The sequence below is a fragment of the Diadema setosum genome, chromosome 8 (genome assembly GCF_964275005.1).
Source record: "Diadema setosum chromosome 8, eeDiaSeto1, whole genome shotgun sequence".
Classification (NCBI taxonomy): Eukaryota; Metazoa; Echinodermata; class Echinoidea; order Diadematoida; family Diadematidae; genus Diadema; species Diadema setosum.
Window position 1 is genome coordinate 17,249,623 of NC_092692.1, and position 58,924 is coordinate 17,308,546.

At 38.2% G+C, this 58,924-nt stretch overlaps 2 protein-coding genes and 1 pseudogene across 3 annotated transcripts; 1 reads left to right on the forward strand and 2 right to left on the reverse strand.

Annotated features, from left to right (window-relative positions):
* The first annotated feature begins 956 nt into the window (after positions 1-956).
* LOC140231513 (guanine nucleotide-binding protein subunit alpha-13-like) lies at positions 957-22,456 on the forward strand. The gene is made up of 3 exons (XM_072311648.1): positions 957-1,433; positions 18,665-18,715; positions 20,448-22,456. Exons 1-3 carry the CDS (start codon positions 957-959, stop codon positions 21,015-21,017), a joined length of 1,098 nt encoding a protein of 365 aa, XP_072167749.1. The 3' UTR covers positions 21,018-22,456.
* An 8,387-nt stretch (positions 22,457-30,843) lies between these two features.
* LOC140232105 (uncharacterized) lies at positions 30,844-32,142 on the reverse strand (annotated as a pseudogene).
* A 15,377-nt stretch (positions 32,143-47,519) lies between these two features.
* Positions 47,520-53,189, reverse strand: LOC140232293 (small ribosomal subunit protein uS5). 2 transcript variants are annotated; one of them, XM_072312422.1, is made up of 6 exons: positions 53,102-53,189; positions 51,197-51,376; positions 50,442-50,602; positions 49,699-49,872; positions 48,674-48,833; positions 47,520-48,217 (listed from the first exon to the last, which is right to left on the reverse strand). In XM_072312422.1, the coding sequence occupies exons 1-6, from the start codon at positions 53,160-53,162 to the stop codon at positions 48,063-48,065; spliced, it is 891 nt and encodes a 296-aa protein (XP_072168523.1). In that variant the 5' UTR covers positions 53,163-53,189; the 3' UTR covers positions 47,520-48,062. The 2 variants fall into 2 exon arrangements, with proteins under 2 accessions (XP_072168523.1, XP_072168522.1); XM_072312421.1 differs by lacking the exon at positions 53,102-53,189 and adding an exon at positions 52,714-52,762.
* Positions 53,190-58,924: the final 5,735 nt, after the last annotated feature.

The window sequence follows — 58,924 nt, forward strand, 5'->3', positions numbered from 1 at the left end:
ATCTTCTTCTTGCTCTGTCAATATAAAAGTTATCGCGCCCTCATTAAAAATTGAGTTTAACATTTTATGACTATAAAAACCATCAATCAAATAGAACACAACCGAAAAAGCCATAGGAGAGTAGGCCTGCTGATTTAAAATCTGAAGGCAAAATTACACAATTTTCCTGAATTTTAGGATATAATAATTTTATCTTCGCTGAAGAATAGTAGGGCGCCCTTAATATTGTAAATTTGCGTGCTCATTCAATTTTTGTTTGTTCTTTTTGTTGTTTCCCGCCTGTATTCATCTCGTTTGCAATACCGATTTTCCGTAGATCTGTATTTTGATACACTACAGAAAAATTGTGCATTCATGTCCACATTCTAGGTATCAGCACTGGCCTTATGCGTTGTGAGTTTTAAAGTGGCATCCTAAAATATTTATTGTACTTCAAAAAGCAGAGCGCAGAGTAGCGGTCCGTTATCCTAATGGTGGGCGTGGCACGCACTTTCGGGGGTAATACGACCTTGCAAGGAGTTCCCTCCACGGTTCAGGCGGCGTGCGCCATACTACACCATATTCATTACCATGCCACTCCATTCTGTGATGGATCATCCCACCACCACCAATGGGGGACTCACAGAAAAAAAAAAAAAAAAAAAAAAAAAAGTTTTCAGGTGTCTATTTATTAGCGGGGCGCGTAACCTGCTGTGTATCTATTGCACACCGAAGGGCTGGGTTGAATCAATACTTCTGTGTAAAGTGCACAGTGTACTCACAGCAGCTACGCTGCTCACGACACAGGTGTTATCACAGGCAATCGTACGCCCTGAGCGTTATCGAGACTGAGAGATTCTCGAGTCTGGCATTGCATGCAACGTGCACCTACTAGTATGCAGTGGCGGAAGCGTTAGTTCAGCAAGGAGATACTTAGCTAACTTGTTTCTTCTTTCGTATTCGTTCTACTCGTCAAAATGGCAGTCACGGTACTAACATGCTGCCTACCACAGGCAGAAAAAGAAAACTTGGAGAGAAGTAAAGCCATCGACAAGCAGATCCAGAAAGATAAGGCCTACATCAAGAAGGAGATCAAAGTTTTGCTGCTTGGCGCTGGCGAGAGTGGAAAAAGTACTTTTCTGAAGCAGATGAAAATCATCCACGGGCAGAAGTTCACGGAAGACGAGGTGAACGAATACCGCAGGATTATCTACGGGAATGTCATCAAAGGGATGAAAGTTTTAGTGGACGCCAGGGACAAACTGACAAATCCAGAGGTACAGTGGAGTAACCCGGCTAATCAAACCCATGCAGACACTATCATGAGTTTTGAAAACTCTGCGACTGCCACCATCGACGCAGCGGTCTTCGCACGCTTCGTTCACCCGTGCAAAGAACTGTGGAAAGACGGCGGTATCAGGACGGCATATGCCAGGCGGAGAGAGTTCATCTTGGTACGTTCTCAAACGCTAAAAAAGGAAAAGGAAAGAATACATATTGCCCCAAAGATTGCTAAAAGCTGCAATTGTAAAAACATCTAACCTGGAAAATCTGTTTTCCCTTGTTTTTTCCCCTCATATACTTTTATATGCAGTGCATACCATCAATCATAAAGCTAGGATTTACTAAATAGGCCTACTAGTAGTACTAGTACTGGGGGCTACGTCCCTACTTGGTCAGAACATCAATCTGGTTCGGATCCAGGGAAGACTGCACAGGGCGCCCCCCCCCCCCCCTCATTTATTTATTTATTTATTTTTTGTGCAAAAACACAAGAAATACAAAGAAAAAATGGGGGAGGGGTGCGTGCGCCCTCTTTAATTTTGTAAAGGTGCCCCCTCTTTACAAAATTCCTGGATCCGCCCCTGAGAAGTGAATTATTGTTTACCACTAGATACTTTCCTTTGATGTATTACTTTTTGAAATCCTGTTAAAATTGATAACATTCAAGAAAGTGCAATTCACTGTCTGCATAGTAATAAAGGACAAGTTCACCTTCATTAACATAAGGATTGAGAGAATGCAGCAATATTAGTAGAACACATCAGTGAAAGTTTGAGGAAAATTGGACAATCGATGCAAAAGTTATGAATTTTTAAATCTTCTGTGTGGAACCGCTGGATGAGGAGACTACTAAGGCTCATGATGTCATATGAGTACAATAGTATAAAGAAAATGTAAAGAAAATTCTACATATTTTCACTTTTTTCGCATAATAAAAGAGCACTTGACTTGCCTCTTTCTAAAGGCAATGGGAATAATATTACCCATAACATATGTCAGTAACGAGTCAAGGGAATGTGTACTTTTTTCAAAAGATGAAATTTTGCGCAATTCTCTTTATATTTTCCTTATATGGTTGTACGCATGTGATATCATACACTGCAGTAGTCTTTTCATCCAGCGGTGACTGCACAAAAACTTCAAAAATTCATAACTTTTGAACGGATTGTCCGATTTTCCTCAAACTTTTAATGATGTGTTCTATTAATATTGCTACATTCTCTCAATCCTTATGTTAATGAAGGTGAACTTGTCCTTTAATAAATGAATATCTTTTTCTCCTTGATGTGTATGAAGCTAAAAGTCTGTGAGAGAAATGAAGAATAATTGGGAGAATAGTCAATAAAGAGGAGCATGAAAAAGATAACAAGAATGAGATGGATGAGTCCTGTTGAAGGATATTTGCTCTTCGTATAGTCAAAACAAGAATCAGGAATCCATATTGTACTCCATCCTCAATATAAACCTGTCTGGGTTTACAGTCTGCTTCTCAATCCCTCCTTTCACAGTCTCATACTCATTCTTACAAATAATATGGTCAATGTACTTACTACCCAAGTTATTTTGACCCTTTCTATCAGGCCTGGGGGGGGGGGGGGGGAGGGGGGCAAAGTGTGCCCCGGCCCCCTCTGTAATCTTTATCATTTGATGTATCACTTTCATATTTGGCACATGGGTAGAGTACTGATATTTCCTTATATCTATGACTTTATTGCAAAATGTTTATATGGTAGGATGTTTTGTGATACAACTGACCTAAACATACGCATCAAATGTGATTACTCAAACATTTTTCAAATCACTGCTCCCAGTGGTAAACAATTCCTTTAAAGGGACTGTACAGTACTGGTTGAGATGGGGATTCATGTTTTGAACATTCCTAAGTGAGATAATGAGAAACCTCTTATGAAATATAAAAGAGCATGTAATTGTAAGAAGGATTCAATGTTTATTTGATGAAAATTGGTTTTGAAACGGCTGAGATATCCAAAAAAGTGATAATAACAAAAGGCGACAGGCCACACCTTTTATTAGGATCGCTTTGTTTCACCTTGTTTTTGGATATCTCGGCCATTTCATAACAGATTTTCTTCAAATAAACTTTTGATACCCCTTAGAATTGCATGCTCTTTCACATCTTATAGAGTGGTTTCTGAATATCTCGCAAAAGGTTGAAAGCTAAATCCTCACCTCAACCAGAACTGTACACATCCTTTAAAGGGCTTGTATAGTTTTGGTTGAGACCTAACTTCAGGTTTTTAACATTTTTGGGTGAAATAATGAGTAACCTCTTATGAAATATGAAAGAGCATGTAATTCCAAGAGGAAATCAACATTTATTTGATGAAAATTCATTAAGAAATGGCTAAGATATCCAAAACAGAGTGATGCTAATAAAGTGTGGACCCACACTTTATTACGACCTTTTTGTTTTACTTTGTTTTGGGATGTTTCAGCTATTCCAAACCCGATTTTCATCAAATAAACTTTGAATTCCTCTTAAAATGATATACTCTAGTCTGTACTATTTCATGAGTGTTTTCTTGGTATCTTGCAAAAAGTTACAGCCCAATCCTCATCTCCACCAATACTGTACCATCCCTTTAAAGTACAGTCTGTATGTTCCTTCGGTGACTTCAACAGCACTATTTTCTTCAGGGCTGCACCCCTCAGAAAATAATGCTATTGAAGTCACCTCATGCACATAGTTTTAACCAGAGCCTCTCAGGCCTGGTATATTTGTGTATTATATCAAAATAATTGTTCTTTTTTTTTTCTTCTTTTTTTAGTGAGGATGTGCAAAGATTGTACTTGTGTAAATCTAAGTCTGTTATAAACCTTGATACAGTACATTGTAGCTACTATTGTATATTTCTTCACAAGGTATGATGAACAGAGAATGTAAAGTCAACCTGATATTAGAAAAACGTCAATACTCTTGCCTAGTGTAGATATTGTGTATCACTAAAGTCTCTTTCTGATTGCTCTAGGTATAACCTCCCTGATACTGAGAAGTGACTACATTGTAGGCCTACAGTATAGTTTGCCAAGTATAATGTAGGAGTTTATCATTACATGTATCACTAGTTATCAATATCATTGTTTCATTTTGCATAATGATTTTATAGTATGATCGTTGATCCCATTATCACAGTTTGAGCTTCTAATTCAAATAGTTTGTTTCTTCAAGATGATTGATAATTAAATGGTATCAGTCATGCCAGCTATAAAAAAAAAATGTTAATAACAGGTGGTATGAATAGTGGTGTAGTTTAAATGTCATCAATCATTAGTATTATCAGAGCACACAGACAAAGGCGATATGTATGAAATCTCATTCATAGGTCATTGTGACCTTTGAACCTTTGTTTGACTGTCCAAAGGTTCTGTTGTTTGCCACTTTTCTCCTTTGATTTAATTGAAACAACTTCCTCTTTTTAGTGTAATCTCGTATTAAACCCATCGAGGATGAGTCCTGAGTACATGTATACTCAGGCAAGTGTCTATGGGAAATCAGCCCATCCTCAATGGGTTTCAGCTAGTGATGTAGGCCTACGTGTAAGGTGCATCCAGAGTTACACTGTTTAAAGGGATGGTATAGTACTGGTGGAGATGAGGATTGGGCTTTTAACTTTTTTGCAAGATACCAAGAACCAGCTTATGAAGTAGTACATACAATGTAGCATACCATTCTAAGAGGAATTAAAAGTTAATTTGATGAAAAGTCGGATTTGAAATGATTGAGACATCCAAAAATAAAGTAAAACAAAGCAATCGTAATAGGAGGTGGGTCCCACCTTTTATTAGAATCGCTGTTCTGGATATCCCAGCCAAAACCAATTTTCATCAAATAAACATTGAATTCCTTTTGGAATATCATCCTCATATCACATTTCACAAGAGGTTTCTTACTATCTCACCAAAATATGCTAGAAACCTGAAGTTAGGTCTCAACCAAAACTATACCATCCCTTTAACCACTGTCCTTGTGTTGGTGGTGGTGGTGGTGGGGGGGGGGGGGTGGAGGAGACAAGGTGAATGTGGGGAAGGGCAGAAAAACCAACAAAGATATCCTTGAACTACTTGTAGAATATTTTTGGAGTGGGTCAAGAGATTAGAGGCTGGCTTATGGTAAAAGTGAGGCGTTGAATGACCTAAATCAAGTGTTCTGGTTCCATGCTGAGTAGTTTGCTAAATATTGTGTACATTGTAGGTATAGTTCAAACCCATTGAGAACGAGTCCGGAGTATACTCAGGCAAGTGTCTATGGGAAATGCGTGTTGTAGCAAAATCAGCATGTCCGTAATGGATTATAAGATCTTTGCATTCATAGATTTAGCGACAATTTCATAAGTGTTTGGATGATATGATTCATGATGCATTCAATAGGCCAGACTCGACAAGCTGGTCAGTGAGTTATGACGTGTAAAGTGGATGTGCATTGATACCATAATTATCATGTTTTGATACTCAGTACACATAACAACATCGTTTGGGTTCCAGTGAATATTACCACAATCAGTGTTCGTGGAGTCATTGACTTTTTTTTTCCAGGATAGGGCAGACATATTCCCCATCGGATCCTACTCGCCAGAGGACATCATATGATACAAAGGGGACTACATAATACAGGGCTGGTGTAATTCTTGTGATGAGAATAAACATGATGTCGCCCTGATCTCTCCCAGCACTCTCCTCCCCCAATACATTTTCTTGTAAACGACAACAACAAAAAATCTCTCCAGCTATGAAATAAAGTAAAAAGGGGTTTCCCTTGGTCTTTTTGCTCTTTTAAAGATGTTCAATGTGTGCAGTAGAATTGCAGTGCTGATTTCATTGATATAACAATTTCTCCTTGATAATCAACACTTCTGAAATCTATTTGCTCAATCAGTTTATTGCCTGCACTCTTTCCTGAAATTTTTCACCTGTCTGCATATTGATTTTTCTCTTTTGTAGGCCAAAAAATGATTTATATGTGTGCATTCAGATTGGTACAGAGCCCAAAAGTGTCTGCATCAGGCAGCTCTTTGCTGCAGAGATTAGAATGATCACATGTGTAGATTTTATAACGACAGTAATGTTAATTCATTGTGTAATCAGATATCCTGTAATTCTTGGCTTGGTTATTGATTGAAACCAACTGCAATTTTTTGTGTGTGTCATGTTACCACCGCAAAATCTGTAAAAACATCAGCAGTTAATTGCCAGTGCCATGACCCTTTGTGTCTTTCAGGACCATAAACCCACTTTAATGTACATAGTTAAGAATTGCAAGGGAAACCTGATTAATTCCACAACTGCCAACAGGGAGGGGTGGGAAAATACTGGAAATGCCAAACTACTGCTGGAGTTGAATGCAGAGCCTAGAGTTCATGCAAAGTTCCTTGTGTGTTTATTGACTGGCATTTATAGGTCCATTCAGTAGGAATTAAGGCCACCTAAACCAAACACGGTAACAGCAATAGTCTTTTTTTTGGGGGGGGGGGGGGTTGTTTTGTTTTGCTACATGTATGGTGCACCAAAAGGAACCATGCCTGGTTCTGTTTCGATTAAAAAAAAAAATAATAAAAAAAATATTATTAATTATTTTGGTACAAAATCACCAAAAATTTTACTCAAATGTCAAAATCAAGAGCAACAAAATTACCAACTGAATATTTATATTTGAACAAAATCATTAGCGAGGAAGTGATATAAACAGAACCAGACGTGGTTCCTTGTGGCGCACCATAACAAAAAACTGGACCGTTGCCGTTACTGTGCTTGGTGTGCAGAGGCCTGTACTGTGCTTGGTGTGCAGAGGCCTGTACTGTGGTATTTACCAATGTATACCATGGTACATTTGAAGAGTTTGTTCGCAAAAACCGATAAGTCCATTTTTGAAGATTTTGAAGTACGGTCTCTGTCATAAAGTGCAAAATAATACCTTTTAAATGATATATTGGTCACCACATATAAAGGTACATTTTTGAAGTTATGGTCAAAAGAAGCAAAAATTTTCTTATTATTCTCTTTATTTTTCTTGACCTTTAATCACAAATATCTCCATTTGGCAAATATGGACTTATCGGTTTTTGCGAACGAACTCTTCATTTGTTGTCACCATTCTCATTGATGAAATACCATGGTAATAGATATGGTTTTTCAGTTGGTTCTGGTCTCATGTTTCCGAAATACTGTGGTATTTCTGGCCCGAAAGTACACTTTTCTGAGGTAAACACAGCACATAAAACACATGTTATCTCCTATAGGCAGAAGACAGGAAGTGTGAAGTCATGTGAGAAATGTGTACACCCACATGGGTGGTATTTACTGACAGGATTCACATTCAAATGTGGCATGCATATTTCAGTTTTCACACAAAGTTTGAGTTACCACCCTAAAAATATGTGGCATTCAGAGACGCCCGCAAGGTACAGTAGTACAGACTAACTTGTATAATTTGCATTCATATCACAAAATACTATACCCTGAGCATGGTACTGTACGCATGATGTATTTCACCACAAGTGTGAATGGCCCTTGCTGCCTTGATAGTATAACTTGTACAATTGTACCGTACAGTATGTGAGTTCTGTTAGAAGCAAATATAATTGTGGATATTGTGGCCCTAGCCTTAGTAATTAATTAATTATTTCAACAGTACAAAATATATGTTTTACAACTGGAGACAAGACTATCTGTTGACCTTGAAACAATGTTCAAGTGAGGGCTTATAGAAATGAAGAAGATCTGAAGTGGGAGACGTGTGAGGGGATATATATTGTTTGTGACTCAACATCACGAGAGCCTGATAGATTAGAATTGCTTTTCTGAAACTGGTATTTTCAAATTTCCCCCAACTCAAAGCTTTTCAGTGATGTCTTTGGATGCGTTTATCAAATATCAGGTTTCCAAACAACCTTCAGGGATATTTAACTAAGAAGCTGTTTTGATTATTGGGTTTAATAGAAACCCGTTTCTGAAATGCCGAAAAAGTGCAGTCGCAAACAGCGTTTGAGCCAGAAATATGAAATCAGACAAAGAAAACAGATGTGTACACATAAACACACATACATACAATAAACAAACACAGTCTGAGGGGTACAGCTCAAAATATGCAACTTTTGGTAAATTCTCATTGCAGCCACACCACCACTATGATTCATAGGGACTGTACAGTACTGGTTGAGGTAGGGATTCATATTTTGAACGTTTCTAAGTGAGATAATGAGAAACCTCTTCCTCTTACAAAATATGAAAGAGCATGTAATTTTAAGAGGGATTCAATGTTTATTTGATGAAAATTGGTTTTCAAATGGCTGAGATATCCAAAAAAGTGATAGTAATAAAAGGCGACAGGCCACGCCTTTTATTAGGATCTCTTTGTTTCACCTTGTTTTTGGATATCTCAGCCATTTCAGAACCGATTTTCATCAAATAAACTTTTGATACAGTACCCCTTAGAATTGCATACTCTTTGACATCTAATAAAGTGGTTTCTGAATATCTCATAAAACGTTAAAAGCTAAATCTTCACCTCGACCAGAACTGTACACACCCTTTAATTACCAAGCAGTAGTCATATGTGCAACATTTTAAGATGTTGCTATTATAAGTACTCTATGTGCTTGGGAGAAATACTATTACACATGTACATTTATTGTGATCTCTTTTCACTGAATATAACCCATTCAAGGTTTATACATAAGAAAAACATGGAAACTCTTTTTCAGGACACCCATTATGATTAATACACAGAAAATTTTCATTATGGGCTGTGGGAGAGTGTGATTTGTTTTCTGCTCAGATGAATTTGATATCTCTGCTCTCTCATTTTTACATCTTTAAATATGAAAATGGAACATTATTATAGCCAACATACTTTCAGGTATAAGTGCTGTAATTCTCTCTTTCTACCCCCCCCCCCCCCCAAAAAAAAAAAAAAAACACATTATAATATATACATGTAGGGATATTGTGGCAGGGTTGGGACTTTGTACTAGACTTTGCAAGCAGACTATCGATGAATTGTAGGCGCCTACAGTATTCTGAAGTACATGTACAACGTGACGCAAGTTTATATAGTAGATAGGCTGCTTCCGTCATTTTATGATTACTGAATGCTTTATTAGTGATGATGAAAGTCCACTAGAATGGAAATGTTCACTGAATTTACAATGTATAATTCCTAGAAATTAGACAATGATAATGTATCACAGCTTGAAGGATGGTCCTTGTATGTGACCATGGTCAGCCAAGAAAGAGGTCATATTACCTCTAGAAAACGATTTTGTTTCAGGAGGATGATGTTAGATATACTGACTCATTCCTGTTACACCAGAGTCTACGAAAGAATTGATATTTGATTTACTCTACGACGATAGATTTGAAGTATAGTTGATATACATTTTGTATATAAAGCCCAAACTGTTTTGGCTGTGTATACTGTAAAGCCAAAAAGGCATGAAATTTTCGCGAAATGAAGGCAACAGCTTGTTTCGGGCCATGAAATTTTTGTGAATTGCCACTGGCATTCAATGCATATAGTGTAGACAAGAACTTTCGTATGCATTTTAATTTTCTGAGCTCTCATGAAATTCTTGAAATTAAAAAGGCGCACAAAAATTTCTGGTTTTACACTACCCTTCTGTGGACTATATGCTCTTTTGGATTACATTGTGGTGTTTCAAGAAGAGAATGCTACCACTAACAAGAGACAACTTCTATAAATATTTTGCAAGCCTTTCAGAGTGATTTTGAAAGCTACTGTATTGCCTCTCAAGTGCATGTACTTGACTTCGAGTTGCATTGTTTAAACAATGAGTGCTGCATGGTACCACAATTTGTACCAAGCCTGGGAAACAGATAAATTGTCGTACTTCCTCATGTGTAGTGCACTGGGAAAGAACAAAATTTACAGTGCATTTGGGCAGCTACTAGTCTTAGGGAAGGTGTTCTTGGTTATTTGATCAAACTTATTCAGGTAGTTCAGCTCTGTACATGTATAACATGTACATCCCTCATGGGATAAGGGCTATAAAGAAAAATGTTGGTTTATAAATCAAAAGCTCTAAACAGTAGTGGGATTTACTATGTACGTTTGTATGTACTGTACATCGCAGGTGATACACCTTTAACATCAAATGTAACGTTAAGTCAAAACAACAACAACAAAGCTTCTCATTAAAAGAAGTTAATACAACATGTATCCTTGAAGCAAGCCTATTGCTACCAGTTGATAAATGACTGATACAGCCAACAAGATAACAAGTACAAAGTGTATGAGCATAAACATACAAATTTGATTCGCAGGATAATGGCTAGAGTATGAACAGACATTTATACGTGGCAAATGGACATTTGATTTTGATGTGTATTGGACAACTTTAATTGACAAAAATGCACTAGATCAGATACATGTAGGTATTGTACCTTCATGGTATATGTAGATTTTTTTTTTTTTCTGCAGACTGCTCCATTTTGCATCATTGTATCCCCTGGCTTATAATGCCAGAGGATATCGTGGCCTACATATCATACAAATGTATGTTGGGTTTTCATAATTAATGTCTTACCACACAGGCTCAAATTAATTCAAGACTGTTAAAAGTTTTTATGAACAAAATTCCCCGAGGGAAAATATCACAAATGTGTTTGATAATGAAATAACATGCAATGATTTTTTCTGATGTGTGCCACTGCTGCCTTGACCTCAACCCTTTGTGTACTTTGAGAGCCAATTGGCACAGGAAACCCCATACAGTTGTACACTCTGTCCAAAGTCCCAGGCACAGAAAGGGTTAAAGGGACCATGTAATTTTGGTTGAGACCCAATTTAAAGGGTTGGTACAGTATTGGTGGAGATGAGAATTGGGCTTTTAACTTTTTGCGAGATACCAAGAAAACACTTACATGTATAAAATAGTACAGAGCATACCATTTTAAGAGGAAATCAAAGTTTATTTGATGAAAATCGGGTTTGGAATGACTGAAACATCCAAAAAACAAAGTAAAACAAAGCGATTGTAATAAAGTGTGGGTCCCACACTTATTAGAATCGCTCTGTTTTGGATATCTCAGCTATTTCAAAACCAATTTACATCAAATAAACGTTGAATTCCTCATGGAATTACATACTCTTTCATATTTCATAACAGGTTTCTCATTATCACACCAAAAAACGTTAGAAACCTGAAATTAGGTCTCAACCAAAACTACATGATCCCTTTAAGGTTTCTAATTTGAAATTTATTGTTATTATTTTTTTTTTTTGGTGAGATAATGAGAAACCTCCTATGAAATGTAAAAGAGTAATATGTAATTCCAAGACGAATTCAACATTTAGGCTAAGAATGGGCCTAACAAAAGGTGGGAGTGGGACCCACCTTTTAGTTATGATCACTTTGTAGTACTTCATTTTTGGATGTCTCAGCCATTCCAAAACCCATTTTCATCAAATAAACTTTGAATTCCTCTTATGATGGTATGCTCTGTGTTATTTCATAAGTGGTTTCCTGGTATCTCACAAAGAGTTAAGGCATTATTTACCTTTTGCAGATGAAACAAATCCCAGCTTTAGTTCTTCAAAATACTGTAGATTTAGAATGTAAGTTATTGTATAGGGATAGAAACAACCAATGTAAAAAGGTTAATCAGTATGTTCAATGTTAAGTATTGCTGAATATATAAAATGTGAACAATACTTATGAATATGATGAAATTATTTGTAGACTAAACCATTCACAATTATGATTTATTGAGAAATAGTAATGATATCTCCTGATATTTTAGGCTTTATTGCAAAATTTTTCATGGTGGGATGTTTTGTGATACAACTGACCTAAACATATGCATCAAATGTGATAACTCGAACTTAAAAAAAAAAAAAAAAAAAAAAAATTAATGGTAAACAATGCCTTTAAAAGCCCAATCCTCATCTTCATCAATTCCGTACCATCCCTTTAACCAAAGATGATGCCTCCATGCCCATTCATGGTAACATTTCTGTCATCGTAGGGGTCCAAAAACTTGGTAGTGATCCGAGAATTTGGGGGGAATTTATGAAGGATTTTTGATATTTTGGCAGGTAGGGTCAATGAACTTGGGAGATCAGGCTGCGCGTATTTGAGGTTTGCATGTGCGCATTAAAGTGCGTGCTCTAGTTTCTGCTAGGGCGAGGAGCGCCATGCAAAGCTCTGAGGGTTTATGATGTAACACGGGCTTCTATATTGGGAAATCAGGCGACTTTCAGCATACAATGCTATAAGTACGTATGGGTGGAAATCACTGATATCTCTATGGAAGAACAAGATCAGTGGTGGAAATGAGCTGCATGCTTGGCGGAGGTCTGCGCTCTCAGAGTGCTTCTCTAGTTCATTGTGAGATTATGTTTTCCAAACTTATTGTCATTTTTTTGTTTAGAGTGGTGGTTGAAGTCAGTTCACTGTTCAACTCTTTCATATATTGCACAATCCTGAATTCTATAAGCCCCTTGCTAGCTTTTGCAGAAGAAAAAAGAAACACCTTTAGCACTTCAAAATAGTTCTGAAATGTGAGTTAGAGATAAAAATAACCTACATGAAAATGGTAATTATTCTAATTAATGTTAAGTACCATTACAAAATGTGGACAGTATTTTTGTTAAAAACTCTTTCTAAAATAAGCCATCACTGTGATTGTTTAGAAAAAATTAGTGATATCTCATTTTATTTGCAGCTTTATTGCGAAATATTTGTGCAGCAGGGTGTTTTGTGATACAACTGAACTGTACAATGTGCATATATATGCATCAAATGTGAAATTCAAGCATTTTTTCCAGGTTAGCATGCCTGTACAGTGACGGGGCGATTAAGCTGCACATTACTTGAATATGAGACCATTCTGAAGCAAATAATTTTCACACAACAATACTCTGAATGTACCTTTAAATGAATCCCACAAGGATTGGAACAATCATCCCCAGCATTCCCACTGATTTCCACTGATCAGTTTACTAGCTATCCCCTTCAAGAGATTTTGGCTTATGTACATTTACATATTAATCTATAACAGTTTTCTTTTGGCTTCCAAATTTGACAGCACTGTATGTTTTTCATGGCGCCTGTGGAGAAACATGTTTTACATTGTACGTTGATTGAGAAAACATTTCATTATTTCTTTTTATGGCGCCCCGCTCTCAGCACACCCGCAAGTGACCAAAGGTACAATGTGATGTAACAAACAGACATACGGTCAAACTTGAACAAGGTGTAGAAGTACACTTTGGATTTAGATAATGCCTCAAGACAACAAGCATGTATTGCTCTGGTGATTTTAGGTAATGCCTTAAAGGGTGTGTACAGTTCTGTTCGAGGTGAGGATTTAGCTTTTAACGTTTTGCGAGATATTCAGAATCCACTCTACAGCACTATTATATGAGATGTCAAAGAGCGTGCAATTCTAAGGGGTATCAAAAGTATATTTGATGAAAATTGGTTTTGAAATGGCTGAGATATCAACAACAAAAAAAAAAGGTGAAACAAAGAGATCCTAATAAAAGGTGTGCCCTGTCACCATTTATTATTATCACTTTTTTTGGATATTATATCTCAGCCATTTGAAAACAAATTTTCATCACATAAACGTTGAATCCTTCTTATGATTACATGCTCTTTCATATTTCATATGAGGTTTCTCAATAGGAATGTTCAAAACATGAATCCCCACCTCAACCAGTACTGTACAGTCCCTCTACAACCACTAGTGTGTATTGCTCTGGTAAACGATAGACATGTATATATCCAAGATCTGTGCTTATCCTTGTGCTTTATTTTGAAATAGTCAGTGGGTAGATATCCTGAAGTGAAGCCATGCAAAACTTTTGTTGGCTAGCGGGGAATGGCTGGCAGTCAAAAACGTTACGCACCCTTGTTCATCCCTTGGGGTACCAAGCGCTGCTTCTTTTTCTCTGCCTATTGTTCGTAATTCACCACACAACCGTGCAGGAATTTTTGAACTTTGGAATGTGCTTCTCGTAATAGGACGACAACTGTGATTGTTCAAGTTGTTCACAGTCTTCTTTGAAGCTCGTAGTGCAAGAAGAGAAATTGATATGTAATAATATTATGCTTATAAATAATGCCTGCAATGAAAGCGTTGCAAAAGTAAGTGTCATCGACACCTGTACAACTGTAAGTTTGCCACTACATCAGTACATGTACAACTTGCAAATTGTGTCATTGCTATTCTAATGTCACGTTCCTTATGATTTTGGGAGAATGTACCCCAAAACAAATATGATGAGGCAATAGTGTGAATACCTGTGTTTATAAGTTAAATAGAATGATTATTACAAGTGCAGGCTCAAGGACCCCTTGAATGTACTTTGAACAGCTAGTTTGATAAATTCAATGTTGCTTCATTGTCACTACATGATACAGCCCAATACAAGTTGTGATAATTCATACAGTGTTTTACATGATTTTTTTTTCTTTTGAATGAAAGTTACTATTTGTACTTTTTTGTGAAAGAAATTCACTGTCTATTTGTTTTCATTGTCTAGTGTATGGTGTTATCATACATCTTTATGCTGCAGAAAAATCTCAAATATTTCATGCAAAATCATGGAAAAACACAGGTCAGCTATTGAAGTTCATGTGAACTTGGAGTATAGCTATCTTTTACAACAATAACCGTATTCATTCCCATATATTCATATAAACTGTACGAGAACTGCTTTGCAAAAATTAGCAAGTCTTCACAATTTCATAACCTCTGTAATTTCTTTATCTGATTTTGATTAATTTTTCATTGTTGTGCTTATCTAATTTCACTCTTGCTTTTCAGACAAACTTTTGATTGGTCTGGAATTGCCTTTTAAGTTAGAAGAAGTGTGAACACTCTACAGTTGTCATGGCCGACCTTCCCAACCACAAGAAATCTTTTGGTTAGAGGTGGATACAGAAGCTCAGTGGTGAGACCACCTCCCACAAAGCATTGCGGTTGGCAGACAAGATGTGAATGCCATTAGTTATCAATGAGCTTGTGGTTTTAAAAGCAGAACCAAAGGCCATAGAGGGGCGCTTATTAAAATGAAGCCCAAATTCTGTGAATTATTGAGGGAATGCAGCAATGCATGGTAGTAGAACACATCAGAATGCTTGGGAATGATATTGTAATGTCAGTAATAATTACAGGAATGTGTACTTTTCATAAGAAAATAACATTTTGTGGAATTCCAACTATAGTTCGTTTATATTGATGTAACACATCTCAAACTGAAATAGTCGTCTTTCGATATCTAATTATGGCTGCGCTGAAATTTACAAATTCATATCTCTTCAACAGATTGTCGGATTCTCCTCAAACTTGATGTGTATTCGTTGCTGCATACACTCAATCTACTGGTACAAAATGTACAATTAGACTTCATTCCCTTCAACCTAACTTGAATTAATTCTGTTGATGGTTACCCTTGTAGGTTCTTGTGGATGTGAGATATATTATATGTACACTGTACTCAATATTGAAAGGAACATAAAGCTATTGTGGTTTTTGGTTAGTGCCTGTGTGGGCAGGTAAGAGTAGATATGTAAATTAACATTAACTACTGAACTTAAACCATTTTGTTTGCCACTCCTTTCAGGGGAGCATGATTGCAAACAAGGTGGTATTACTAAAGATCTTAATGAAATTATGGTAATAATAGTTGTGTCAATATTTCCTGCTTCTGAAGGTCATCTATATGAATGCTTGCCATTCTCTGTTGTTACTCATGTGATGGAATACAAACCCAGATATAAATAGAACCCTCTATACAGAGATGGCAAAGATGTTTTTAAAAATTCGTTTATAAACATATTTTTTTGTGGAAACTAACCTACATTGTATTTCTTTGCATCAGTCAGCACATCATGCTAAATTAGAATCCTCTCAATTCTTTAATTAAACTAGTGCGACACTTTGTGTAGGAGTGACTCTTACTCATAATAGGATTTCTGCCATGTCTGTGCACACACACTATGTGGTCTATGGCTGCGTTTATCTAAAAAATTTCTGAGGCAGAATCACGATCCTAAACGCGTTTGAGGCATTTTTCAGGGGTTAGATAAACGCAACCATGTTTTCAAACGCGTTTAGAAATGCTGTTTTGAAACGCCTTTCAAAGGGCGGTTTGAAACACGTTTGAGACCACGATCGCCGTTCTGTGAGTAGATAAACGCAATGCCGTTTTGAAACGCGTTTATATCTCAAGGTCAAATTCCAGATGTTTGCGGTTGTGTTCTCTGCCTATTATTTGAGTGTGACTGATGAGGCTTGTTTGGTGATATGCAGTCGACCTTTACTTCCCGGGTCAAACGGCGCAAAGCAGCTGCGCAGTGACACCACTTGAATCGCGATTGTATGATGGTTAGATAAACGCGGCACCCGGAGAATCGCATATTAAACCACGTTTGCAAACACCGTTCCAAACGCGTTTAGAAATGTGATTCTCTCTCTCAAGTTAGATAAACGCAGCCTAAGTTAAGCTGATATGGGAAGTACAGCAGTATGTGATATCATGTTGCCCAATTATAATGTAATCACGTACCAGATAATAAAAGTTCTCTCTGAAACAGAAATTGATTAGTGAAATTTGGTAATTGGGTTATTTGTGATATCATGTTGCCCAATTATAATGTAATCACTTACCAGATAAAGTTCTCTCTGAAACAGAAATTGGAATAGTGAAATTTGGTAATTGGGTTATTTGTTGAAGGCCACAGAGTCACTTCAAAAGTTTCAGATTGTTCAATCCACTATAGTCTTTATTATGCAGCTGTGTATCTGTATGGTACTTATACTTCATTTTTCACTTTCAGAGCAGTTGTGTGAACACATCACAAAACTTGTTCACACACATCCCAAAATAATGTTTAAAAAAAATCAGATCGAGTAACATGATGCCAAAACTAGTCGATATTTGAGTATGTTTGAAAAAAAAGAAAGAAAAAAAGATCACTAATGGTCAGGATCCACATACATGTACATGTATATGCAACAAACAGCCTACATCTTGATTTTTATTTTTGAACCCTTTAATTGTCATAATTTACTTTGCACAATGTATGTCAAAGTCTTGTGATGGCGGAAAAAAAAAAAACACTTTTTTATCCCATGATGCAACTGGCCACACTATGCCCTGGATGAGGTTGCCTGGAGTGATGTCCCAGTCATTGTTTAGGCAAGCACAGTATCGGATTTTATCATGAAGTGTTTTCTTGTAGCTGAATGAGTTGTCTTGGCCATGTGTGAATAACAACGGTCAAATGAATTGAATTTTTTCATTGCAATTAAAAAAAAACCAACAACAACAACAACAACAACATGTGAATGGGTTTATGATACCTTTGTGTGTGCATACTGTAATTCCCATGAATGAGGCATAGGCCTATAAAAAGTGTATTCATTTCTGGCAAAGTCAGGTACATGTAACTTACAGGGTTCAGTAAGGTCAGAAATATGCCGCCCAGGTTTACTCAGTTGTATAACATAGCTCCATGGTTGTATTGAGAGTACTACAGTGACTTATGATGAAGCCCTTGTAGTTCAAGGGGGCCGGGGGGGGGGGGGGGGGGGGGGGAGCAGGAAAGTGAGCTCACTCAGCACAGCGGAAGCAACTCTTGTTGATTGAACAAACTTTCTGTGTTGCGGAGGTGGTGGATGAAATGGGGGAAGGGGAGGGGGATTTCCCTCTTGTGTGTGTGTGTGTGTGTGTGTGTGTTTTTGATGATGTCAGACAGGCTGATACACAGTCTCACCATGGAGCTACTTTGTACAACAGATCATAACTGTTTATTTCTCTGGAAACATCCAACATATGTTTGTTTGTTTTTTTGTTGTTCGGTATTCTTGTAAATACATGTGATGGTTATGATTTGGAAATTCTTAATTGATTGCTGTACTAGAAATACCGTATATAATAAAGTAAATGATTTTGAAAAACTGTTGAATTTTAAAACCATATCTCTAATATTGTATATTTCATATTAAATAGTTTTACATCTTTCGCCACTTTGAGATGTCAGACCACCAAATCTCCAAACAGATGGACCTATCAGGCAATTTAGACTCAAATTTTATTGTTGTATTTCTATTTATTTTGGGCCACTTCATTTCTTTTCGGGGCCAACAGAATTTCAGACTAAAAGATTTTATTGGCCCAAATGAGCCATCGGAGAAAAAAAAAAGTTGAAAAGTGTTGAACAGTGAAGTATGTAATGAAATATACAAGTGGATGTTGGGTATTCAATTCGTGTAGAGGAAGTAAAGAAAGGGAATATCTTTACCTGTTGTATCACATTATCCTGACATTGTCTTGAGACTAAGTACACTCCGTGCTCATCATTGAAATGAATTCCTCACTCCTGATCTTCATGTTCTATGTTTTTTTCCATAGGCGGACTCTGTGAAGTACTTCTTGGATGAAATTGATCGGATTGGACAACCTGTAAGTGGACAGACCCTTTCACTAGTGTCCAGTAAAGGTTTACCAGAATTATCTATTTTTCATTATGTCTTTATATCCACTGAGAATGAAGGAAAGAAGTTTGCTTAAAACCTGTGATCCTGTTTTATATTCAGATGCATATCCTCATCATATAATGATAGTCTGTGGTTACCAGCACAAAAATACCATGTTGTACTGTACAGGTTGGTATGAATAATATTATTATGAATTAAATCAAATACTGTACAGGTTGGTATGAATAATATTATTATGAATAATAATATTAACTCTGGCTGTCCGTCTGTTCAAGCACGGCTTATAACGGCGGCCCTCTGCATCATATGTATATATTATATATTGTACTGTGAATTAAGTCATTATTGGCCATATAAACATTTTGTATGTTATTTAACGTTGTATTTGTCTTTACATACAAAATATGACTTACTATGTAATATGTCAATAATTTTCAGAATTGTATTTGTGTAATTGAACCTGCCTTTGTTATTTTTGTTATTCTGAAAGAAAATATGAAATGCAGAAAATAAAATCTTTTCAATCTTTCAATAGTTGAAGAATGCTTTTCATTGGCTTATCACAGAATTTTTACACTAAGGCAACAGTTGCTATATCAGTAGAACTTTCTGCCCTTTGCACATCAAATAATACGTATGGATTATATCCTCCTAATTCCTAATATCCATGACAAGTTCTGTCATGCTGGGAAGTGGCATTAGGAAGCTTTAGATTTTGACGCGCGGACGTTTGAGACGACGCTTGCGCTGGACGTTCTCCTCTCCCCTGCGTCATGCTGAAAAGTAGCTTTAGATTACGCTGGGATGCAACGTATAAAAAGTAAAATCGTGCCCCCATATGATCAGTGCATGAAGTAGTTCTCTACGTTGCAAACTGTGCAGACGAAAAAATAGCCCAGTATTCGTAGTGAAAAACTTAGACGATGCAAGCTAAAAATAGATCGACTTGACGCGCGCTTCTGCGCATGCTCGGAACATATTTTTTTTCCCTCTGAACGTCCACGCGTCAAAATCTAAAGCTCCCTATTGGTACATTTAAAAGGTTTATCAATTAGAAGATGAGCAGGGGCATATAGAGGATTGCAAATCTGCCAAATTTTCAAGACAGAACAAGGACATCAAGCAGGGTGAGACTGTATTAAGCACTTGCAAGATTGCCGAGGCGTGTGAAAATCAAAGTCGGGCAAATGTTCTGGAACAATGAGAATAAATGCTTGCCTGAATTGGGCAAACACAAAGTTTTAAACCACCTATTTTCATTTTACCCCCTTTCACACCCATGATGTCAACCATACAGAAGCACAAAGATAATGTTCATTCAGTGATGCAATGGGCTTTGATTTAATTTCAGAAATTTGCCAACACTTACGTGACGAAGTCCCAATGCAATGAAACACGTAAACTCGGTTGAACCATTTTTTTTTTTTTTTTTTTTACTCGAGTGTTTAAGCATGTGAACCAACTTGTTTATTCGAATGATTGTGTTTTTATCAAACCCTTGACTTATAAGTGATTTTCGATATCATTTTCGTATATCTTTGCACTTTCTTTTCAGGCAAGTAAAAGTCATGTTTGGGCAAAGGTTCTGCAACAATTTGAAAATCTGCTTACCCTGCGGGGCAAGTTGGGAAAAAAAAAAGTTATGTAGAGGAGAAAATTTGCATTTTCAGTCCCTGATCTGTCTCTCTGTATTCCAGGACTATATACCACCTCACCAAGACATTCTTCACGCGCGTAAGGCAACCAAGGGCATCCATGAACATGTCATACAGGTCCAGAGCGTCCCCTTCCGCTTCGTCGATGTCGGTGGGCAGCGGTCCCAGCGGCAGAAGTGGTTCCAGTGCTTCCAGAGCGTGACGTCCATCTTGTTCCTGACCTCGTCCAGCGAGTTCGACCAAGTGCTCATGGAGGACCGTGAAACCAACCGGCTGGTGGAGTCCTGCAACATCTTCGACACCATCGTCAACCACAAGTGCTTCGCCACCATCTCCATCATCCTCTTCCTCAACAAGACGGACTTGCTCCAGGAGAAGGTGGAGACCGCCAGCATCAGGGACTACTTCCCCGCCTTCCAGGGGGATCCCCACAAACTTGGCGACGTGCAAAAGTTCATCCTGGAAATGTTCAACATGAAGCGGCAGGACCGGAGCAAGGCGCTCTTCCACCACTTCACGACGGCCGTAGACACCAAGAACATGACCTTCATCTTTCAGGCGGTGCGGGACACGATCCTCCAAGAGAGCCTCCAGCAACTCATGCTGCAGTGATTGTGGGGAGACGCAGAGGACATTTTGCTGCCCTATCCCACCCTCCTCCCACAACAAGCTGCAGGGAAATGTGATGTGTGGCACAAGTTTGTATAATTTGTGTCATTCCTGCTCATTAAAGTGTGATGTTTCATCGCCTCAAACCACACAAAACGCAGTGCATCACTGCTTATTGCATATGACATGCAAACCCAAGCATTCATTTCGTAGAAGCTGATGATTTTGTCGCACAATTTTGTGCCAAGGAGTTGATGCAAATCTAGGAGGGGTCAGCATACTCCAATATTGACTTGATTCTTCATCTTTTTTTTAAAGTGTCTGATATCCACTGTTTTCGTGTTTATTCATCTTTGATGAACACTTTACCTCGTGCAGAGTAAACATGTGCTTGTCATTTTTTGTGATTGTCAAGCAAGTTTGACAGTCCAGGTATAAGACACTCAATTCTCAATACTTAGCGTAGTTTGTATAGATCTGTCAAACTGCATTTAATTCTATGTAATCTATATGCTTCAAACGTGCAGCAAAGCGTATATACACCTATGCACCTTTAAACTGATTGTGGGTCCATTTTTTGGTCCCTTTCAGAATGTAATCAAAAGTTTGTGTGTTGGTGGATTTTTTTTTTGTAGCATTTCCTCCTCTCCAGAGATTTCCACAACTTTTTTTTTACACCCAGAGAAAAGAACTCTAAATTGTACTATGCCAAGTTTTAAAAGAATAGTGTTCATTTATTTGCTGTTCAAAATAGCAGTATTTTTCTTTCTGTAAGAGTTGATGACAGGGTAAAACTAAATGATGATATTCAGAAACTTTTTGACATTGATGGTGGATGTGTAAAGAAAGACCTTGATATTGGGGAACAGGATGCCCTGGTCATATGACAGACGTGACACCATATTTGTGCCAAGAAGTGAAAAAGAGGAAGGATCAGATTGAAGCAGAATTTTTTTTTTTTCAGCATGACTAAAAGTGGGGCAGTTGTTTGTGGTAGCACTAGTTCTCTGCTGGGAACCCAAACCCATCAACATGGGCTTTTTGCTTGTTTTGACATGGATGTTCTCTCATGGTGCAAAGTGGCTATGCCCACTCCTCGTAACCACCTACATGTACAGTACAATGTAGTTTGAACCCAATTTGATTCTCAGTTCACTGTAACCAAGTCAGACAGTGGGTATGACATCCACCGGTTGTTATACTTGTTCCAGAATAGCAGACTGGAAGTAAAATCCTGTATGAATGGGGCTTTAAGTAGATTTTATGTTTGCACTGGATGTGCTAGAGGACGGAAATCTATGTGCAATATGAAAACATGCAGTAGAAAAGCCCTAAGTAGATGTGGAGTGAAAAAAAAAAAAAAATGAGCATAGCATGCACTTTGATAAGCCTTTACTTTACATAATTTGTTTTTTTTTTTCATTTTTTTGCAGTGTGTAGATTTTCCAGCCAATAAAGTCCAGTAAAGTCAATCAATTTACAGAGTGTATTTCTGTCATACCTAACTTTTCATTGTCCAACTCGCCCCTTCTCAAAAGTTACGACTATATATCACTTGACTACCTTGTGTAAGTGGCCTGTTACCGGAATATTGCAATTGTTTGGTCACATATGTGAATAGAGAAACATTGAAATAATATTAACTGTGTAATTATGCAAGATAGGCACCAATATGCACCTGAGGACCATCAAATCTAGGGAATTGTAGTCAAAGAAGAAATAACATAAAAGAAACACTATTCAAATGTCACAAAGCCAAAAAAAAAGAAAGTGTAACATGTCAAGCATTGAATAGAGAAACTAGCTCTCTCTGTCTCTGTCTCTGTCTCTCTCTATCTGTTTGTCTGTCTGTGTGTATGCCTGTCTGTCTGCCTTTCTGTCCATCTGTCTGGCTCTCTTTCTAACTATGTCGAGTAAAGATATGATGCATTCCCACCGTGCCCTTATTTTTGTCATCCTGATGAAGTGGCACTGCTAAGTTGACTAATACATGTCAGATACATATATTTGATAATACCAGAAAAAGGTCATGGTTTCCTACTAATTGTTTTCCTTAGCTGCCAAACGTCCTGAGCTTGACTCTGTGAGCATTAATTCCGCTAATCTGGAATCCTTGTCGCCTCCTGGTCGCCGTGTAGACACCCTCGTTGAGTTTTTGACCCACTTCCTTCACCGGTACACAAAGGAATCGTCTAGTCTATGTAGCACAGATTGTTCTATGGTTCCATATATATGTATTAATTAATTCATAAAACCTGCATTGAGGACCACAGTGGTATCAAGACTAGAACTGTCTTTTGATACCGTCCAATTTGAGTTCAGGTGTATGTGAAATAAATGTTACCTGTGCGTGCGTAAAGACCATCTGCATATAAAGGCCACCCACTTTGATCCTCTTGAATGGGCTTTGCCCTGTTTATCATTCATTGTTGCTTCCATTTTCCATCTGTCTCTGTGTTTGCACATCTTACTATATGTACATATATGTACCAGTGTGTAAATTCCTACATATATATGTTATGACCAGTACACCTGGTACTTACAAGCCATCTACTCCATGAAGCATCATAATCCTTTGAAGTACATCAATTTCAGGCAGCAAACAGAGGAGGTAGGAGTGGAATGTGTTGTTATATGCATATATCGCAGCGAGACAAATCACTTGTAATGTCAAATGTTTGGTCACTGTCGCTGAACTTAACCCTTTAAAGGGGAAGGCTAGTAACTGATCAGTGGGAATCAGTGGAAATGCTGGGAGGTGATTGTTCCAATCCTTGTGGAATTCATTCAAGAGTTCATTGTATATCTATTGTCGTGTGAAAATGATTTGCTTCAGAACAGTCTCATATTCAAGTAATGTGCAGATTAATGCTCCGTCATTGACCAGGGACGCTAACCTGGAAGCATTAAACTGCACATTACTTGAATATGAGACCATTCTGAAGCAAATCATTTTCACACAACAATAGATATACAATGAACTCTTGAATGAATCACATAAGGATTGAAACAATCATCTCCCAGCATTTCCACTGATTCCCACTGATCAGTTACTAGCCTTCCCCTTTAAGGACGGTTTGATTTTGCTACAACACGCATTTCCCATAGACGCTTGCCCGAGTATACTCGGGACTCGTCCTCAACGGGTTAATTTCAGGCTCAAACTCTGTGACTCATTTCATAACCAGAATCCTCTCTGTAGATAAAAGGGGAATTTTAGCATGTTAATGACGTCATGTGTTCTCCTATTTCAACTGCTGCAATAGGAAGAGTCATCCATCTCGATTCTATCAGTGCTCCTCACTTTTGATAGGAGCAGGATATAGACTGTACCAATGGTTGTGGCCTTGCATGACATGCTGGCCAACACAAAATTACCAGAGGAGTGTTGTTGTTGTTGTTGTTGTTTTTTTTTTCTTCTTCTTCTTCTTCTTCTTTTTTCTATGTATAGTTTTAATAGGTCACATTGTGAAAGATGAGATGCTCAAGTCGGAAATGATATTCCTCACCAAGTAAAATAATTATTTAAAAGTCTAAGAGCACCAGAAACATTACTTTAGAGAAGAAGGGGCTGTAAAGTTCTGGATTGTTTTAATTGTACGGACTTGTTCTGTGTAGAAGGTACACAAAGAATGAATCTGTAAATTCCATGGCAACCATCATAATGGGGTTATCAAATTGTACTGACACTTGGCATGTTTTTTTATAATGCATTGTGTTAAAGATAGATTACCCAGTATAAGGAATATCCCTGACTCTGCTCTTGTATTGAGTGTACCATGTACAATGTCAGTGGACACATTTTGGTGAAAGTAGACATAAGCTAGAGAAAGTAACCAAAAATAGCAATGTTCGGTCAATCTAAAAATGCAAATTTTTGATCCCCTGGACAAATTGACCCATTTTGGTGAATTCTGTGGTGCTAAAGCAAACATTGGTCGTGGGATTTACCACACAAAACCTTCAACAACAAGGCACAGCATCCCTAATGGGTTTTAGAAGACACTGGACTCAATATGTGGTCACCGCTGCATTTCAGTCCATATCTCTTATGCTACTCAAATGACATCTGTGTGGAACATGAGTAAAACAACATATTTGACAGGAATGCTTTCAAATAACAGGTGTATAGGTAGATGATATGTAGAAAGCTTTCACATCCTATTGCTTAAGTGGGTATGCTTCATAATAGTGATCTTGCATTAGATTCATTGGGACATCATAAATAGACACTCTAAACCAATACTTCATTGAATAGGGTTTTTTTCTGACATAGAACTTTGATGGAATATGTTGCTCTTTCTTGGTGGGAAGGCATATTTTCACACCCAGTGTTGCAAAACTGATGTAACAATGGATTGTGCTGTTCAGATGGTTTAAGAAGATTGCTTTGATCAAAAGTTTCCATATCTGTATAGATATCAGGTAGGCTGTATGTAGTACCATGGTACTGGTTTGGGAAGTTAATAAACATGACTATATTTTAAAGGAAATCATTCAGCTATCAGATTTCCTTTGAACGCTGTCTTTTGGGGGATTTTTTGTCATATATGCAGGATTTACAGTGGTTCATGTGTTTTATGGTGTGTTAGTTTGTTAAGTATCTTCATTTGGCTTGCCTTAAAAGAGAACTTGCTTTCATTGGAAGCATAGAAATCCATATGAAAAAGATAAGGGGTATGAGAAGTACCATAATAAATGTAGCCCAAGAAGTTCAAATATGGACACACAGGTGACTTCCAAGTCCAACCAGCGAGCAAAATAGAAACCAGCAGTGTAGGCCCTAAGTGGTTACTTTAGACTGAGTCTATCATTTTGTCCTTTAAACTACAATTTTATAGTCACAGAAACTGAAAATGGCCAATTGTATTGTGTCATGGAGAGGGCTTGGAGCTTTATGGTACCAGCATCATGAAGTTGAGGAACATTATTCATGACAATTATGTATGGCGGCAACCTCCTGGAGGCGTGAAAGCCATCCTACAGAATTTCCTCAGAAGTGTCATTTACTAAGTATCGTGATGGAGACTATTAAAACTTTGTGTCAAAGTCTGGGTCATAATTGTGGTGATGTGACATTTGCTCCTGCAACAGTTACCCTGGCCTTCTTTTCTCCAAGGACTTAGGGTTTGGGGTTAGGGTTGTGATAGAGTTTTAGGTTTAGTTTGATTTGAGGATTTGTATTAGGGTTAGGGTTATGTTTGTGGATAGGTTTTAATGTTTTGCTTTGTGTGCAGATATTTCATGGGAGCAATTTTTGTGGGAGCAAATGTCATGTCGAACATGAGGAGCAATGAGAGTATAGTGTTCCTTGGCAATCCACAGATTTGGGGTTTTTCTTTTCTTTTCTTTCTTTTTTTGTAATAATGTATAAACATATTTTGATCTCTGAATCCATTGTTTATGGGAAACTGGTGTCCTACATGTATTTAGTGTTATAATTAATTACTATGCTGTATATGCCTTTGAGTCAATATCAGGGTTGTTGGAGTTCTCATGTGTCATTACAAATAGGCCTAGTGTTTGTATGAATCTCCTCATCTGTAACAGTGAGTTACATAATATACCTCTATACCATAAGGTATGAAAAGAAGTCTATATGATGTTACAAACTGTCTGGCTTCTTGACTACAAATCTGCCATCATTTGCTGGAACCATGATGAAGCATGTACCGATGGCGGTGTCTGCCTCATGATGGCAATCAAAATGCTAAAAATAGCCAAAAACAGCAAGAAGGGAAAAAAGGGGACTTTCCCCCTCGTGATCCGTAAAGGTTCATTCATCACATAAACTGGCCTTTATTTAGTGATGAAGATACAAATGTAGTGGTATGTGTTTGAGATAAAATGTTGAACAGTCATATGAATGATTATCTATGATTGCATTACTGTGCAAGGGGATCTCCAAAGATGACAGCCAAATTTGGACTTGGACCATTCTTACATTCCGGTATACAAATGGATCAAATAACATGATCATTCATGAGACACTGGATGGCCCATGATATTTTCTATTGGGCAGAACATAGTAGGATGTAGTTTTATGGGATTTTTTCTTTTCAGCAAATAACTCTGAACCTGATCAAATGCTGGTAGGAGAAGGTGTGTTTATTTTTTCATGCTCACAAAAAAAAAAAAGGCTCTTTAAGACATTTCTTCCATTGGTCCGTAGTACTGAGTTGATTTCAATAAAGGAATTTTGAAAGTACTTAAGATGGAACAGATCTCCCAAAATGTTGGTTACCATAGTTACATCTATAGAGGAGCCTAAAGTCATTCCCCCACGTGTGATGGGTCACCAAAGTGATCTTGACTGCTGAACTTCGTCAGATGTCAGATCAGATGCATCAGAGCTAACAAGATTCGTCTGGGTCGCATCTTGTCCTGGTTTGAAAACCTTCCTGCCCGATAATCGACAAGCTAAATTGGATTTGGCGATATTTCATCGCGTCATCACCCTCCTTGTGAGTCAGTGTGGAAGCTCCGGACTCGGGGAGTTAAAGGGAGACATCTAGTTGTCAGCCATGATGTGCTTGAAGCTTAGATGCAAGCGTACTTAGATGATACACTGATACATTCCAGCAGTTATCAAGAGGTAAAGTGTGATTAAACCTCAGTACTGTTTTGTACAGGGAGGTGCTGCATGTTTTCTTTCATTTTATCAGTTTCTAAAGTGCCAGTGTAATGGAAACTAAAGCAAGCGTTGCTATAACATGATGCTAACATTCGAAGTGAAGTGGTTTTGATCTGAAGCATAAATCATTCCAATCATCAATAATGATATTAGGTGCTAATGTTGGTAGGGAAAGTTGACACAATGGCAATCCCCAGGCTATGTTATAGCAATGTCTGCATGTGCCTCTCGTGCACTAAAGAAGAAAAAGGAAGGATTATATTGGATCCCTCTTTTCTTTTTGAGAATTGTGTAGAAATAGGATACTTAAGTCAAAACTAGAGCGTTTGAACAATTTGTTCCTCTTTTCAGTCTTATATTAAAGAATATACCTTGATAATGTGTATGAAATTAAAAGATAAGATTATTTCGTCGCTGGGGTGACAAAACCTCGTATCTCAAAATTGTCAAATGTTCAGGAGAGCAAAAAAACATGGCGGCCAAAGCACTATAGTGAATGGGAAAGCCTTCTCTTTGACATGTCATGGTTGCTTCATTTTTGGAGTAAGACAGTTAGGATTTGGCCAAGACAGCACTTGACCCATTATTTGACCATTAAGCTAAAAAAAAAATTGACATTTTTGAGATACGAGGTCTTGTCACCCCAACGACGATTTGTAGTCTCAGAAATATAATGATGGTCTGACATGAATACATATTTTTCTTCTCAAAAATATAATACTAGCCCTTCATATCTATTTCTGTGTTGGTACTTTGAGCATGCTTGATCTTCTGTGTGTTTCCATTATCTCATGGTTGTATTTTTCCTATCTGCAAAATCAACAACAGACAGCAGATATGTATAATCAATGGTTTTGAAATGGAGGGTATGACAAGTTTGTTGTAATAGAAATTAGATATATTGAATGTTAATCACTTCTCAAACTTATTTGTAGATGGTGTGTCATACTTCATAGACAAAGGAATTTGAATAGATTTTCGATAGGAGTGTGATGGAAAAAAAAATAGGGTAAAATCTGATTTGACCATTTAAAATCTGGATTTTCACCAATGGGGGAAAGACTGCCTTTCAGTTGTAAAGAGCTCAGTCGAACTCCACCATTGCCATGGCAAGTAGACTGCGCACATGGTCACTGGAAGTGTAGAGTGGACAGCATGAGAGAGTATAGTGCACACATGTCCCAACTAGCAGACTTCCACAATGCCACGGAAGATATGCAATATTCCAGTTGAATTCTCTTGTGTGTTATCATTTTCTATTAAACTTGTCTCGCCCTATCCAAATCAGCTGAAACACTATACAGAATTTGCCTCATGTGATCATGCAGACATTAGCTGTCGATATCTGTTCGCACGTATGACAAAACTTGGGACAGACTTTTCCAGAGAGCACCACGAGTTTGTACTTCCCTGTTCGCTACGGCGACAGGAAATTCATGTTTTATCTTGTGTACCACATTTCCATCAGCGAATGGCAGCCCCAGATCCTGTGTGTCATTGTACATGTGTATTCCTAAGATCAGTCTGTGAATCGGCTTCTTGTGTATCATCTCTTCTGTTCTCAATTGCACCATTAGTTGTACAGAATTGTGAAGAGAATCATGTCATATACTCTATGGTCACATTGAAAGTTGGATTTTTGGCCCAAGAATTTGGTATTAGGTAATATGATAGTGATTATAGTGGTAATAATGATAATAGTGGAATCTTCGTATGTGCTGTGTTTGTTAATCCGTGAAAAACTCCTGGCATAGAAGGTTGAGACCTTTTCACTTCTCTTTGTTTCTTTCTTCTTCTTCTTCTTTTTTTTTTTTTGCACTCTGATATGAATTGGATTATTATTAAAAGAAAACCAATATAGAGCAAGGCCATGCTCTGACCATTATTTTCATTATTCTCTGGATTGCTTGACCAGAATTGAAAATGTCCCCTGGATTGTGACTCTATGTTTTGATAAGACAACATAGAAGCTGTGAGGTAGGAGTGCTCAATTTTCAATCATCCAGCTTTATGAGCTCATAGATATGTGATTAAAACCAGTCACTTAACCTTCATTATGGCTTTAATTCTGATCTACTAGGCCCAAATTCAGGAAGGTGGTACAATCTTGTCCATGGTTTAAACCATGGACAAAGACCAAGTTTCACACAGAATATTTCGTTATGAAATGTTGTCATTTCGTTTGATACAAGATAATCATTTCGTCAATGAAATGACTGATTTTGTAACGAAATATTCCATGGGACACTTGGCGCTCCATGGTCTTTGTCCATGGTTTAAACCATGCATGGACAAGATTGTACCACCTTCGTGAATTCGGGCCATAGTGAGGTGATATAAGCTCCTCAGAGCCAGGAGGAGGAGGTGGTGGTGTCCCCACTCCACCCCCCCTCCCCTCACCACACCCCCAATGACCACTCCAAGGGTTTGCTTGTCAATGCCATGATGAAGGGGTAACCACACTCTTGGGTCAATCTTACCAGACATGTACAGTCAACCTTAATTCGACATGGCATAAGTTGAAGGTCTTTTCAAGTCCTCTTCTCTTTATATTCTATTGATCTTGACCCCTCATAAGTAAAATTTTCTCTAAGTCGAAGCTGTTTCCTCAGTCCAAATAGATTCGACTTAGGCAAGGTTGACTGTATTATCTCCCTGTGATTGCTTGTTCCAAATAATTACAGAGCAGTAAGAATGCTGTTTTTTCCAGGGGCAGATCTATATGTTTGTCTCCCTCCAAAGCTGTTTGCTGCAGAATATATATATAGCATCCTCCTTGGTTCCATGTTTATATTTCATCTGAGCTCCATTCTCCCGTTTAGATAGAGTTTCCTTCCCTCTGGAATCTGGCACGCCCTGGAAGAATGCCAGCTACATTCTTTACTGTCTCTGCGCTGTATAGCAGGGGAAGTTGTCCTTGTTGAGAGTGTGTGGTCTCAAGTGTAATTAAATGATGGCACGCATATTCATTTTGTGGATTTTTCAAACAGAATAGATCTTGAGGAAGTTTAAGGTTCTTCTTCTTCTTCTTCTTAGGGGTTACGCCCACATCCTTCACACTTGAAGATTATTGTAGGCTTGTGCATTGGGTGCAGGACAGGTATAATGCTCTCTCAGTGCATATAAACATAATAACTTTCATTTGGGGTGCATCAGTGCTGTAACAGGGTGCGAGTAAAAACAGAGTGGCCACTCCTATGCCGCTGTCAACCTCTCCACCAGTCGTTGGCGGAAGGCATCTGCAGAGGTGGGGTAGATGATGTCAGGTGGCAAGGCATTCCATGTTCGCACTGTGCGTGGAAAGAATGAATATAGGTGGTAGTCTGTACGGCTAACTGGTATTTTGTAGCCCTCTGAATGGATGTGCCGTGTGACTCGGTGTACTGGAATGATATAAGTGCTTGTATCAAAGTTGACTAATTGGTAGTGCATCTTGAAGAAGAGAATGAGGCGCATATATTCCCGTCTCTGTTGAAGACTAGGCCACTTCAGCTCTTGCAGCATGTCACTTACACTTGAGGTGTTGTGGAAGCGATTACAGACATACCGCGCTGCTCGCCTTTATACCATCTCCAGCTTATTGATGTTTCTAGCTGTATAGGGGTCCCAAACAGGAGCACTGTATTCTACCAGTGGACGAACTAGAGTGAAGTAGGCAAGTGTTCTGAGTTTAGGAGATTTTACACGAAGGTTTCTTCTCAAGAAGGCAAGGGTCTTGTTTGCCTTGGTACAGACTTCATCAATGTGTAGGTTATGTAGCTACATGATGTGAAACAGTGCATAGTCGAATTCGTGTGAGCTTGTGTAAGAATTTTGTTTAAGTTGATATCCCCCTTATCCCTGAAATTATTAGCTTGAAAAAACAAACAAACAAACAAACAAAACATGGCAAGATCGCATCAGGATGATAGAGAGATCTGGATAAAAGGAGGCTGGATAGGAGACGTCAGACTGTATTGTACAGTTGCTTTTGCCCTAATTTAGAATTAGCCTTGTATTTTGCACAGCCCCAACATGTCTTGTCACACATGGATAGCTGCCACCAATTCCATGAGACTTCTGGGATTTCTGGAGATAGTTGCATCTGCATGCCATTTCTTTTGTGGTCTGGATGTTGGTTGAATCATTTAAGTACCCCTTGCTCTCATCTTACAGTATAGAACAGGGTAATTCATCTCCTAAACTTATTGAAGTAAGAGTACCAGTTAGTCTTAATTGTCTTTAATCCTCAACAGATGAGCATACGGATGTGCAACACCATACTGTTCAACATCTGTGGCAATCCTAACAAACCACGGTTCTTGAGAAGTGGTTAGTCGTTCAGACAGTGCACCATTATCTTCTGTCTTTGATGAAAGATTCTGCTTTTCCAGTGCCCATTTTTTTTTAAATTCAAAATGGTGTCAGTGACTCTTTGTACCCTATCATACCACCAAAGCCTCAGACCATGGAGCTACAACCTAGCTCCATGCTCAGACCATACGTAGCTCTCATGTTTGTTGGGACAGCTCTCAACCTTCTAGTTTACTCTTGATTTACTAGCCTCACTTATTTGTCCTTGTCAGACCATATGCAGCAGCCCCATATGTCTTGCTGCAGGTCTTGTGTTCAAGAAGTCTGGTATGGACGTTTCTGGCTCTCACTGTAGAGAACCCGCAGTTGTTGTAGGGTCAAAGCTCAAGGGGTTGTTGAAGGTCACCATTGTATAAAGGTCAAAGATCAAGACGTAATCTGATAGTAACTTGTCTCTTTGTAGAGTAATTATCATGTGATATGATAATATCACATGACAACAGGATGAGTCACTAGTGTGCGTATCACATGCTATCTTCTTCTCGACTTGCGAACTTAGAGCTGTTGGTTCCAGTGCAACGCTTCTCGTAGATGACATATTTTACTTGTAGAGATCCCAGAGATGTAAACTGTTTACTGTTTGTAGAAAAAAAAAATGATGTTTTAATATTGTTTTTGCGTAGATCGTATCTAATTATACCTTCTTCTCTTTTTCAATTTTGTTCACTCTGTCCTTGAAACATGAATTGATAGACTATTATAGAAATGGATGGCTCATTGTGGCAGTGCATCATATGGATTCCAAGATTACCTCACTCTTAGGTTCATCGCTGTAATTTTCTCAAAACTATTTCTGCTCAAGAGGATATATTGTCCTTTTCAAACATCCTCCTCATCATAGTGTCCAAGTCTGTGAGGTACTGGTCTTAGTTTGCTCCCGGAAAGAAAGATCCTGTTTGAAACTATGTTTTGATTGGTAAAATGTTGTGTAACAGTATATGTGGCCTAGATCATATAAAGTCTGCTATTTAATAATTGAACACTTAGAGCTTGTGCCTATTGCTTTGTTCAGCTTTTAGTTTCACTTTGATTAGGATGTTGTCGATCAACAGATCAAATGAAATTATATTTATGTCGTCTATATGTATTGTTTAATTTGATCCCACTTTTAGAGATTTACCTATTTAGGTATTTTGAATACACAGTATAAGCTGTTTTGTATTCTTCACACGCAAAAAAAAAAACAAAAAAAAAATGTTGCTGTATAGTTCAATTTTCTGTATGCTCATTAGGTATTTGTGTAAGTTCAGTACATTAAATGTTGATTCATCAGATGAACTTGTGTATATCTGCTTTCAAATGTTTTACTCTGTTACCTTTCTCGTATACTATTACATTCAACAGTATGAGTATTTTTCGGTGGTAATTCAGTGTATATAATGTGTATATGTTGAATGATATATGACAGTGTACATATGCTTATTAGTCACATGTAACTTCTGTATCATCTGCATTTGTTGGTGGCAATGGTGTTATTGTTGTTACTGCAATCAATCCTCTTGTCTAAGAGGCAGCTGGCGTGACCTGCGTAAAGGCACTATTGATCTTCTGTATTAAGAGGCTGATGAATATTAGGTAAGCACTCAGTACATACATCCTTTTTCCACTGCTGTTGTTTAGTCTTAGAACACTGATGAATATTAGGTAAGCACTCAGTACATACATCCTTTTTCCACTGCTGTTGTTTAGTCTTAGAACACTGATTTGTTGATAGTGATCATTGTAACATGTATGCCACACACAGTTCATACATACTAGGCTGTATATATAAGGATACTTTGGTTTTGATTGCAGTGGCGGATCCAGAGGGGGGCGCACCAGGTGTGCACCCCCTCTTTATTTTTGTTTAAAACAAAAGAAATAAAAAGGAAAAAAATGGGGGGGGGGGTTGCATGCACCCCCCCCCCCCCTTAAATTTTGCAAAGGCCCCTCCCCTTTACGAAATTCCTGGATCCGCCTCTGGATTGTGTGATAGTGCCTGAAAGCATCTTACTTCAACAGATGTAATCATGGGTTCGTATGTCCTGTTATCCACTTGTGAGGTATGAACTTCATGACAGTTGTCAAAGACTTTCAGGTGCTTCAGAAAAAAAGGATGAACTGACAGTACAGGAGAACAATAGAAGGAAGTGGTAACACTCCAATTGTTTGTGCTCTGCCCCTGGTTCACTATACTTTTCACCCCACTTGCAAGGTTTGAATGTTACTCCAAAAGAATGACAACCCTGCTATGCATTTGTTATGGTTTGCTGTGGTCATTGTTTTTTTTTTTTTTTTTACCTTGTTTTTATGTCAAAAGAATGACAGTTATGTGGCCCCTAGCTTGGTTTGAAAACCTCTTCTTCCCTATCCCAGCATGCACAGACACAGGGGCTGCCGAATATTTTTTTAGGGGTGGGTGATGGGCTGAGGGAGGGGGAGTGTTTCAAGGGTCAGTGGAACATATACCTGCAGTTCCGGGTCAAAAATATGATTCCTGTTCAAGAGACATAGCATTAACCTGTGTGTATTTGGATTATACAGATATGCTGTTGACACTGCACGTCAGAAAATCTTGGATATGAAAGACTTTCAAATTTACATGCAAGACTATCATTCTATAGTTTTAGAGTACTGTGATATGGTGCTTGGGAGGTAATACAGTGCAGATTTTTCATGAAAACAGTGTGAAAAGGTCAAGTCTTTGCCTCTGTCATGATTATTGAATTTCATTTCCCGGCTTGTATGCAGAGTTGAGGAACTGCTTAAGGAAAGGAAATTCTGAAAATTGCCACAAAGCATACTACAAACATGCCATAAAATTTAATACTGAAGGGCTTTCGATTTACATCAGGGTGCGTTTTTGTGTCATGTGACCCTAACCTGTACATTAGCTTTCTTGAAAATTAGCCACACATGAGGGTACAGCTGTACTTTCGCGTGGCTGCCAACTATAGTAAGATTTAGTAATTACATTTTATAGTAGTAATTTCAACATGTGACTTCTGTTTAGGTGCGTAAAATAATGCTTTATTAGTATTTTTTGAAAATGAATGTATTGTGTGCTTCTAATATGCAAAATAACTCACTATCGGTATTAAAGTTTCATGAGAGTGATCTGTGAATTGTACACAGCCATATTGGCAGCTATGCTCACATGCTATCAGGTAATGATGATGGACGAAGGGATGATTTATTTCATTTTTGTTTCTTTCATAATATTTATCTCATTTACTGACACATTGCGATTTTGTATTTTCTACACACATAATGATCGGCAAGTCTTGTGTTTTGCTGCTAATACTTAAAGTAAGTTAATTGGTACATGCGCACTGCATACAGGTAACAGTTATAAGTAATTTGAATGATAATATCACCTAACCAGGTTTATGAATATATTGATGTTCAGGAGCACATCACAGTTGTACAATATTACAGGTCGATCAATTTAGGATGGAATGTGTGATATTAGCAGCAGAAATCTTGAAAGATGCCTGTAATGATATACACATTCCAAACTCGACCTGGGGGGTGTTTCATAAAGCTGTTCGTAAAGTTACGAATGACTTACGAGCGACTGGTGATCAGTTCTTGTGCTGAATTATGGAAATTCTGATAAGTATAGCACATCAGAACTGATCACCAGTCGCTCGTAAGTCGTTCGTAACTTTACAAACAGCTTTATGAAACAGGGCCCTGTTTTGTAATTTAATGTACATCCTGCTATCAAAACAAGAAGTAAAAAGGAAAACAAATTGCTGTTGTGGTAATGAAGGAAAACAACAGTCTCCGTCTTTTCATTGAAAGAGAAAATTGATATATCCAAAGGATGACTTCACAGTATTTCTTGGCTTTACTCTTTGAGGAAGTGTTATTTGTCATTCTGTTTTTAGGTGCACGATGTAATGAAGAAGCAAAACATCTTTTTCCGCAGTCAGGGACTTTGTCCGGAAAAGATAGAAACTGTGATGAGAAAATAAAGATAAACATATAAGTGTGTGTGAATTGTTGCTTAGAAACAATAAGCAGCCGTCTGTATCAAAGCAATGTGGTTATATAAAGCAAATGAGGCATAGGCCCTTTATAGAGCAATGGAAATGATTCATTTTTTGTATGATCTGTCATCAGGAAGCATTCTTTTGTGATTGAATGTCACATGGCCATGCACTATAACAATGAATTATTGCATGAAGAGTTAATATTGACCAGTGTTGACTAGGTTACTAGTATAGCAGCTGATACACATTCTAGCAGTATCACACACCTTGGTAGACTATTATACTGTACCCTCTTAGTGCTTAATTTTCCCCTTCATACAATGTAGTTTCACCTCAGCTTGAGAGCCCTTGTAGTGAAATTAAACTGCACCTCAAAGTTACCTAGTGCCCGTGAGACATAATAGTTATACAGTATGTTATTTTGTTTATGAGTACACACAAGATCATGCACTGTCTGTGTCATAACAGAACATCCAGTTTGCATTTCTTTGATAAACTGAGATGATCATGATCCTAGAGGGGGGAAAAGGACACCCACCTTTATGAGCAGTATTGACCATAGATAAGAGGCAGTGGCCAATTTTAGCAAGGACATCCACTTTCCCCTATGCTGTATCATTTGGAATAGATTATCAGGAGTATATCTTCATACTTAATGGTGAAAATTGATCATTTTTCCGTACTACTACTACTTTTGTACTTAAAACAGCCTCCACCTAAGTTTTCAGGGTCTATAAATAATTCATCGCCATGGTTACTGTATTTCATACTTTGCAATTATAGCCCACCTCCCCCCCCCCCCCCCCAAACTTGTGTGGAAAGTGAGATCTTTCAGTTCTGATCCATGCATTCGCCATGTGGTGACGTGCAATTAGGACAGAAACAAAGAAAAGCGTATTTTTTGTGAAGATGCTGAATTTTATGTTATTGCAACCATACAATTCAAATTCATAGAACAGAAATGAAAGGGAAAACATAAAAGGTGCAAACATATAGAATACTACAGTAGTGCATGGTGGATGCATTGTAATGACTATCATCTAGGTCACAGGTGGCCATTCCAAAGGGCCAGAAGAAATGTGTCTGTCCAAAACTAAATTGTGTGTTTGTGGTTTGTGATGCTCCTTTACACACACACACACACACACACACACACACACACACACACACACACACACACACACACACACACACACACACACACACACACACATACACACACCAGTCTTCCATGTCCGGAGAAATGTCTTCAGCTGCACATATGTGTAAACAAGTGCACAGTATTCTTCATTCAAATAGTTTGACACAAGTAGCCTTTTGTTCGCGATGGAATTCCCGTTTTGTTGAGGAGTTGCAGGCATTTGTGCATGACAAACATCTTTAGCATAGATTTGTGCTCGATCAGAAGCATTATAATGCGTGGTCTCGCATAGTTGGATGAGCGAGGGCTCATTCAAAGTCTCAGACTTCACAACAGTCTAGAAATTTAAAATTGTACCTATCCAATGCCTGTGTACAATCATATTCATTTATAATATTTTCTATTTGTAGGAGGTTTATGTGAGGGATTATTAGTAGATAGTGAATACATTTAGACAAAAAGTAGTGTGTACATGCACAATGACTTCTGTGGTCTGAGCAGTAAGTTATGAAGGTCTCTGGTCATTGAAAATGTGATTGACCATGTGTTGTCATTGATTTTTTGTTGTTGTTGATGCTGAAGATGGAACATTTGAAATGAAGTGTTACTTACTTTCTTCCTCAAGGATAAGTATTTTAAAAAGAGAGAGAGAGTTGTACTTATTCATAAACTGTCTACTTATCTGGAATACCTGCTGAGATGTGTCGTGATCTGAAATTATGGCCTTTTTCATTTGTATGTCTTCTTTTTTGGATATATCAAAGACAAATGTAAATACTTTGTATGTTAGCAAGTTATACTTGTAAGGAAGGCTTCTGTCCTTTCTTTATTTACATTACATGGTGTAGAGATGGTAAAATCTTATTTTTTCTACATACGAGTCTTGTATATTTTAAGGGTAAATGAAAATCAGTGCCACAATAAATTTGTATACACAGAAGGCATTTATACTGTAACATCTATAATGTCCAGCCCTTTTATTATTGTGTTATGTTGGAGGCCTGTGCTTGTACATGAATATGTTGTTTTGGCTGTGTCGAATGTGTCATGTGGGCTCGTTTTTCAAGTAGCCACTCACTTGCTCTATAAAAAAAAAAAAAAAGTGGCAATGTGTTTAATTATATCAATATCAAAGTGTGATCATACTTGATACTTGATACTGTTATCCCTCTTGTAGCTCCAATAGCTATACCGGGTTGAACTACACATGTGTGTCATGTGTGTTGTCGGGAGGTGCTACAATGATGATCTCTATTTACAATAAAAATGTGCACTGTGCGAGTAAAATCTGACAAATGTATCACAAATCCCATTAAAAAAAAAAAAGATCACCAGATATTATTTATTACATAATGACTGAAGAGATCCTTGTCATTTGATTGGTTGTTTGACATTGATTATTCGGCCCATTTCACTATGACGTCATCATCCGTGCAATTGTGGTTCCATTTGCCGTGCAATTTTGGATCCATACGATCTGCTCCATTGCACGCTCACTGCGAGCCCGGCTTACTACGCGTATACGCTTGCGTGTACGTGTTCCAGTGTATGTATGCGACAGCGCGCTACTGATAATAACGTAAAGGCTAAAGCACTCAGTGAGCACTCTCGCGATCTCAGATTTTCTCGTTTCTAAATTAATAAAACATGAAAGGACAAGGATCTCTTTCAGGCGTTATATAAAACAAATAAATGTTTTTCATTCGTGCAATGGACAAAATATTTCATTCGGTGAAAGATGAAATGTTCGATCCATTTAACTCGGCTGCGCCTCGTTGAATGGATCATTTCATCTTTCACCTCATGAAATATTCTGTCCATTGCACTCATAAACATTCATTATTTGTATACAGTTGTTGTGTCTAAGCTATTACTAACCTCTCTTTTAAGTTTCAGTTGGATTTTCATAATGATGATAATATAGTGATAATTGCACCAAATCCATTCTTTGGAGTGCTCTAAGGGCAAAAAGAATGAAAGAAAAGAAGGTTATAAGTAAAGAAATTACCAAAAAGTACATATAATACTCAAAAGGAGACATTGAACAAGTGAGTTTTTTAGACCATTCATACTCACATTCTCATACCTCATCGGTGGACAGTGGACAAAAGCAACTTGAGAGAGAGAAAAAAAAATGGGTCCAAGCAACTTGTAAAAATGCAACTTTCTACCCAATTATCTGCATGCTCCAAAATATTGGATTTAGATAAACAAAGGAAAACACTGTCAGGAAACACCCCAAAACACCAAATCAGCAAAGTTGTTCCAAATTGTACATTTTCATCCATTCTTAAAAATAATCCTGTGTGACTTTTGTGAGTTTTGTGATGCAGTTACATAATACTTCTATCAACTTACAAGTAGAGTACCTATGCATACAAACATATAATTATAAGCATACAACATACATAATACATGTAATATATATGTATATGTGTATATATGTGTATATATATATATGTATATATATATATATATATATATGTATATATATATATATATATATATATATATATATACATACATTTATAATACAGATTTATATCTAGAAATAAATAAATATATATATAATATCAATCTTTCCTAATCTCTCATGTGTGTATGTGTATACATATATATATCTATATACACACCCATACACACACGTGAGAGAGAGATTGGGAGAGATTTAATGATGTATATCTACCTATGTATGAAGTTGGTAGAGGATGATATTGAACAATGTTTCATCATACCTGAATTATTGGAATTGTCACACCATATTTTCACATCAGCAGCTTTCAATTAACAGTGTACATTCACAAGGAATCTACACGTTAAGGCATTGATGAAAGAAATTTCTTTGCAGCGAGCTGTTTGTACTTCACCGTAATAAGTTGGTCTATGAATAGCTAATCTTCTTTAGGGTAGGCACTTGAAGTAGGCGTATTTGAGTATTTGGCAACCTTCCAGTATAAACATTCAAATAAAGAGACGTAGCTTTTTCAATTAGCATATCTATGGGACCTAAAGAGATGTAAAGCCAAAGGTTTCATTCCCTCAATAGCATTGGGGAAAAAAAAAGTTTGAATACTATGTTAGTGGCATTTGGTGATAGCAGTCTGATAGGGTTAAGACCCAGATGGCCCTATTTATTATTTTGTCATGTTACCCAAGGTAAAGGTTGAATGCGACATCTGATAGCATTCAAGCTCTTTAAATTCAAGATTCCGCTCAAAAAACAAAAACAAAATCAACATTATTCCATTGCCTTTATTATGAATGGTTCAACCTAAACTCCACTCCATGCTCCAGCTGGCCTCCTGGAATAATAATAACTTCTTTTTTTAAGTTCTCACTGGTAAATCCTAAAAGGGAGGGTGTAGTCTTGGTTGAAATGGGGCTTCAGGTTTTCAATCTTCGTGAGATAATGAAAAACGTCTTTGATATGAAATATGAAAGAGCATACAGTTTCAAAAGGAATTCAGAACTTATTTGATGAAAATTGGTTTTGAAATGGCCAAGGTAATGACTGTATTAAAAGGTGGGACGCACCTTTTATTAGGACCGCTTTGTTTCACTTTGTTTTTGGATGTCTCAGCCATTTGAAAACAAATTTTCATTCAATAAACTTTGAATGTCTCTCAGAATTGTATGCTCTTTGATATTTCAAAAGTGGTTTCTAATTATCTCACAAAAAGTTAAAGTCTGAATCTCCACCTGAACCAAAACTATACCATCCCTTTAAACCTCAATATGAATTTGATGGGATGGATGACATACCTTCTGTGAGAATTGATTTCATGGAAAAGAATTCAGTGAAGATTTGGGTGCATTCAAGATACCCGTCTTCAGAAGCACAATTTTCCTCTAGATGCATTGGCTCTCCTGTACACACACTCCTCCAGGTCTCACAAAGTATCAGAATGGAACATAATGAATATAGAAATATAATACTGTATACAAACAACAGATTTGACTAATGGATATACAGTTAAGTATGTCCTCCCACCCCCCCCCCCCAAAAAAAAAAGAAGAAGAATATGTATATATATATATATACAATCGGATTTCCGCATTGGTAACTTTCAGTATGAATAAACTGTCTGAATCCTATTTCAGGGTCTAAAAATATAACATCTTACCTATATTTTGCAGAAAAACCCATTTAATTTGGTTCAGTGGTCACAGAGAATCGACTAAAAACATGCCATGGGTCTGTTTCTTCCAAGTGGATGCTCTTGGAACTGCATATCAATGTGTGAACTTAATGGACAGAACTTGGAGGGAAAGGATTCCTGACATGCTCTACAAAGATTCTCATTTTTCTTTGACCGCTGAAGCAAATCAGATGGGGTATTCTTAAAATTATCGTTGCAGAGGACCGAGGGCCCCCATTGTAACTCTCTTTCTTTTTTTCTTTTTTTTTTTCTTTTTTTTTTTTTTTTGGGGGGGGGACATACAGTATAAATAAATAAATAAATAAATAAATAAATAAATAAATATATATATATATATATATATATATATATATATATATATATACATACATATGTATATGTATATACATATATATATATATATATATATACATTATATATATATACATTATATATATATATATATATATATATATATATATATATATATATATCTATATATTATATACATATATATATGAAGAGTTTGTTTGCAAAAACCGATAAGTCCATATTTGTCAAATGGAGATATTTGCAATTAAAGGTCAAGAAATATAAAGAGAATAATAAGAAAATTTTGCTTCTTTTGACCATAATTTCAAAAATGTACCTTTATGTGTAGTGACCAATACATCATTTAAAAGGTATTATTTTATATTTTATGACAGATACCGTACTTCAAAATCTTCAAAAATGGACTTATCGGTTTTTGCAAACAAACTCTTCATATAGAATGCTATTTGGTCCATTAAAAGGACATTCGTTAAAATCCTACTTAACCCGTTGAAGATGTGTCCCGAGTACACTCGGGCAAGTGTCTATGGGAAATGCATGTTGTAGCAAAATCAGTCCATCCTAAACGGGTTAAGCAGGACATTTCATAAAAAAAAAAAAATTTCAGATGAAAATGAAGGAAAATGATATATGATAATATAATTGTTCAGATACACTCTTCTGGAATTTTTAGAATCGGCAATCAGGGGGTCTATTCATCATATTCATTTCTTTTGTAAAGAGGGATCCTAACGAAACAAAAAATTTTTGTTTCTGAAAATGAAAGGAAATGATATAATCATGATGATACAGATATGCTCTTCTGGAATTTTTACAATCGGCAAGAAGGAATGTCGTCTCATTGCCTCATTCTTTAATTCCCCAAATATACACACCTCAAAATTGAGTCTTCTAAAAGGCTTAAAAAGAGACTATAGGGGTTACTTGAGTTCTTTTACGGTTTATGAAGTCCTACACCTTCACTCACAAGTTGAGGTTTGTGGGTTTACAGATTCTGTCACAGATGATGGGTCAAAACGTTAGCAGGACATGGGTTTGTCCACTCATGCACTGTTGATGTCCTTAATGATGAAGTTTTGTTGGTTTTGTGTTTTGTTTTGTTTAATACCCCAAATGTCCGCCTAATGGCACATGTACAAAAAAAAAAACAGGAAAAAGATAAAATATTATATGTACATATATTTATTTTTTTTCCTTTTTTTTTTAATCTCTGTGTGAGACCGATGATGTCAGAAGAAGATGCAAAGGAGATGTTTGTGTGTGTGCGCGTGTGTGTGTGTGTGGGGGGGGGGGGTGGGTAGGGGACAACACTTTTCCTCAAGATACCAGAGAAATGCCAGGCTTAAGACTGCCTCATGTAAGCAGGTACAACAGTGTGTGCTTGCAAAGGCTGGAGTGTATATAATATCATCATACTGTATTTATTTAGTTTTTTCTCCTTTTTTGAGGTTTTTTTTTGTGTGGCATAAACAAGGAAGTAACAAACTTAACTAGGAAAAATAAAAGAGTGATATTGGTCATGGCAACTATGTGTGGAAGTAAAGAAAAGGAAACGAACTTTTCGAAGCCTTGAATCCCATCCTAACATGAAGTGCACAGGAAGTGTACTCCCTGTGAAGACCAGACACAGGGAACTTTTTCTGTTATGGCTTCATTTCATTTTGCCAGAGAACAACTTCCTTCCTGCATGAAATTTGTGTTGTTTGCTGCTAGCTGGATGGGAAGGACTAGTGATACGTGCCCACTGCTGGTCCAGATGGAGACACGGGCAATAAATTGATCAATATTCAACAGGTCGCTTGACTTAATTCACATTCATGCTTAATTTCTATTTATTTCATTTTTTTTGGGGGGGGGGGGGGCTGAGGACCCAGTCATAAGATGCATGTGTATATGACCCATGTTGTCCTCACCAAAACCTGTCAAAAATATAACTATAATATTTGCTAAGTGTGTCAACTGCACTCACATATACATTGCATCGTATAGTTATAGCCACTTCATTTCAGAAAATAAATTTAAAAATTTAAAAATAAAAGAAGAAAAATATATGGTCTCTTGACACCAATAATCTCAAGGTCTAGTTTTTATCTTACAAAAGTTTAGTTCTGCAATTCTGTGATAGTTATTACAGCTTTGAACTAGCTACTGCACCACACAGTGCTCAGAATCTGGGCAGGAACTGGAGAGTGACTGACCCATCATTAGAACCATCTTAACTTTGGAGATATCATTCAATATTACCAACAATATGCTCCACCATACCACCTTTTGCACTTTGGCTACCAAAACATGATGATCTCCTCTGGTCACAAACTCTGTTCGCAGACTAAAATTTCGCTGTTACCATATCGTCGCCGGTCACACGAACTGACGAATCAGTCAATTTTTGGTCAAATTTTCGATTTTGAGATTTTCAATCATTTCGATAGTGGATATTCCATACTACATATCCTCAAATTCTCAGTGTGTAATTTTTATGTAGTTATCACTTTTGTAGAAGTATGTAATTCCATTTGTGAAAATCATTTGTTTTCCCCATAGACGCGAGTGTTAAAACAATCAGGCGATTTGACGGTTCGGTGACCGCGCAATATGCGAACAGTGCGCGTACTATGTAATACATGTGTTGACAATGACAACGTTCAATGTACATGTACATATTGGACACACATGGAAAATGACAACATTCTTTGCAGACCGAAAATACATGCATGCAGCTCTTTGATGATTTTCCGCTATTTGTTAACAATAAAATTCGATAAAAACTTCACAAGTTCGAGCAAGAATTGAAGTGTGATGTACTACAAAAATAATTGGAAATTATAGACATGAAAGTGTAGCAACCATAAGTCAAAAATGGGTTAACTTCAAACGCGATTTTCTCAAATTGTCATTCTTACGCAAACCCGAGGGATTCGTCGGTTCGTGTGACCGGCGATGATATGTACTATACCGTATAAGCTGTTATGTTCGCGTACAGATATTTTCGCAAATGGGGTCACAGACATTTTCACAATTTTGACCCAAATGCTGTAAGAGCACTACTGCCTGTCAATTTGAGAATTTTGAAATTCTGACAGGTGATTTGCAAAATTTGTGAAAATAACAGCTTATAAAGTAACTGCATCCCTTACTATGAACATTTCCCTCTTAGTTAAAAAAAAAAAGTATGGTTGATACACCAGCATGATATACATGTACCATGCTTCAGACGCGAGACTATGCAGTTCAGCTATTCCAGACTTGAAGCATCATTCAGCAGTCAGACTGTAAAGAAAATCTAAATTTTTGTAGACTGCAAGTAGTATTCTCAAGAGAATCTCTTGAGCAGTTGGAAGTTCAAAGTGAATGGTTCTGTGGCTTGGTGTGAGATGGGAAAGTGTTCTCTTGGTATTTGTGTTGCTCTCAAGTGCTTTGCAATTGTCTGTGGTAGACCCCGTTTACAGTGCGGGGCCGGGCTCGGCCGCGGCTAGGCCGCGGCTCGGCCGCGGCCAAGTCCGGCCTCAATTGCGCGGCCGAGCCTCGCAATTTTGTCCGTTTACACTGCTGGGCTCGGCCGCGCTTTTGATTCAAACCTTTCAATATCTTGTCGTAGTGGCGCTCTGCTTGTAAACAAACGCAATTTCGTATTGTCTGGTTTTCAGACCCTTTGCCAACTGAATTCCGTGCCGACAGAGTCGCCGTACGGGCAAAGGCCTTTGCCGAAGGAAAACATCCTTTGCAGGACAAAACCACCTTAAACTATGCTAGTTTTCGACGTTGAGGGGGTTAATATCCTGATTAGCGAAATATACAAGCAGAGGGTTTGGAAGCCAGACTAAAAGTGGCCGCGCAATTGGCCGCGCATTTGGCCCAGTTTGCGTTTACACCAAGAAAAGGCCGGGCTCGGCCGCGGCTGAGCCGCGGCCGAGCGAGAGCGAGGCCAAATGCGAGGCCAATTTTGGCCTCGCATTTGGCCTTTTGCGCGTTTACACTGAAGCGGGGCTGGGCAAGGCCGCGGCCGAGCCGCGGCCGAGCCTCGCACTGTAAACGGGGTCTTAGTCATACTGTATATAGAAACCTCTCACATTAGATGTTTGGTCAATTCCAGTTGTAGCAGGGATGCTCCTACCTCACTGGTACAACAGGAGATCACTGTATGATGAACTTTATTTGTTGCACAGACATCACACATGCATTGAATTACATGTACCTGTCAATCATTGCTATTATAAAAGTACTACATTGTCATACGATTAACAAGACAATGGAATGCACCGGTCCTCCCCCCAGACCAAGCATAATTTGCATGTTTCCCGGCAATGTCTTTTGTTAAGCATACAAGTCAACCTCGCCCAAGTCGAATCTATTTTGGACTGAAGAAATATGCGTAGCTTCAGCTTGGAGAACATACGACTTACGAAGGATTAAAATCAATACAATACCAAGAGAAGAGGGCTGGAAAAGACCTTCGACTTAAGACAATTGACTTTATATGAGATCGACTTAAAGGGATCGTATAGTTTTGGTCGAGACCTAATTTCAGGTTTCTAACATTTTTTTGGTGAGATAATGAGAAACCTCTTATGAATATGAAAGAGCATGTAATTCTACGAGGAAATTTTGTCATTCTAATGTCGTGTTAATCACATTTTTACTTTAGCAATGACGAACAGATTACGTCACTGGCAGAATCTTGTTTCAGTGTAAGATGTTTTTGCAGGATGTAGAATTTGAGTCTGACAAATCTGAAGAAAAATACAACATACTAGAGGAGCAAAAAATGTATGAAATATATGGCACATACATGTACTTGGACATTCGCTTGGCCATGTAAGTAATTTTGAGGGCATCATGAATCGACACAAGTCAACATGTATTTGCATGATATAGTTCCGTTACCACTCCAATGAGATTACATGTACTGTACTGTGAAACCAGAAATTTTCACATGCATGAAATTTTTGTGAATTTCACTAGGACCCACGATTTGTAGAACTGAAATGCACGCACAACTTCTTGTCTACACTATAAGCATTGAATGCCAGTAACAATACGCAAGAATTTCATGCCACGATATTTCTGGCTTTACAGTTCACCTACTGCCACTCAGGTAGGGCCTTGTCTTTTTGTTTGTTTGGTTGGTGGTTACAACAGTATTTTGTTTCTTTGGTTGGTTGGCTGGTTGTTATAACAGTATTTCGTGTGTGTGTGTGTGTGTGTGTGTGTTTGTTTGTTTGTTTTTGTTTATAAGTTAGAATGCAAAATAATGTAAAGACAACATTAATAATCCCACTTGTACCGTACAAACTTTTTGAAGTGCAATTCCACATCATGTTCAAGTTGACTTTCAGAAAACGGTAAGATCAGATGAACAGAATGATACAGGTTTCATCAAAAGAAAAGTTACTTCGATGTTTTACATGTTTTCAAGAACAGTGCTAACAGGAGTACTCTAGTCAAAACAAGTGGGGGTGATGTCTTGCTGTCACATAATTCGCCCACTGGTTCGTTTGCAAACATCACAAAAATGAAATCATGTTTTTGGACAGTTATTTCAGTACCTGCAACCCCTTTCCCTAACAATAAAAAAAGACTACGGTGGCAGGATATTGCAAGACAAAAAGAATTTATGCCACGCATACATCTCATCTGTGTACAGGTCAATGGGAGAATTGTGAGGGGATGACATCAACTCTTCCAGGGTGGGTACGAAACTGCTCCAGATAACACTTTCATAAAAACATGTAAAACTTTAAAAATTTCATAACTTTTAAATTCAGTGCCCACATTCTGATGAAACCTCTACAATTTGGTTAATCTGACTTTGCTGTATTTGTAAAATCCAACTTGAACATTGAAGTTGTAGAACTGCACTCCGATTACAATCATAATAAAGCTGCATGGAAAAAGGACAAAAGAACAAGACTAATGCAACAACCGCCATTCTTTTTCACGTTTTTAATTTACTTTTTCACTGAAGCAAACTTCACATTTTTTCTAGACTGGTTCGAATGTACTTTTTCACTGAAGCAAAACTTCACATTTTTTCTAGACTGGTTCGACAAGCTGGATGGTGGTTTCAACAGCTAAAGAGTTACAGAAGAGATGTGTAATTCAGTGAACTTGCCTCCCATAGGCAATGGAGATGGAATGGGTTTAATTCAGAGGAATGCCCTTTACTTTGATGAGGCTGTTGGGAAGTACAGCGGAGTTCAGTACTAGAAAGCATGAAGTTTAAGCGTGCATTGTGATGTCATAGGCATTAACTTGTTTCATCATCATGTATCAAGCCTGTTTCCATCTCGAATAGTTGCGTTGGTGTGGTGGTGGAAAAGAAAAAAAGCTTGATACACAGGATGATGAAACCATCATGGCGGGACAGGGGGAAAAGCCCCTACAAAGCTGTGATGGAAAGCTTGGACTAAGATCCAGGTCCTGCCATGAAGGTCCTGGGCTAACTTTGGCCCTATTGTGTGGACTCTCTCTCTAGGCCTCCAGCTTGGCCTTGGGCTGGCCCTTGGCCGTCTTGGCCAGATGGTCGGTGAACTCCTGGTAGGGAGACTTGGTGAAGACAGTCTCCTTCCACATGTCAGGGGTCAGGTAGCTGTAGGTCTTTGAGATGGCCTCAAATGTGGCCTTGGCTGTAAGACAGAAAGTATGACATGACCATTACTAATTCCATCATCACTACACTTAGGCTGCAAGTAACAGCTCTACCACATTAATACACTATTTGTGCATTGTTACCCGACCATACAAATCCTATGACCATGCTTCATTTTCTTTTTCACCCCGTCACAAGCAAATGTAATGTTCCCAAAATCTCTTTTCATGCATCTTGAAGTTACGACACCAAAATTACAGAAGCTGTGTGCTATCTTTATCAACATCTTCTGATAAATATAATGAAACTTATACTACCCACATTAGCCATACAACTTGATACAAGAACGGTCCAACAGAGAAATGATGGTTCCAACTGAGTCTGCACCAAGGGATTAGCTGTTGAATTCATATTTCAGTTACATGAAGGTTATGGCTTCTTCAACTACAGTTCTAGCAACTGAGGATGTAGAGGCAGTAGCTACGGCACTTACCAAAGTTGCCCAGGGTAGCGGTCTGTCCGCTGGCGCTGGTGTAGCAATCCTCAATACCAGCCATCTGGAGCAGCTTCTTGGGTACAGGGGCGCTGACAATACCAGTACCACGGGGTGCGGGGATCAAACGCACCAGAACACTGCCACACTTCCCTGTGACCTGCCGGAGAAGAAACAGGGATCAAGTTTAGCATAAAGACTCTCCTGGGTGACAAAAAGAAGGGTTACAAGAGGTGGGGTTTTGTTTGTTTGTTTTTTTTGACAAACTTTTTTTTTTCAATTTATTGTCTTTTGCTGTAAAGCAAGTGAGCAATCATAAAGGCAGGTCGTTACTGACCAATTTTCATCCTTTCTCTCACTCATAAAAATAATTTTTTAATACGAAAACTTCAGCGATAATACCCATAAACCCACTGTTAATACATGAAATAGTATAATTCCCAAACACATAAGACAGGAAAAGGTTGCTCTATTTTACACTGAAATTCATCCTCTTTAATGCTTGCAAATGCTTGCATATGAAAAAAAAAAAAAAAGAATTCGACAACGAATTTATAACTCTCATGTGTCTTCACTTTTGTCTTTGCCTTTTTCAATTGTCTTTAGAAATTCTGTGACTAAACTTGCTATCAAACTTGTGCACATTTATGAATGACTGAAAAATTTCTTGGAGTGGACCGAGTCCAGCTTATTCATGGTTCACAATCGATAAAAAGACATTCATCAACTTTCGGTGTAAATCCTTGGATTAGCCTAAGAAAATTAACATAACAGACAGCAAGCTAACCTTTGGTAAATGTTTGAGACCCGTCTGGCATTTGACTGCATCTGGGCCCCCATTTCATAAAAACTTGATATGATAGCAACTCTTGCTGGAACGACAATTGTCATGGTAACAAGAAGAATCCAGTCTCCTGATTGGCTGTTGCTATGGGAAGTTGCCATTCCAGCAAGAGTTGCCATCCTACCATTTTTTATGAAATGATGCCCTGATGTTACACCGACTCCTTGGGCCATTTTCTCACCTTGCAGGGAACGGTATGGGGCTTGCCGATCTTGTTGCCCCAGTAGCCTCGTCTGACGGGGATGATGGAGAGTTTGGCCAGGATGATGGCGCCCCGGATGGCCGTGGCAACTTCCTTGGAGCACTTGACTCCGAGACCGATGTGGCCATTGTAGTCACCAATAGCCACAAAGGCCTACACAGAAATAGAGGAAAGAGTACTTCAGTTTAAAGCATCTGCATTACTTTACTCAGACAGGACTTGAGATTTGTTTTGTTTTGCTTTGTTTTTTTAATGCTACGTGGTAAGGTATTCAGAGCATATATCCCCTTTCCAACTGATACAAGAAACATAATCGGTCAGATTATATATTTCTCCCACTGCTCAATTCTACTCATTTATCATTGCTTTCTACACAAGTAGAAATCTAGCTTCAACTCATGAAGGTGTATTCTGACATAGAATATTTTCATTTTTTTTTTTTTTTTTTTGCCGTGTTCTCTATATCAAACAAACAATGGTCTCCCTTCTTTCAATCCCTGTTAGCAATTTGAGCTCAGTTAGTCATGCACGATAGAGACACTATCGTCACTAGATCCTGTCACTTCACTATCAACTCCTGCCAGAAAAGAGATGCTGTTTCGAGATGGGCATTGGTCAGCCTTTGAAGAACTTTCTCTTTAGTCTTTGTCTTTCACTCGTGCAATTCACTTTCACCTGCACGAAAAGCAACGATGCCCCCACAGAAAAATTGGACTGCTCACCTTAAACCTGGTGCGCTGACCGGCACGCGTCTGCTTCTGGACAGGCATGATCTTGAGAACCTCGTCCTTGAGGGCGGGGCCAAGGAAGAAGTCGATGATCTCAAACTCCTTGATGGGCAGAGAGAAGAGGTAGATCTCCTCCAAAGACTTGATCTTCAGGTCTGCAAGTAGCAGACAACAGATTGGTATATCACATGTGGTGAATGAAGGAATGTAATCTTATTTCAATGTAGATGAGGGTACTTCTTTTTCTTTTTCAAGTTATGTGTAGTACTAGTTTGCTAAAGCTATTTCGTTGGGAAAAAAGAAGAAGATATAAATAAATAAATGAGAATCGTTTCGAGCAGCAAAATCTACTCTGAAATCAAGAGGATTTCAAAGTGTATATCACTTCCATATTACAGCAGGCCTCACTCTAATGACCTACATACAGGCAACTCCTGTTAACACAATAACAAAATCATCACAACCAGCAGTTTTCGTTTCTTATATCAAAATTTTATTACAGCCGAGTCAAGTATATCAAGATACATCAATGATAATATAAGGACCTGAAGTTTTACTTCGCTGTAACAAGAATTTCGTTATATAAAGGATGTTTGTTATAATATGGTTGCACTGTAGGATATCTAACTTCTAGAGATCTCAAAGCGTGCTGTCAAAAAAAAAAAAATGAATAAATAAATAGAAAGGTATGGTAATAAAAAACTTCAGCATCAGTCAGTCACCCATTGAATGGTGACTTCATGCCTCACCTTTCACAAGTCTGCCCAGCTTGGTGACAGGCATCCATTCCTTGTCTTCTGGCTTGCCTCTTCCGCGGCCGCGACCCCGTCCACGACCGCGCCCACGGCCTCGGCCCCTCCCGCCAGACCCAAATCCGCCACGGAAACCGCCTCGACTACCACCGGCTGGTGCTGCTGCGTCCGCCATTGCTGTTTCACAAAATCAATCAATGTGAATGAGACAAAAGCACACATACAAAATAAAATTAGCATGGATTGACAAAGCAGTTCACTCGGTTCCAATGATCATGCATCCCATGCATGGGGGTGTGGTTCTAAATTCTGTCAGTAATAGACACTTGGAAATGCCAATGACGAAAAGATCAGTGAAATCATAAAATCAAAACTGGACTCTCATGAGATTATGACTGTTTCAAAGAATGCTATCTTACATGGTGTTCCACAGTGACGACAGGTCACTTAAACATCTTGGTAATATACCGACAGCATTACCTACACTGTATGTGGTAGGTCTATGGCGTCTGTAATAGAAAACAACACTCGCTTGCCTTGAAAATATAAATACATTTTCCTCTGACATGAATAATACTCTACGTTTATCATTTCAAGAGCAGTTTACTGGTAGAATGTACACCAAAATTACAACCCTTACTATTTACTACCCGGTAACACTAGAAATCTACTAGAAACGTTCTACTACTGTGTAGTACTGTAGGCATATTTGAGTGTCCGGCACATAACCATAGTTAACATTTGTGTATACCGGTATTTTATTCATATTACATTACTGAAATTCTATGAAATCTTGCTCACATGTGGAAAAAATGCTGAAGATTCAAATGGAACAACTACCAAGTTCAGTGATCAATACCAAAAATTTGTAGCTATCATTTTCAAATGTGAACGATGTCATTTAGTTACACTCAAAGGAAGGAGCCTGCTGCACCTCGTCACCCCGCGCCCCATACACAAAGCAAAAACTGAGACATGCACAGGGGCGGGGGACCATGGTGATAGGGCCTAGACCTACTTCAAACACTTATTCCTACCACTTCGGGCCCCCCATGGCACTAGGGAAAAAAAAAATGAAAACTTGTGCGAGTGTGGCGAGGCCTTTCCACTTTTGCCCCGAAGACTTTTTTTTTTTTTTTTTTTTGCTTGTTAGCTATGATTATGAAACCCAGAAGTGGCACAGCTGAATAAGTAGATCTATAAAAAAAAAAAAAAGTGCCCCCCCCCCCCCCCCCACTTTTGAAAACAGCGTGGCACACCAGCCATGTTTGATACATAAAATTTTACCGCTTATTTTTTTTTTTTTCTTCAATCTTTTCTGGTGTGTGCGCCCTTGCTGGCAACCCCTCTTTTGCCTCCTCCAAAAGTCCAATTCATTCACTCATACGAAAAAGGATAGGACTGTGCTGTAAAAGCCTAAATTTAGCCCCCTAAACAATGCTAAATCCAGCCCAGGATTGCCTGTAATGTATGGCTGTCAATTTACTTAGTAGAAGCACTTTCCGAAAACACACCACTCGAGCCAACCAACTTTCGATGATAGGCCATGCCACGGACTATCGACCAGCAGCATGGCATTATACACACACATTCCCCACTGCACTACCCCTAGTCACTACCATTGTCATTACCCGTCGTAAAATGTATACTAGCTAGACCAGTGCACTGGTAGACCCTACGCTGAAAACATCGAAGTCCGTGTCCTCCTTCATATCACAAGTTCATGACACACAATACAACCGAAAAGTTATATAATTCCCAAAAAATATGGCAAAGCCCGCACACCATCATGTTCTTCATAGTTTTAAGATCATGTTCGTGTAGTTTAAAGGGCACTATCTGCACGGATTGACTAGATATTTGAGGATTTTGTAGCGTTTTTGGTTCCTCTCGTCTACCTACGTGATAATTTCTGTTGTAAAAAGAACGATACATGTACTCCAGAGGGCGCTCTTTCACTCATTTGATATCGCGCAATGCAGAGCACTACTTCTGAAATATAGTGAAAGAACATATTCTAAGAGGAATTCAATGTTTATTTCATGAAGATCGGTTTTGAAATGGCTGAGATATAGAAACATAGAGGTCCTTTGTTGGGACCACTCTCTTCGTTTTACTTTTACTGTAAATACTTCTCTCCCCCTCCCTCTCTCTCTCCCTCTTTCTCTTTATTTGATATCTCAGCCATTTATAAACATGATTTTCATCAAACCTATTTATTCCTCTTCGAATTATCTAGACCCCTGTGCTCCCCAATATTCATGTATTTTATGGTTTCTAATTATGACTCCCAAAAAGTCAAGGCCTGAATCCCCACAGAACCGGCGGAACGGGGGGGGGGGAGCCCCCCCCCCCCACATACACACACACGTGTACACACTTTTTGCACCATACATAGGAATAAATAGGGTATAACTTTGCCTCCCCCCCCCCACCGGCCCCCATTTTTTTTTTGCGCCATAGGACCAGTCCTACATAGGAATAGGCCTACAGGGTGTCGCTTTGCCCCCCCCCCCCCACCCACACACTTTTTTGTTTTTTGTTTTTTTTTTACCCCGGAAGTGGCACTAGAAATATGAAACCTTGAAGTGTGAGTGCATTATTTAGTGCCTTTATTTTTTCAGCGTTTCCCCTACTCCCCCCCCCCCCCTTTTTTTTTTTTTTTTTTTTTTCTTGTCAGCTTAAAACCCCGGAAGTGGCACACAAGTTGCGCTGAAGGCCTTTTTTTTTCTTTTTCCTTTTCTTTTTGTTAGCTGCTGAAACCGGGAAGTGCCCCCCCCCCCTTGATAACTTGGCACCGGCCATGCCCCATCTTAACCAAAACTGTATCATAAAGGCTTTATAAATCTGTATAAGTGTATCTTCAGCTTGATGTAAATAGAAAACAAATGGTATGACCATAGCTATGACTACCGCCACACGCACACAATAGGCCTACGGGGCCGGCGGAACCACTTTTTTCTTTCTTTCTTTCTTTTTTTTTTTTTTTTTTTTTTTTGCACAATTAGTAGGGCCTACATTTTGGGCCATCGACTTTTGGGCCACCACTTTGGGCCCCTCCCCCCCCCCCCCCCCCACACACACACACACTTTTTTTTCACCCCGGAAGTGGCACCAGAAAAAACAAAACAAAAACATATGGAAATGGTGTGGGTTTTTTCTAACTTTCAATGTTGCGCTTAAGACCTTTTCTCTTTTTTTTTTTCAAGTGCATGGTGTAATCTCTTTGATGCACAACAAAGAGATTTTATAGGGTGGTGTAATATTATTATGCCTTTGATGCACACACGTACATACGCACACACGAGCATAAACATGTATACGTTATTCGAGCAGATATAATCACGTCTTCAAACATTATGGCACTCCAAAAAAAAAAAAAAAAAATGCTTTGTTTGGTTTGGCTTGCCAAATCGCTGTGTGTCATTTTGTGACGATGACAAGTGATGATGATGATCATATACATGTGGCGGATCCAGGAGGGGGCGCGCCGAGAGGGCGCCCCCTTTTATTTTTTGTTAAAACAAAATAAATCAAAAAGAAAAAAAGGGGGCGTGTGCCCCACCCATAGAGCTGTTATACAGCTCTATGGCCCCACCCCCCCCCCACCCCTTTAATTTTGTAAAGGCACCCCTCTTTACGAAATTCCTGGATCCGCCCCTGCATTCAATGATGATGATGATGATGATAGGCCTAATGATAATGATGATGACAATGATGATCATGATGATGATGATCGATGATGATGATAATGATGATGATGATAATGATGATGATGATGACAATGATGATGATGACATGTTCTCGAGCTATTGTTTTCGCGATTTAAAACCGCGGCCAACAGCGCGATCCACGAAATTCACGAAAAAAAGATCCTTGAGGATCTTTGCGCAATATACGGCCTTACGGACATGTATGTTCACGGTTTCCTTCATTATCTGTGTGAAAACAGTACCCACACTGTACATGTACCTTGTACATGTACGCTACGGTAGTACTACTAGTAATAGAGTGTGTCAGCGAGAGAGCGGATCGAAGAAACAATGGCTGCGATTGGAAGGAGCGTATTTTCACTGATGAGGCACTCAGCGGGCCTATGTAATACAAGCCAAAGGGTATGTTGATTTCATGAGATGGGCTGTCATGGTTCTCCCAGGAAAAAACCTGGTCCAATTTGATTTGGCATTACTTTTTGTGTAAAAGAAAACATACAGCAGCAGTTGTATGGGTGTGTAGCTATCAATCAACACAGTCCCGTATACTGTGTTTAGTGTTAGTTATTGCAAAGCGTACCTCTCAACCTTGTTTCGAATATAATAATAATAATAATAATAATAATAGTGAGACTCTTATAAAGCGCACATTTCTACCTAAAAAAGATACTCAAGGCGCTATAGAACAGAGTACATATTGTGTCACGTTACAACAGTATCACAGAAACTAAGACAATAAACAATATATGATGTAAATTAATTACAAAAGTGTAGGTCTTTAATACTTTATATAACTTTGGCCTACATATTGACCCTGTCTACTTGATGTACATCTAGACAACCTATATAGATTATTTGTAACAGTACATGCGTGGTAAATGTTGTGTTTGTTTTTGTTTGTTTTTTTCAGGTAGAGTTCTACAGTAACGTTACATGTACTGGTATGAGTAGTATAAAGGGTACCACCTGTCGGCAGGGTACCTTGACATCGGCACCCCGCGTATCATGGCTGTTTGCGTATAGAACGAAAAGGTACGCGCGGGATTAAGTGTCATTAGCTATGAAAACAATAAAAACGAAGAAACGAAAATCAAACTCACAAACAAACTAACAAACCAAACTAAACACGTTTCAGTCACACATCCGCTCAGTAACGAAGCATGGCTGTGAAATTCACGTGTATTACCTATGGACGGAGGGGGTGCCGATCGCTAGGTACCCTTTTAAGCTGCGCGAAGAAAACGGATTGCATGCACTAAAATTGCGCTATTTTAAAACGGAGATTCATAATCAATGAGACGGTCACGACATTCAAAACTGCAGTATTTATGGCATATTTGAGGTAAGAATTAGGCGAATTTGTTTTATATTTTTGGAATAAAGCTACAGATCCTTAGGTTGACGATAGGTGGTACCCTCAATCATACTAGTAGTACTAGTAGTAGCACGGACAGCGGCTAGTAGTCGGTAAAGTAGTTTACACTCGAGTCTAACCATATACTAACGTTAGATCTATGTCTACACACGCAGTAGTTTGGCAAGGAAAGACGAAATCGGCTTGCGATAATTTTAGTTCCTAGAATCTAGACATTTTTCTAATTCACAAAATTGGAAAAATACATCAAAAGTGTGATTCAGACGATGCAGTGTCAGTTTGTTTGTTTGTTCACTTCCATCTGAGAAGATGGCTGGCTGGATGGCCCATATTGAGCTACGTTAAGCTGGTCTTCCGTGGGGTCCAGTTGGATGTGAGGTGGGACGACTTCACCGGGTTAAACACCCTGCTCTTTGCGATGAATGAATGAAGCGGGATCTTTTATGTGCATGAGTTGTTACTCTCTCATACACGGGACCTCCATTTTATATCCTATCCGGGCTGAGGGACGGAGTGTTTTGCCTCTTGCTTGCAGCTAGAGGGGACAGTATGCTTACACACAACATTGCTCAGTCCAGACTCGGGTTCGAACCCGGGCACTTAGGATAGTTAGGCAGACGCGCTACCGACTGAGCCAAACTCACCAGTGAACAGGTGAAATTTGACTAGGCTGTGTAGATTTAGAATCTAGGCCTGCATTTAACCATTTTGAGGAAAATTGAACAATTCGTTCAAAATGGTTTATATTTTCAAAGTTTTGCTGGAATTCAAATGCTGTCATTGCTGGATAAGGAGAATAAAACAGCAGATCTACATGATGTCACAGTAAGGGAAGGATCCATAAAAAAAAAAAAAGAAGAAAGACAGGTCGAAACCAAGAATTCCACAAAATTTCATTTAAAAAAAAAAATGAAAAGCGCACATTCCCCCGCTGCCCTCGAGTTGACTTGTCACTGACATACAAAAAGGGTAATTTGAATAATGAAATAGTATTTTCCCCCAACCACAATGTGAAGGAGGTTTATAGTCATGAGCTATTCCTTTATTCTATAAAATCCTAGGCATCCGCGGGCATCACCCTGGACCTTGGGTACATGTTGCAATTGCATCATGGGCTTGAAAAAAAATAAAAATTTATAGAGAGATTTTTATATTTTTATACATGTGTGCCAGTTTTTGCAGTACATTGCACTTTTTTTTCTCATTTTTTTTTTTTTTTTTTTTTTTTTTTTTTTGCACAGCTGTAGATGTCAACTTTTTGGTACTTTACCACAAATGAAAGCAGATCTGCAAGTGGCACAAAATGTTGTACATGTATCTGGATATCCATGAGCTGTGTTGTAAATTATGCACATGTATATCAGTGACTATGAAATATCAGCCACTTCCAGCAGTACAGTAGAGTATGATGCTGTCATAGGTACAACATTCTCTATTTTGTGGTTTTACACATGAAAAGTCTTGGGCTTTATGAACAATGCTGTGGCATGACTGAGCATTTGAAACTGCTTTTAGTCTGGGTACATGTGTGTAGTTGGATGCACAACTTCTGCCACCAGAAGGAGCTACATGTGTATGCTATTATTGTTGTGTATTTCTTTCTTACTTTATTTTTAATGATTATGTAGGTGTGCTTTCAGCAGTTTGTCAGGCACAAATGCATCACAGAGACGGGGGGAGTCCTCCCTTCACCATCCACTGTTAGGTTTGGGCTACCAAAGGTCATCACGGTGATATTTCCATTCCTGTACATCGGTGCGACGATCAGCAAAGAGGGAGCAGCGTTTCTAGAAGAGTATGACATCTTTGTTCCCGAGGATGACGACTAGATGACTTCATTTGTGCTGATACTCTGCAAGCCTTGGCACGTAGGTAAGATAATACCTGTGTAGAATCATTGATTGGCTAGATTAAGTGCTATATCTTAGCACTGTATGTATTTGTGTACGTTGTATCTATATGAAATTGATCAATGGTGAAAATGTTGGGGTAAATGCAACTTGTTAGATTAATATTTGCAGTCAAGCATGGTAAGAGCTATTAGCTTTCAATATGTTTGAATATATTAACAGTGTGTCAGCTTAGAGGCAGGCATCAGTCTTATAGTCCAATTAAAAATCTGAGAACAATTTTAGGTTTTTTTTTTTTTATTTGTTGTTTAATTTGTCTTACAGATGCTAGATTTCTTATAAAGAAGCATTACATATTTTGTTTCTCTATGTAGTGTGTCCTGCAAAGGATGGAGAAAGATCACTCAGCTGCACGGATGACACATCGTTGGATGTACATCACTGTCAAAACATCACTGTTTGCAGTGATTTGGTGGAGAGACACGGAATCTTGGACCATCTTGCAGGAGAATAGGCTGGGAATTGTCTTGTGAATATTTTAGAATATTTATCACAAATTATGCATTGTATTACAGACCTTGGTACTATCTTAACTATCCTCTTCCCAGTAGATTCAATTCATACGTTCGACTGCACTAGAGAGGGTTTAATGAGTAAAAATATCTAGCTGTGAGTTTATTTTTGTGTGTGACAAAAGGCTAATTACCCAGGTATATTGTATTAAATCATACATATTCATAGTTGGTTGATGACACTTTACTTACAAATGAAATAGCTGCATTTATGA

Excerpts from the sequence above, each read along its gene's own strand:
- LOC140232293 (XM_072312422.1), bottom strand. The coding sequence starts at position 53,162 with ATGAGTGAAAGAGCGCCCTCTGGAGTACATGTATCGTTCTTTTTACAA. Across the intron at positions 49,873-50,441 it reads GTCAGCGCACCAGGTTTAAG|GCCTTTGTGGCTATTGGTGA; the intron begins GTGAGCAGTCCA and ends ATTTCTGTGTAG. Across the intron at positions 48,218-48,673 it reads CGCTACCCTGGGCAACTTTG|CCAAGGCCACATTTGAGGCC; the intron begins GTAAGTGCCGTA and ends TCTGTCTTACAG.
- LOC140231513 (XM_072311648.1), top strand. The coding sequence starts at position 957 with ATGGCAGTCACGGTACTAACATGCTGCCTACCACAGGCAGAAAAAGAA. Across the intron at positions 1,434-18,664 it reads GGCGGAGAGAGTTCATCTTG|GCGGACTCTGTGAAGTACTT; the intron begins GTACGTTCTCAA and ends TTTTTTCCATAG. Across the intron at positions 18,716-20,447 it reads TTGATCGGATTGGACAACCT|GACTATATACCACCTCACCA; the intron begins GTAAGTGGACAG and ends TCTGTATTCCAG.